The 72,089-nt window shown below is 36.0% G+C and overlaps 2 protein-coding genes and 2 long non-coding RNA genes across 7 annotated transcripts; 1 reads left to right on the forward strand and 3 right to left on the reverse strand.

The window, feature by feature from the left end:
• The first annotated feature begins 16,915 nt into the window (after nucleotides 1-16,915).
• On the forward strand, nucleotides 16,916-23,803 carry LOC116129871 (probable disease resistance protein At4g27220). Its single transcript, XM_031415601.1, has 4 exons — nucleotides 16,916-17,653; nucleotides 18,885-19,213; nucleotides 22,720-23,710; nucleotides 23,797-23,803. The coding sequence occupies exons 1-4, from the start codon at nucleotides 16,983-16,985 to the stop codon at nucleotides 23,801-23,803; spliced, it is 1,998 nt and encodes a 665-aa protein (XP_031271461.1). The 5' UTR covers nucleotides 16,916-16,982.
• Nucleotides 23,804-39,047: 15,244 nt separating this feature from the next.
• Nucleotides 39,048-45,255, reverse strand: LOC116129872 (ABC transporter G family member 9-like). Its single transcript, XM_031415602.1, has 3 exons — nucleotides 45,023-45,255; nucleotides 40,116-40,927; nucleotides 39,048-40,027 (listed from the first exon to the last, which is right to left on the reverse strand). The coding sequence occupies exons 1-3, from the start codon at nucleotides 45,253-45,255 to the stop codon at nucleotides 39,048-39,050; spliced, it is 2,025 nt and encodes a 674-aa protein (XP_031271462.1).
• A 5,271-nt stretch (nucleotides 45,256-50,526) lies between these two features.
• On the reverse strand, nucleotides 50,527-51,403 carry LOC116129844. Of its 2 annotated transcripts, XR_004127957.1 has the most exons (4): nucleotides 51,278-51,403; nucleotides 51,123-51,178; nucleotides 50,929-51,002; nucleotides 50,527-50,842 (listed from the first exon to the last, which is right to left on the reverse strand). It is a non-coding gene; the product is annotated as an uncharacterized LOC116129844 (long non-coding RNA). The 2 variants fall into 2 exon arrangements; XR_004127956.1 differs by having other exon boundaries at nucleotides 50,527-51,002.
• Nucleotides 51,404-55,324: 3,921 nt separating this feature from the next.
• Nucleotides 55,325-59,021, reverse strand: LOC116129842. Of its 3 annotated transcripts, none has more exons than XR_004127954.1 (4): nucleotides 58,750-59,021; nucleotides 58,364-58,416; nucleotides 56,845-57,658; nucleotides 55,325-56,721 (listed from the first exon to the last, which is right to left on the reverse strand). It is a non-coding gene; the product is annotated as an uncharacterized LOC116129842 (long non-coding RNA). The 3 variants fall into 3 exon arrangements; XR_004127953.1 differs by having other exon boundaries at nucleotides 58,518-59,021; XR_004127955.1 differs by lacking the exon at nucleotides 56,845-57,658 and having other exon boundaries at nucleotides 58,518-59,021.
• Nucleotides 59,022-72,089: the final 13,068 nt, after the last annotated feature.

Below are 72,089 nucleotides of genomic sequence, written 5' to 3' on the forward strand. Positions count from 1 at the left end.
TGGGTTTGATGACGATGCCTATGCCGCATTCAAGCAGCAAGTGGATTTTGATGCAGTAATTACACTCTGACTGAGGGGAGAGCTACATGGTTTATTGCAGCTGGGGAACACATCGTTTTGAAAGTAAGTTCCTGGACTCAATTTCCCGCATGTGGTTTACTTTGTATCATCCCGATTAATGCCATCCAAGCATATGGTACTGGGAGCAAAGCTAGGGCAATCTTAATGTATGCTATCCGCCAGAAAAATGAGGATGATGTGGGTGAAATATCTTTCAAGAGATTTCTCATCGGCAAAACGTACCAAGACAGGCTTTTATTTTCCCCACCTGATTACTGCATTATGTCGAAGAGCGAAGTGCCATTGAATGCTGAAGAAGTTTTTTATTCCGCAAGGAGTGAGCCTCACTGAGCAGTTTATGCACAATTTAACCAGTGGGGGCAGAGTAGAGGTACCCAGGACCAAATCATCTTCATCGTCAAAGCTTTCCCAAAAAGATCAATGCTGAAGTTGCATGAAGACATCCAAATTTGAAACAGCACAGAATCGTCAAGAGGCCTGGATGTCATGGATGAGTGGGCAAATGCGGGTACAACATGATGCAGAGTTTGCAACTTGCACATGCTGGGATGTAGCACCGGGGTGTGAATGGACTGATTTTGTTTACCCGCAGATGAGGAGCGGGTGATGTTCCTGATGAGGATTCTGAGGAGATATGGAGGAGTAAACTTTTGTTTTTAGTGTTAGTGCGTTTATTCGGTCGTTTGTTACTTTTCTGTTTTTGCTGACTAACCGTTGTCTACTGTGTTGTTTAGACATTTTGTGAACTTTAGTCTGTTTGTTTTTTTTTTTATTTGTTTATTTTGTTTTTCTTTTGTTCTTGCTCCTTTTATCCATTCTTTTATTTTGCATAACTCTGATGGTCGACAAAGTCTATTTAGCGTGTTTCTCTGGGTTGATAGAACACTGGTGTATACGACTGGACGACTTTATTTTGTTGAGGAATGTGGTAACGTTTTCTTCTTTTGCTCTTACGCTTAACATTGGGACAATGTTGATTTTATTCGTTGGGGGAGGAATTAAAAATTTAAATTGAGCAGCATTTGTTTTTGTCTCTTGGATGAAGCATATGTCTATGATAGATGTAATTGCAATAACATAGAACTAATGGAGGAAATATTTTTACCTTTGCTTACGATGTGTGTGAACATTAAGACATGGAGTTAGACCCTAGTGAACTGTGGATTGAAAGTGGTTCAGTCACCTACTTAGAGACGTGTTATGTATGAAGTTTTCATGAATTTTATTGTGATTTCAACAAACTCAGAACTCATTTGATAAACCTACTTAGAGACTTGTTATGTATGAAGTTTTTCATGAATTTTATTGTGATTCAAACAACTCTAGAACTCATTTGAATAATCACTCAAGGCGAAATCCTAGAATTCACATCACTTAGGAATGATTTAGGCTGTTTTTGGATCGATTGAGCCTTTCAAACCAACCCTTTTTATCATTATCACACCCTTTGAGCCTTTATTTTTAAACTAATTTAGCCTTGTTTTTCGTTCTTTGAACTAATGTTTACCCTATCCGATTTTGAGCCTAAACACAATCCTACCTCGCTTTATCATTAAGAGACTTTATTGTTCTTCAAGTTATTACGAGTTTTGGTAAGAAAGTGTGGTTATCACAACCCATGCGTGCGAAGAAATTGATGGGGTGCGAAGTGTTTGTAAAATCAGTGGGGGATGTGCATGTTTCAGCATTCTATTGTTATACAATGAAAAAAAAAAAAAAAAAAAAAAAGGGGCATTCTGACTAGTTTAAGGTATTTCGGCTGGAAACCAGAAACCCGCCTTAAAAACTGCCTAGCTACTTGGCAACCTCTGGTATAACAACGCCACGTACACCTAGACGCATCTCCCTTGCCGCTTTAACTTAAATATATAATAGATATATATAATATATATCTATATATATATATAATATATATATATATATATATATTATATAATACAGTTTGAGGCGTGTAAATTAGTGGACACACTGGTTGGTAGTTGAGAGAAGTGGATTCGATTTGATTTAGAGTTGCATGAGGAAAATTGAGTCTCTTACTTGTTTTTCATATCATTTCCTTGGACCCATACCCTGGCCTAAAGTTACAACCTTTACAAAGACCTATTGATCCCAGGGGATGTTGAAATTCTACATTAGTGGAGAGTGGTTTGAAAAGTGAGCCTATGGAGTTTGATTCCATGATTCACATAAGTCATAACCCGAATACTGAGATCAAAATTTTGTTCATGAATGTTGTGCATAACACCATCCGAGTTTGTAGACTAATGGTTTGTGTTTGTATGGATGTTTTAGGGTCGATAACGAAATGAAATGATGTTTGCATTGTCTGTGAGTTTTAGGTGATTTTTAATTAATCTATTATTTGTGTATATGCAATTTTTGAGACGTCTTTATGAATTGATCCAAGATTTTTTTTTTTTTTTTTATGAGTTTTCTGTTATGTTTATGTTTTGTTACTTTTGGAGTTTAGGATAAGTTTAGTGTGGATGTTTGTGGGTATCGTCACTGGAAACCCTCACGAGACTACAACTCGTCCAACTAGGGCCGCCTAGGGGTTTAAAGGCTTGTTGCATACTCAAATGCAATCGTGTCAATCTACGAAAGTGGTTTAGAATAGTTTAGATATGAGGTTTAATTGGTTGTTTTATTGTCAAGTTTAGAGACTTATTTTATCGCTTATTTTGCTAGAGACTAGCAAAAAGCTGGTTGGGGTTGTGGATAGAGCTTGAATGTTATATTTTGTTAGTGATTTAATTGGTTTATTTATGGAAAAATGTGCTTAAAGTGTGGAATTTGGATTATTTCTTTCATAAATACCATTTATGGATCACGGGTGCATTTAAGTGTTTCAGGCTCAAATAGGTTGTTGAAGGGAAAAGAAAGCTATCGATAGGATTCACACATGCAGGAACAAACGGCACAAGAATCAGGGTTGAAATGAGGGAGTTGTGGTACGTCGAAGATGTTACGGAAATCTGGAAATTCTTCATCATGATGTTCCTCGAGGTTTCTATCATAACTTGAGCTGTAGAAGTCGGAATTTGACGATTCTGGTGCGTTGGAAAGCTTATTCAAAGAGCTACAATGTTTGTGTTATTACTTCATCAAATTCTGAAGTTTACAGATTCTTTGGTAGAAGAACGATCGCCGCGGCGATGGGTCGCGGTTTGTGTTAATTCATTATCCTAATCCAAATCTGAATGGGCCAAGTTTTCTAATATTTTTCCTAAGCACGACCAGAACCCAAGGATATAAGGAGAGTCTTGAAGAAGTTAAGGAGAGACTGGAGGGGAAAGAAGAGCCGCTACCAATTGAGAGATGGATCCTGAAAGCTCTCGTTCACCGATAGAGAAGTTTATCTTTTTCTTAGATTGATGTTAATGAGAATGATGGTTTTGTTATTTTCATTTGAACTAACTTTCTTGTCTAGGGCTAAGATGTAGCCCGATTTATGAATATATGTTGACTTGAATGGTTTTCATCCTTATTGAGTTTATGATTCTAAGTTTATTACTATGGCATAAGCTTGTCAATTCTCAAGGGCCCGAGGGTTGAATGATTTTAAGGGTTAGGTTGAGATCGAGAGATGAAACCTGATTTGTCTTAGGTATAAACCATAGATTGAGCGAACGCTAGAGTAGGTTACCGCATCTGAGGCTCCGTAAATTCCATAGAGCTTAATGATCTCTTAGCTCCTAACTCCATTTAGAGATATCTTGGGTTATTGTTTAAGGGTTAATTTGCAATTGCTCGAGAGAGAGTTAGTGGAATAATAGGGATTTGGCTTTTAGAATACACTCGATTAGGTTAACAACAAAGGTCAATGTATAGGATTAAATTGGTGTGAAATCTATGCCTAGGTTTATCATATTGATTTACTCAAAGTGTTTACAAGTTTTACTTTCATTCAGTACTTAATTTTTAGTGGTTAGTTTTTTACTTTTCATTAAATCATTCTTAACTTCAGTTTAATCAAATGTAATAGAAATATAATAGTTTGGTACTTGGTAGTAGTTCCCTTGGGATTCGACACTCGTTTACTCGAGTTTTACTACTTGCACGACGTTTCTACACTTGCGAATAGCCTGTCAAACCACCCCCAAATTAGTTTGTTTTGTAAAATTGTAATTTGTAAATTAATTGTCAATTATTGCACTCTTTTTCTTTCCAAGTTTTTCTCCATTGGGTTTTTCTTGGTGAGGTTTTTACGAGGTAATATTGTTATATTTCTTATTTTATTTTTGAAAATACGTAAGTCTAATTTTTCTTATATTACAATTTTATTGTATTAAAATTGAATTAATATTTGAAATGTTAACAAAAAAAAATTAATTTAATTGAATTATTGATATTTGAAAAGTTAACTAAAAACAATTACATTTATAATTTATTCATTTATAATTGTTAATTATTAATTTGAAAAGTTAAATAAATAAAACAAAAGAAAATAAAAAAAATAGGGTTAACCCGGGCCGGCCCGCCACCTAACCCTGCGGGTTAGGGTTGGCGGGCCGGGCTGGGCCAACCATTTTCTCCAAAATGGCGGGCCTAACCCGGTCTACCTTTGTTGGCGGGCGGGTTAGGACCGACCTACCAAATTTTGTAACCCGCCGCGGGCCAGGCCGGGCGGGTTACTTTTCCACCTCTAGTCCGAAAGTTCAAATATGATTGTATTTGTATGACATCTCTCTCTCTCTCTCTCTATATATATATATATATATATATATTTCAGTGTCAATCTCATTAATTTATATTTGGTGGGATCCTTAATGGTTGTCTTACAAGTGGAAGAGTCACGCTTTGATCATTAACATATAAATTGATTAATACTAATAATTTTACTAATGTCTCTCGTGTTGCAACAGTGAATTCGTAGCCATGATATATTATGCCTCCTATTACATCACTATGGGCTTTGTTGCACACTTTGGTGGCCTGAGACTCCGAGCTGCCTTAGTAACGTTACTATCAGGTGTAGTAAAAAATTAAAACGATGATTTAACATGGTCTTTCGAGTTCGAGTCCACATATCTATTAATAGAGGTGGTCATTGAAGCTCTTATTCAGTCAGTAATTCTAGAGCCTCCGACAATTGAGATGCATATAAACTAGCGTGGATATCCTCAATCATAAAAATAAAAAAGAATGTTGCTATCAGGTGATTTTCTCTACTACAATGTTTTGTGGTCAGTGTTGACTACATCTACATGGTTGCGACACCAAAAACTCTTGTTGGTAATTTTATGTAGTAATTATTTAAGTACCCAGATAAAATATTATAATAAGGAATATTAAAATAAATTAAATTAATTTATACTTGAATTATAGATATCATTTGGACCCCAAGTGATGAATGATGAACCCATTAAAAGTTGTAACCAGATTACCAGATCATGATCATAAGGAAACCTCAGAGAATTAATGTATACATGAATATTACAAGTGATTTCTGTCGGGCGGTAAGAAATATCTAGTGGGCACTATATGTATAAGAACATAAGAACCCTAACATCAGAAGCAACGACAGAACTAATCAACCACCAAACCTTTAATCACAGACATGATTAACCCACATCAAATTAGCTGGTTTTCTTTCCATATGGGTGTTTTACTGTTTTTAATCCTTAATTTCCATGTTAATTATCTATGTAGTGCATGTTCATACTAGAAAGTTATATCCTATCTACATTATGCAATATTTTAAACTCCATCAATACAGAAAAAAAAAAAAAAAAAAAAAAAGAAAAAGCAATAACATATTATGTCCATCTCATTTAAGAATTTTTTCGGGTTGTTGGACGGATCATTGATTTCTGGCAGCCAATTAGCCGGCAATTAAGAGCAGGATGATGGAGTTGTATTTAGCTATATAAAGAAGCAAATGAGGTTTCTTTTTTAAAAATTAATTAGGTGGTTGATGGTGATACTGTTAGTAGATTAAACATGAATTAGCATATATCGGACAAGAGATTATGAATAAAACTTATAATATGCTATATGAAGGTTTTAGGTCCATTCTTTGTTAGGCCTTTTGCAATTTCTGCACATGTCGCACATTTGTTAGGTCTATTATGTACCCGATTAATTAATTAATTAAATTGAAGATTGCGTATCGGCTGTGGAAACTAATTTACAAGAAAATGATATATATATTAGTTTTAATAGTATGTATTAGGATTTCAATTCATTATTTTAGTAATCATTGTTGCAATCAGACATGAAAAAAAAGGAAAATAAGTCTGAGAATGATAGTACGAAAATACAAAATGTTTCATATAAAAAAACTTTAAATATGTTTGAGAAGTTATAAATAGTTTGACTTCAACAAGAAAGTGTCAATACCAACGAGTTATTACATACCCGGAAGTTAAAAGATGTGGTAACAACTCTAAAGTATAAATCATTGTCCCAATAAACTTTAGATAAATTTTTTATTTCATCTTAAACTTTTAATATAATATAACATATATATTTTTGTAATATAAAAATAATTATTACTATGTGGAGGCAACTTTTTTAAGACAAGAATAAGAAAAATTATAACTTATGTTATGCTTGGAAAAGTAGGGTTAATGCAGAGCCTTGTCAGCGTAAGTGGTCAAAGCTTAGGTAAGTCTAGCAGCCATTCAGATGCAGCCACGTCGCACGCTAACACAAGAGGCATGCTCCTGCCAGTGCAGTAGGTGTGCGCCAGGCTGGTGAAAGGCTGGAGGTGATCCACGTGTCCAATCCCTGCAAGAATCGAGTAAATCACTCGAGTAGGTGAATAACGGGACGCAAGGAAGGATTTGCACGACAATCTGACTCACTCCCTGATTTAGTAATCATTATCTCAATTTATCCTACCATAAATAGATGGTTCCTCTCCCGTTTGGGGGATTAGCTAATTTCTCTCTAGAAAAACATATATTCTCTCTCTCTCTCTCTCTCTCTTGTAATCTCTTGTAAGTCAGCTCGCTAAACGCGACCTGATCTCATATATTAATACAATACCAGTGGCGTTGGAGTCACTTATTTAAGTATCCGAACCACTTTAAACATTGTTCTTCTTATATTCAGTTCAATACCCCCATACACGTGTGTCTTCTAAGCCAGCTTAGTATTTCCCACGTGCGTTTAGTTGGTGTCAAAATCAAGCATCAACAGTTTGGCGCTAGAAGGGAATGTCATTTCAGCATGGCTCGCATTTAATTTGCATGGTTAACACTTATTGCGCACAGGACACATCTGTCAGAGCAAAAGATGTTTCATTAAATGTATTTGCTGCAAAAGTGCAACGAATAACATCTGAAGAGGTCGTTACGTACAACACTCTTTGGCTCATGTCTCATCACGAAGCGACGTGACTCTTCGATCTTGTCTCATGTCAGTTACGAGGCGACGTGACTCTCCAACTGGGATGTATATCAGTTGCGAAGCAACACGATCCCTTGCCTTCGACAAAAATTCCGCTAAGTGCAATTAGGTTGTGAACCTCAAATGAAGATCATAGTCATCGTCTTTACAACACTGAATATGGTTTAAAAACAGGTCACTGACCCATAAAGTAAGAGCCATTTCAGGTCGCCTGCATGAAAATGTTTCCTCAACCTCTTTGCAATCAGGTCGGGTAGACCAACATCTCTTCAAACCCATCAAATAAAGGCATAATATGTAGTTTCCAAGGTTCGATTCTCAAACCTTAAAAACTAGGAGACTTCTATTATGCCTGGAAAAGTAGGGCTGACGCAGAGCCCTGTCAGCGTAAGTGGTCAAAGCTTTGGTAAGTCCAACAACCATTCAAACGCAGCCACGTCGCACGCTGACATAAGAGGCATGCTCCTACTAGTGCAGTAGGTGTGCGCCAGGCTGGTGAAAGGCTAAAGGCGATTCATTTGTCCAATCCCTGCAAGAATCGAGTAAATCACTCGAGCAGGTGAATAACGGGACGTAAGGAAGGATTTGCACAACAATCTGACCCATTCCTTGATTTAGTAATCATTACCTCCATTCATCCCACTATAAATAGAGGGTTCCTCTTCCGTTTGGGGGATTAGCTAATTTATCTTTAGAATAGCATATATATTCTCTCTCTCTCTCTCTCTCTCTCTCTCTCTCTCTTGTAATCTCTTGTAAGTCAGCTCGCTGAACGCGACCTGATCTCATATATTAATACAATACCAGTTGACGTAGAAGTAGCTTATTTAAGCATCCGAACCACTTTAAATATTGTTCTTCTTCTATTCAGTTCAATACCCCCATACACGTGTGTCTTCTAAGTCAGCTCAGCATTTCCCACGTGCGTTTAGTTGGTGTCAAAATTAAGCATCAACAACTTATTACAATATAAAATTTATTCTTATTTATAACTATCTCAAGTTGTGACTATAATTTTTTATGATTATATAGAAATTATTTATATATAGAGATTTTACATATATAAAGGTTATCACTAGATAGAAATTTGACCGTATAACTAAAAAGGAGGTTTTTTTTCAATGTTATAAAGAAATAAATAAAGAAAGAACTCCTATTAAAGCTATATCTTAAAAAAAAGCATAAAATAAAAGGTAGAATCAAAAGATACGGTGATATGGTTTGACTAGTGCGGAAAAGATCATTTGAAATTGATATCAAGATAATGCATGCAACATAAAAGCATGGCCATTAGGGGCAGTCATCGAAAATGGGTGTCTTAATCTAATTTAATTAAATTAATGTGGTCAAGCAAAATTATCCCTTTCTGCTTTCTGGCACAGGACAAATATTAATGGTTTATTACTTTAATACCCCAAATTGCTTATTGATTTAATACTATCAATTAGGGGTGTTCAAAAGAACCGGTTGGAACCAGAACCGGCGGGTACCTTGGGTTTAGTTCCGATTTCTACTCAGAACCAGTTGTCAATGGGTAGGTTCCGGTTCCAAATTTTTAAAACCGTTACTGTGCAGTTTCGATTCCGGTTCCTATAGTTAGGAACCGAAACCGGAACCAGGAACCAGGAACCGAGACTAATATAAAATAAAATTAAAAATTAGGGGGGTTAATAAAAACTTTTGTAGAAAAAATAATGTGAATACATTTATATTTATATTTCATAACATTTAAAGTAAGTTAGTTTGACTTTAGTTTGACTTTTGAGAATCTACCTTTACAAAGTAATGGAGTTTATAATTTTGAATTTTGAATTTATAATTTGTAATTTTATTTTTGTTAATAAGGACAGGTGGGGGGTTATTTGTAAGTTTTTAAGGGTTTTTTTGCCATTTTAAAAACTTTTGGGGGGTCCTGAATTTACAGGGTACCCAGAACGAAACCGGAACCATTGTTCAGGTTCTGGTTCTGGATATCTAGGAACCGGACGTCGGTTCTGGTTCTGGTTCCAAATTTCAAGAAACTGTCGGTTCTGGTTCCAGTTCCAGTTCCAGTTCCGATCCTTCAAAAAGTGTAGGGTACCCAGAACCGAACATCCCATACTAACAATGAATGCCTCATTTATGTTAAGTAGAGTTTCATTTCATAAATTTATAAAGTGTCGTTCAATTTTTTCTCGGTAAAGTGTCACTTTATAATGACTCATAGAATTGAAGCAATGGAAAAATTCCTTTTAGAATGAAAAGGTAGACATAAGATAATCAAAGTATGACATATGGTGTGGCAATCGACAGGGATTTGAAATTGATATCAAGATATAGAACATAAACATTTTGACCATTAGGGGTAGCTATCCCAAAAGGGAATCTAATTAATAAATTAATTAAGTTGGTCATTAAAGATTGATTATCACTTTCTACTTTCGGGCACGGACAAAATATTAATGGGTGTGTTTTTTCTCATCCTATTTCTATTTAATCAAAAATAATATTTTTTTCGATATTCTCAAAATCCAATCACTCTATTCAATTCAATATACTTTTTTTAACCTCTAAGTTTATTAATTTAATAAAACCCCAACAATAAAGTTATAATAACAAAAAACATCCCTACCCACATTTGCCAGATTCGCCACCACCGCGGAAGTGGTGAAATTTCTCCGTAATCTGGGATTCACCACCCCCGCAGTGGTGCCACTACGGCATTTAATGGGTGGATGTGGGTTTTTTTAATTTTAATTTTATTGTAGGTGGGTTTAGTAAATTAATAAATATAGAGGGTATTTTTGTTAATTTTAGAATCTTATTCTTGTAATAACAACCCAACTCAACTTTTTCAAAAATACTATTCAAAATAATAAAGGGTCCGTTTGGTACATTATTCTGATACTTTTTAGAATAATATTTTGAAAAAAGTTAAATTTGGTGGGTATCACGATGTAGGATTTGGAAATTAACAAAAATACCCTCTATGTTTGTTTATTTACTAAACACTCTTATAATAAAATATTAAAAATTAACAAAAACACCCCCAACCCACCCATTAAATATGAACAGCCGGCCACCACAGCCGAAGGGTGGTAGGAGTCGCCGTATCGGCGCATGATCTTATCGGTCATGCACCGATATGGCTTTTTCCGACCAGATCCATGGTGATTTGACCAAAAAATGCTAGATCTACGGCTAGATTTGGCCATCGACGGCCAGATCTGACTGAATTTGGTCGTCAATGACGACCAAAGATACAGTCATCGTTGACGACTGGCTACGGCCAAAGATCTGGCATTTTCACCGTGGATCTGGCTAGAAAAGGCTAGATCGGCACATTACCAGCCAGATTCAACCGGTAGTGCGTCATTATACCAGATTTCGGCCAGCTTCGACAGTGGTGGCTGGAATCTGGTAAATGTGGGTTGCTGGAGTGTTTTTGCAATTTCTAAAAAAAATAATTGGGGGTGTTTAGTTAAATTAACAAATTTAGGGGGGGTTTTAAAAGAAACTGAATAATATTTTGGAATAAGCCAATTTTACTGTTTAACTTTATTGGGAAAACTCATAATGTTATTTTCAAGAGTGAATCAAACGGAGCCAAAATAAACATAACCAATGCTTTTTGTTTTGGTTTGAAATAGTTATCAGAAGACAAAGAAATCTCCTAACACTAAGAGACAGATAAACTTATCTTATGAATCAAAATTGTTGTATATATATATATAGTAAAACCTTTTTATAGTGATACTCTATATAGGAATAAACTTTATATAGTCATAAAAAATTATATTCCCAATTTGGGATAGTTATAAATAAGAATAAACTCCACATTGTAATAAGTTATAATTTTTCTAATTCTCGTCTTAAGGAAAGCTGTCTCCACATAGTAATAATTATCTATATATTGCCAAAAAAAAAATATATATATATATATAGTATGTTACATTCAAGGTTTAAGATGAAATAAAATATTTATCTGAAGTTGTTTGGGATAATAATTTATGCTGTAGAGTTGTTACCATATATTTTAACTTGTGGATACATTACTTGATAGCATGAACATTTTCTTGTTAAAGTCAAAATATTTCTAGCTTCTCAAGTATTTTTAGAGCTACTTGACATGAAACTTTTTGTATTTCTATATTATCATCCTCATAATTATTTCCTTTCTCTTCTTGTTTAATTGTAGAAATGGTTTCTTCTTTTGTTAAAGCATATATGACTTGTTACTCATTTGGATAATTAAGGAAGACATTAATATTCATTCGATTAATGTAATGAAGTTGTTGAATCTGATCACTCAATTCTACAATGGCTCTTTGATTCTCCTCATTCACTTGATTTGTAATTTCCAATTCATCGACATCGGGGGTCTTAATTTTGTAATGCTTAAAACAATTGGCAATTGTATATGGCTTTACAATTCCATCAAAGACAGTTATCTTTGTTGGTTTCAAAACACAATCTTCTATCCGTTTCAATAGTAGGCAATTCAAGCGCTGAATTGAAACCCTAATACTATTAAAACATGAATTGAAATCCTAATATTGTACTACTAAAACATGAATTATGAAATAAGAAATTTTTTTAACTACATCTTTATTAAGTTATAATCTTTTTATAATAATAAAATTAATTAGTCCTATCATCATGACTATAGAGAGGTTAATAGCTTGATCTGACCGAACTCGATCTAAGGTAAGAATTATAGTAATATTGATCCTGGGAAGAGCTTTAAATCCTGAGCCTGAAAGCTCGCCTTATTCAATTTCAATCCCAGTTGCATTCCGATCTAGAATTCTTATTCCCAGTGATGTCATCACACTCTTTTTTTTTTTTTTCATTTTAAGTCATTGATCTCATATCTATAAGCAGGGGGGTCCACGTTCACTATTAAGCCTACGCCCGTCCATTCCTTTTAAGCTTGATCCCGCCCTTAGACTCATTACGCTGTTCGACTGAACTCGGTGGCTCCGCGTCGGTCGGAACCCGGTTCGAGAACCTTCTCTCATAGATTCCCTTCACCAAGTCATCGCCAGCAATCAACTCTTATCCCTTGGTGTCAAAGGGCAAGTTCCTTTCTTTTCTTGTCTTGCCCAAAAACTTTCTTTATTCTCATTGGAGAAAGACTCTCTCGCGGCAAGGTTTTACACATAGGGCCTGCTGCTTTCTTTATCTCGCTTGCCGTTAGTCCGTCTAGCGCCTTTCGGTTGGGGTCCGCCTCGGAGGTTAGACCCAATCTCGACGAAAGAATTACTATAACAACACCACAACTCTACTATACATAAATTCCTCGTGTCTGATTTTTGTTGATAGAAGCCATTCAGGATCAAAGAGAGGCGTGAGGCAAATCGCTATGATAGCTCTGATTGGATCGAAGACGGTACTCCTCGTGTAGTGCAGGGTGGTGGAAAATCTTTTTTCATAGAATGCGAATATGGGCCATCTGGCAGCCAACGTTACCATCTACTCAGGTACGTGTATTTCCTAACCATTTGTTTAGAAGACGGCTATGCCAACTCAATTATCAAAGATGGTCATCTGTCAATAGAGAGAAGGAAGGCATTGACAAGAGCTATGAACCGGTTCAACATACGCGATTTCAGAGATATGGATTGAGTCACGCTGCTCTTAAGTCTTATATTAAGTGAATCATTGTTAGATAAGGAAGATCGAGATGGATTGAGTGCAAAGCGGCTATCTACTCAATTATCTCCTCTGGGACAACCCTGATGGGGTGTGCCCTAGCGCTGAGACAAGGTAATTTATATCTAAGCATAACGCTTGCCGGGCACAGTACCTTTCGGATTCTTCTTGCTAGCTTAATCTCTTATTCGGGACTTCCTTCAATTAAAGGGAGGGACATACAACTACGGGGAGTCAGGGTATCCAGTTAGCAGCCTCGAAAGAGAGCGGTTGGTTGAATAGGTAAAGGCGGCGGATTGGAACTGTCGGTTAATGAAACGATTGGCGGCTTTTAGGCATGTAGTAGTTCCTATCAGTGGAAGGTATAGTTTTTCCCTAAATCAGTTTGTTGATAAGCCAGGAGTAGAAGACTTGGAAGAAATCCTTTTTTTGGAAAAATGGTACTTTATCTTTGTCCCTTGAGCCGTTTATTCCCTTTTGTCTTTAGAAAAGTAGTTCTTCTTTCTAGTGGGAGTCCTATCTCGCACTGGTATATTATAAGGGATTCCCCTTCTGCTTGCTCTTCTTATTATAGATTATTATAAACCCACTTTCCCTGGAACAAGAGAAATCGATGAAACCGGCGAACAATCAAAGAAGACTGCTTCGGCTTACCAAACTGTCCCGCGCTTAAGGGATTACTCATTTCATGGTTCAACCATTGAGTCTCATATTTTTCTTTTTTTTGTTTGAATTCATTCGATATTTGAAACTTTAGGATTGGTGGCGCAGGGTATAAGGTGTTAGGCCGTCTGCTTCATAGTAAATCGAAAAGGGTCAAGCGCATACGTGCCATGTGNAGTTACGTCAGTACCTCTCGCAACAAGTACTCGAGTCACAAAACTAAAGGTCGAGTCATGACTCCTCCCACCTGAGGGCGAAGTCATTACTCGACTGAAAGGAGAGGCGTTCCTCGGTATGCTTCACCCTTTGAATAGCAGGAATTCGTAAGTGGAAAGACCTCGCACTTCACACTATACATAGGCTGCTAGGAAGAAAGAACTTCGTACCTTTTAAGCTCCTCACAGAAAAACGGGACTAACCAAGGACGGCGAATGAGCAATACGTAGAGGTTTTTATTTTCCTATGGATTAGCGGTACGATTACGATGCTTGCTCCGAATGGAAGGGGGACCCTTTTCTTTACCCGGAGCAGTGAGCTTAATACCTAAGCCTGTAATTGACGGCTGGAGGGAGCTATCCTACTCTGTTAGGAGCTGGCTAGGAAGTGCCGTACGTGACATTTCTTTCCTAGGACTATTTAGGGTAGGGAATTTCTCTATTTGATTGAAGTGAAGGTCTGCAAGCGTGTACGGGAATTGAAGTGATTAGAACAGAAAGAACTGAGCTTGCCAGCCAGGAATGAAGAAGCAACGGACGCTATTCGTGGACAGAGCAACGGACAGATAGAGGTTTTGTTCCCTTCGGACCCTAACGTGATACGTCTTCGCCATGTGCTATTACTACTCTTGCTTGTAAAGTCCTCTAAATGAGTGTTGAGTCTACTAACAGCACGTCAACAATCTCTTTCTTCATATACTATACCGTCCGGTTTGATATCCGAAACAAGAGATATGACACAAGAGAGAGAAAGATAGATATTCCCCTGATAGGAAGAAGACAGAGTGCAGTTAGCAACTCAGAACACAGATTCGGATTAGTGCAAATAGAACTAGCTAAATTCAAGCGGTGAGTAATCCGAGTCCTTCTTGCTTGAAAGGAGTTGGCTTCTCTAGAAGCCTACTAATAATAGTATGAGGTTAAGTACCAGCTAGCATTCCGGAGATTGCCGGGGGTATTTGACCGCGGCGGGATAGAGTCTTCCTTCTACGATTCCGAACGGCTGCTAATGCCAAACCAAGAGAGCTACTAGCTAGGCAACAGGCGCTACCGGTGCTAGAAGCGCTTAATGGCAGGAAAGACTCAGGTTGTGGCATTTTTTTATTGAGATTAGATTAGTGATTAGTCACACCTACCGTAACCTATATTGGTAAGGTTAAGCAGCTGACTTAGCCCCCGTCTTCTTAAGGAGGTCTTTCTCACAGGACGGAGATAGGTTATACAATTATGACTTATTCAAGAGGTCCTCCCTTCCCTACTGGAGCGCTAACTCCTATTTTTTTGTAGAGAATCCTTGTGTAGTGTATTCTACTGGTATAGAATCTTTGTGCGCTGACTCCTACGAATATACCTAACTAGTCCATCCATTTTGATAAGATTCTTCTGCTGCCACTTCAAACACTCGAACACCTCTCTACTTACCGATCCACTCTTATCCTTCACCGCCTTCCCTAGCATCTATGTTAGCCGCTTCTCTCAGGCACAGCAACTACGTACCACCAATAGATTCTCATTTCGTTCCTGCTGGGCGTATTTCAGTGTTTCAAAAGAGAATTGCTTCTATCAAGATAGCCAGTCCTTCTCCAAGCAGTTTATGCGCTTAAACCCTCGCCGTAGAATCGATCTTTCGTGATGAGGACTGTACCTTTAACTCCATTGAAACCAAGACGGATTGCTCCTTGAAAGCGAGCTGAGCTGCCACCGCTTATCAAAGGTGCCAAAGCCTACTGCAGCTAAGGTAAAGANGTTTATTTATCAGATTTTATCTTTTGTTAGGTTTGGGACAAACTTGGAGTGGTTTAAAGAATTGTATTAAAATATTTTTAAATGACAATAATAGATACCTAATCTTTTTAACATATTTGATTTTAAAAATAATTTAATGCAAGAAATTTTTTATGTCTTGATCAATGGTAGACTTATGCTTAGGCTTATAGCCGCCATGGCCACCTCATATACCACCAAAAGTTTTAAATTTTTTATATATATGATTATTAATTTTGCCACTTGAAATTAAATATATACCTTTGTTTAGTTCTGTTTATTTATCAAATTTTACTTTTTGCCACGCAAATATTATATCCTAATTTTACCAATGGTTTTGATCGTTGATCTTCTGATTTCTAAACACATAACCTGATTAATACAATCATTATGATTCAATCCAAATATATATATTTGTTTGTTTATGTTTCTACTAATTTAAATTAGTTTTTTCTGTAATCGGATTAAAAATACAACCTTAAAAACCAGTTTAAAATGTCAAATAACAAAAGACTTTCGCAGTCTGTTTATGCCATCTTATTTGATGTTGAAGTGATTATGTAAAGGAGACAAGGGTATAAAAGTCAAGAAATTGGATGAAAGGTCAGCTTTGAAAAGCCTCTAATTTTTTGGCCATTTTATTTGACCCCTAAAATATTTAAATATTTTAAAGAGTATAAGGGCATTAGTTAGTTTCTTGCTCTCAGAATGCTTTGTCTTTTTGGTTTGATATTGTACTAAAATACCTTCATCCCTCTCCTCTTAAAGCCTCTTGTCGTCTACCTTATTTCTTGCTTCAGAAATCATTACCACATATTTTCTTTCTTTTCTCTCGCTTGATTTTTCACTACTCTCCCGTCCCCATATATATTTCTTAATTTCAGAATTTCTGCTCGGCACTCTTGTTCTGTTATTTAAGTTTGCACCTTTGTTGTTAATTATCTCTGTTTTATTTTCGTTTAATTTCTTCCTCTTCTATTTTTCAAACTTATTTCTGTTTAGAAAAAAGAAAAAGAAAAGAAAAATCCTATCTTTCCCTGATTTCTTGTTTACACTAAGAAAAAGAAAAATAAGAAATCCTCTCTGATTCCCTTATTTCTTTTCTTGTGCAAAAAATAATCTCTTCTATTTTTCAATTTATTTATCCTTTCCAAAAAAAAAATCCTTGATTTCATAATTTCTCCTCACTAGTTTTACTGTTATTGTCACTGTTTTAATTTCATTTACTTTCGTTCTCTTCTGTTTCTCGAACTTGAAAAAAATTTAAAAATGGCCGCACTTGTTGCATCTATCGCGGGTGTCGGGAATTTTTTTCTGAATCTTGTCAACTGCTTGGCTGCTCCGACTGGGCGTCCATTTATGTACTTGTACAATTACAAGAAGAACATTGACAATCTCCAAGGTGAAGTTAGGAAGCTGAAGAATACAAACAAGGAAGTGCAGGTTAAGGTTACTGTTGCTGAAAGAAACATGGAAGAGATCAAACAGAATGTTAAGGACTGGCAGAATGATGTGGAGAACACCATTACTGAAGCAGAGAAGTTGATTCAAGGGAAAGAAAACAACCCTCGATGTTTCAAGGGATTGTGCCCCAACTGGATCACCCGTTACAAACATAGCAAGAAAGCATTCAAATTAAAGGAGAAAGAAATCAGTCAACTCCTAGATAAGAATATTCTTCCATTCCTGCCGCAAGAAGAAAAGGTTGCCCATCCTACTATTCCTCAGGAGATCTGGCTTAGACCTAATGAAGATTATTTCGCTTTCGAATCAAGGACCTCCACTGAGACAAATGTATGGAATGCACTAAATGATGAGGATATCTACATGATCGGTGTTTATGGGATGGGTGGTCTTGGGAAGACCACGCTTGTGCAAGAAGTTGGTAAGAAAGCTGAGAAGGATAAGCTATTCGACGACTTTGTTTTTGTTGAGGTAACATTTATTATCAGAGGTTTCATTTTCTTAGTAGGAATGCTATCTTATCTTATTTAAATTTATAAGTAATATTAATATTTATGGGTGCGTTTGGTTTATTAATTTCGATAAGATTTTGAGGATAGTATTGGATAGTTGGATAAGGGAGTATTACGAGATAAAATTTAAAATTTTATGAAAAAACTCCCAAGGTTTGCTAATTTAATAAACACCTCAATATATTAAAAATTGTAAAATAACAAAAACACCCCTACCACCCGCAGTGCCAGATTCCGGCCACCACCACCGGAATCTGGCTGGAAAATTGGGTAACCACACATACCGATCGGATCTGACGGGTATTCGATTGATATGGCCTTTTCCGGCCAGATTATCTAAAGGGATTTTTATATAGCTGCTTTCTTCGCCCATGGAATATCCCTACAAAAGGGGTGAGTAGTTGAGTAAAGAGCTAGGGGTAGGGGCTATAATATGGGAATTCCTCTTCTTGAAGCGAAGAGTCCACGCAAGGCCAAAGATGGCCTTTTACGACCGTCGAAAGCCACATCCGACCTTAGATCTGGCCTTTTCCGGCCAGATTATCTACCATGGATCTGGCCGAAAAAGGCCAGATCTAAGGTCAGATGTGGCTTTCGACGGTTGAAAAAGGCCATCTTTGGCCGTTGACAGTCAACGACGACCATTTCTTTGGTCGTCGCTGACAACCAGATCTGGCCTTTTCCTGCCAGATCCACTGTGGATTTGGCTGGAAAAGGCCAATATGGCCATTACCGGCTATTTTCGGTAGTTGTGTGACTATTGTGATAGATTTCGGCTACCACCGGCGGCGGTTGCCGGAATCTGGCAAGTATTGGTGGGTGGGGGTGTTTTTGTTAGTCTTTAAACTTTTTTCTGGGGGTATTTAATGAAATTAATAAACTTATGGGGTCTAAAAGTAATTAAAAAATAGACTAATATTTTGGAAATAATGTACCAAACAACATTTGAAGAATAGAATTGAGAATATGGATAAAAACAATAAGCCAAACGCATCCTATATATTTGCGTTTATAATGAAGGAGAAGTAAGCTTTTAATAAAATATTGTTTCTTCGTTTTTAATAAAGACATCCTTATTTTCTTTATTTTCATATTTAATAAAAAGCACATTTATCAGTTTAGTTTTCTTTTGCTATTGTATTTCCTTTATTTTGTGGTTTTCGATTGGCCATATTTTTTTTCTCTTACACGTAACGGAAACTCCTGATACAAAAAAAATTCAAACAACAATTGCAAAAAAGTTAGGTCTCAAGTTCGAAGATGAGAGGGAAGATGAGCGTGAAAGAGCAAGTAAGTTATATTCTAGAATGAAGGACAAGAATATCCTTTTAATTGTAGATAATATTTGGGAAGAGTTAGATTTGAAGACGGTTGGAATTCCTTCTAGAGCTGATTGTGGAAGAAATAAAATGTTGATGACAACAAGAAAAGAAGATGTGTTGGAGAAGATGGGTTCCACAAAAAATTTTGAGATGAGCATTTTAAATGAAGAAGAAGCTTGGACTCTATTCAAGAAAATGACAGGTAATTGTTATAACACATTTTAATTTGATAATACATAAAATTTGTGTTATGGTTTGATGTGAATAAATAAAAAGTTAAAAGTAGTAATAACATGAAATATTTTTAAAATTTGTATAATTAATTGATTGATAGAATACTAGTGCTAGCTTAGGGGCATCTCTATAACATCACATTAAAAACAAAAAATCTAATTTAATTTTTGTTGTTGTTTTTTTTTTTTTTTTTTTTTTGTTTTTTTGAAAATTACTTTGACGTAAGTTTTATTTATTATCTAATTAAATATTCTGAAAATCAAATTTCTTTGCGGTGGGGATTTGGTTGCGGCTTACCAAGGGGTTGGAGGCCTTGGGTCTGCTAAGTGGGGTTTGGCTGGGGTAAGTGGGGTTTGGGATCTTTTTAATTTTTTCTAATATTTTATTTTGTAATAGTTTTACTTTTGATTTTATTTTTGGGTTTTCGTCATCCCCTAAGATTAAAGCTAATTACAAATCCCCTGAAATATTATAAATCCCCCTACCATTAGTTAGTCATTATAACTTCAATAATACTATGGACATCGATAATTTGTATTGAATTTTTGTACTGATGCACATGACATCTAGTCAGACGCAGTTACGTTAGAGACAACACATGTCTTTCATAAATGAACGATCGTCCAATAATTATGGATGCTCGTTCATATTTGATGGATGGTCGTTCAACACGAATGAACGAGCGTCCATGAAAATAACAATGGACTCTCGTCCATATTATTTAGACAGCAGTCTATTTACTATGGAAGGGTGTCCACCTCATATGAACGCCCGTCCATAAAATTTTAAAAATAAAATAATGGACACCCGTGATAGCTCACAAGTTGAGAAAATGATTTCTATAGGACCAGGTTTTCAAGTTGAAGTTCCAAAATGGACTGGTGTGCCTTCTGAAAGTGACGTTAAGTGGTTGGGGACTCGGGTTTGGCCACTAGGAAAGGTAGAACATCAAATTTTAATTGAAAGGGATTGTATCAGAAAGGGAAGACAAGATTCGTGTGGTTGCCAGTTCCCAGCATCTATTGAATGTGTTAGATTTCATATTGTTGAGAAATGGTACAGACTTAAACTTGAACTGTCTTTAGCTTTTCACAAATGGAAAATTGATAAGATGGGTGAAGAAGTTATGCTTTCTTGGATTGAGCAATAACAAAAAAAAAAAAAAAAAAAAAAAAAATTCAAGAATATGGTGAGATTAAATCCTCTATCTCTTGATAAGTGTTTTTGGGACCAGATATTCAAGTTTTTTCAAGCCAAAAACAGGGAAGAACTCGTGAGCTTCTACTAGTGTCCATTATTTATTTTTAAAATTTTATGGATGGGTGTCCATATGAGGTGGACATTCGTCCATAGTAAATGGACTCTCGTTCACATAATATAGACGGGAGTCCCTTGTTATTTTCGTGGACACTCGTCTATTCGTAAAGAACGGTCATCCATCATAATATGAACGAGAGTTCATTATTATTTTCGTGGACACTCATCTATTCGTGAAGAACGGTAGTCCATCAAATATGGACGGACGTCCATAATTGTTAGACGATCATACATTCACGAAAGAAGTGTGTTGTCTCTAACGTGACACATGTCTGACTGGGTGCCACGTATGTTGTTACAAAAATTCAGTGCAAATTATCGGTGTTTGTAGCATATTGTTATAACTTTTGACACCTAACAATAATATAGCAATGGAATCCCGTATTTGCCCTTGCAAACGTGGCATAAAAAGGGAAAGACTTAATTGCTCCTTTTATATAAAATATAAAGGGTTAGAAAGGTAATTCCAAATATTATCTTGTTTTATCTTTTTAAGTATAACTCATTTATATTTTAATTTTCTTAATCTAATAACCGTATTTTTTTCTCTCTTTTTATTCGTATTTTTAATCTGATTTTTTAAAAGTAATTTAATAACTGTAATTTTTTTCTTTTAAATTCGTAACTTATTTTTTTTTTTCTTTCCTTTTATTCATTTTTTTAAATCTGATTCTTTTGAAAAATAACCCAATAACCCTTTCTTTTTTCCTTCTCATGTTTAATTTCGTAACCTCCATTCCTGTTAAAACCCAGCAGTTGCAAACCTCACCCACACCGTGCCCCACCGCAAGGCCCAATCGGCAGCCATTGACAACTATAGTTGCTCCCATTAGCCTCCCGTGCACCACCACCGCACCCAAATCGTTGCCATCTCTTCCATTGCATCTACACCACAACCATCGCCATTGCATCCATAACGCAACCATCGCCATTGCACCCACACCACAGCCCACCCTTTAGACCAACACCATAACAACCACAGCAAACCAGATGACAACCATTGCCGCACACATTGGCCTCCAGCGCACCACCACAACATGCAAAGTGCAACACGTCTCCATTGCCCCACACCACAACACATCCCCATTGCAGCCACACCAACCCATTACCCCTTAAACAACCACCACTACCACATCAGCCATAACGAAACCAGATCACCAATCAAATCAACTTCACAAGATCCACAACAAAACTATCCAGGTTTAAACAAGCTCCCTAGCCAAATTGATTATAAAAAAACCACCCAAGGCTTCGCTATCAGGGTTTGAATTGAAGGTGAGGCGGCTTCATTCCTCTAGTTTAACAGAAATTTCATGATTCTTTGCAACACAAAAATTCTTCAAACGACAGTTAATAGTTATGGACCCAAACATTGCTTTCCTACTTTACGTTTTTTAGTTACCTCTCTTTTTCCCTTTTTTTTTTTTCATTATTTTATTCATCTCATTGCTATATATAAGATTATTCAAATAAAAAATAAAAAATAGTAATTTAAAAATCTGATAAATTGTGTAAGTATATATATAACGTAATATAAATTTTTCTACTAATGAACAAATTTAATAGTGTAAATTTTTAAAATTGAATATACAACAAATTTGGTGTGCTAATAAATAGCACTATTTGCTACTTTGAGGGATACTAGTTGACCACTTATCTTTATCTTGCTAGCCTCCAACTATAAATTTTTACATAAATACAATTTTATCGATCCTTCAGCAAAATTTGTTACGTCTTAAATCCTCTTAATTTCTATTTCTACATCTTCAATCTTCTATTTTAAAATTAGTTAATTAAAGTGCTTAGTGTAATTCCCATTATTTTCAGCCTAAATTCACAATAATGAGAACTGACTTGGCAGCTTCATTTTACATTTCCTCATTTCTTATCAGCTTATTTTTCTTTTCTATAAAAACTGTCTTAAAGTCTTAGAGCTCTTGATAAGACAAATGTGTTTGGAAAGAAAAAAAAAAGAACAAGGAATATTATTTGGAGTTAAGTGTAGTTTATTTAGATTTTCAAATATATTTTTTGGCTTTCTTTAGAAAAGAGTCTAATACGATAGCTAGAGAGAAAACAACAACACTTGGAACTTTTCTTGTTTTTAAATCAAAAGCATGTGAATAGAAAATGCAATAATCCTAGCTTCTTTTGTAGGTAATGTTATTCAAAGACGTGAACTGCATTCTTTACCAAATGATGTATGTAAAGAATGTAGAGGTTTGCCCATTGTCATTTGTACAATAGCAAAAGCATTAAGGAACAAGAGACAGGAATCTCAATGGGAAGATGCCTTGCGAGTACTAAGAATGCCTTCTCTAGCACAGTTCCCAAGACTTTTGGAAAAAGAATATTATAAGATTAAGTTGAGTTATGATTATTTAGATCATGATGAGCTCAAGAAAACTTTCATAATTTCTAGTCTAATGGAAAATAATACTTCCATTTCAGACTTGTTCAAGAATATTGTTAGTTTAGGTATACTTGAAGGAGCTAACTTTACAATAGAACAAGCACGAAATAGACTGGATTTAGTGGTCAAAGAACTCAAAGACTCTTGCTTGTTACTTGATGGTTATAACAAAGAAAGATTTTCCATGCATGATGCTGTTCGCATTGTTGCTATAACATGTGGATATTTAGATTACTATGTGTTTACAGAGAGAAATGACATTGAAAGCGAATGGAAGGATAAAGATAAACTTCGAAAATGCACAATTATCTCTTTAGTTGGTAATAACATTATTACTCAACTTTCGCCTGAAGGATTAGATTGTCCAGAACTTGAATTTTTTGATATGAGTAAGAGGGGTTCTTCTTTCAAAATCCCAGAGGGCTTTTTCAAGCTAATGCCGAAGCTTAGGGTATTGAATTTATTTCGACTACATCAATCATTGTTGCCGCTGTCAATTGATCTTTTGACAAACCTTCAAACATTGTGTTTAGACTATAGCAAAATTAAAGATTTTGCTATTATCGGAAAGCTTAAGAAGCTAAAAGTCCTTAGCTTGCGAAATACTGATATTGAGGAGTTGCCTCTAGAAATGGGTCAATTGATTGGGTTAAAGTTTTTAGATTTAAGCAATTGTAGGCAATTAGAAGTTATTGCACCAGATGTGATATCAAAATTATCGCAATTGGAAGAATTGTATATAAAGGGATGCCAAATTTGGTGGAAGGTTGAAGTACTCAAGGAGTTCAAGCACTTATCTCGACTGACCAATTTTGAAATAGATATTAAAATAAAAAAATGTTGCCTAAAGACTTCTTTTCCAAAGAGCTTAAAAAGTATAAAATATCAATAGGAGATTGGTCATCCCGATATCCAAAAATTTATGAAAATGAGATTTTGAGGATGTTGGAATTTAAATTTAATTCTACCATCTCCCTAGAAGAAATTCGTGGAATCAAGAATGTTGAACTCTTAAGCTTAGCTGAATCTTCAGATGATGAGAAAGATCTTGCGGGTTCAAATTTTAATTTGCAATCCAATGAAATCACACCACTTTTTAATGAAAAGGTTTGATTGATGTTAACCCTCTTGTACTTCTTTATTATAGATTCTTGTTTTCTTTTATGCTTATTCTCGTTTGTTAACACATAACTGTGGTATTGAATTATTTGTTCTTCTCTTTTTGTTTTTTTGTTTTTTCCCTTGTGATTTAAATTTTCAGTTAAATTTTAAGTACTTCTCTTTAATATTTATACTTTGTAATTTCTATCAAATTGATTTAATTAATTCGTGCTTGATTTCATGACGAAACTTTTTAGAGAGACAAAGACACATTGTTAATACTAATGGCATGTCAACTACAAATCCAACATTCAACTATGATCAACTATTACTTCTTTTTGTTTTTTTTTTTTTTAATTTTTTCATATGAGTAAATATTGAAACATCAATTATCTTTGACTTCAGGTTATTTTCTCTAATTTGATGGCCTTGCAACTGAAAGTTACTAGTTCTAGAAAGATTTGGGACAGCCAACCTCCAACATTCATGTCTTCCTTGACACGTTTGAACTTGAATNGGTGGTCAAGAAAGATTATCACTTTCTACTTTCTGGCACAGGACAAATATTAATGGTTTATTGCTTTAATACCCCAAATTGCTTATTGATTTAATCCTATCAATGAATGCCTCATTTATGTTAAGTAGAGTTTCATTTTCTTATAAATTTATAAAGTTCGTTCAATTTTTTTCTCGGTAAAGTGTCACTTTTATAATGACTCATAGAATTGAAGCAATGGAAAAATTCCTTTTAGAATGAAAAGGTAGACATAAGATAAATCAACAGATATGACGATATGGCTGTGGCAATCGACGAGAGATTTGAAATTGATATCAAGATAAGGCAACATTAAACATTTTGACCATTAGGGGTAGCTATCCCAAAAGGGAATCTAATTTAATAAATTAATTAAGTTGGTCATTAAAGATTGATTATCACTTTCTACTTTCTGGGCACGGGACAAAATATTAATGGGTGTGCTTTTTTCTCAATCCTATTTCTATTCTACTCAAAATATATATTTGTTTTAATATTCTCAAAATCCAATCATACTCTATTCAATTCAATATACTTATTTTTTAACCCTCTAAGTTTATTAATTTAACTAAATACCCCCAACAATCAAAGTTTATAAATTAACAAAAACACTCCCACATACCCACATTTGCCAGATTCCAGCCACCACCGTCGGAAGTGGTTGAAATCTTCTACCGTAATCTGGCGACTTCCAACCACCCCCCAGCAGTGGTGGTCAGCTATCGGCATTTAATGGGTGGATGTGAGTGTTTTTATTAATTTTTAATTTTTTATTGTAGGGGGTGTTTAGCTAAATTAATAAATGTAGAGGGCGTTTTTGTTAATTTTTAAATCCTATTCTCGTAATAACAATCTAACTCAACTTTTTCAAAAATACTATTCAAAATAATAAAGGGTCCGTTTGGTACATTATTCTGATACTTTTTAGAATAATATTTTGAAAAAAGTTAAATTTGGTGGGTATCACGATGTAGGATTTGGAAATTAACAAAAATACCCTCTATGTTTGTTTATTTACTAAACACTCTTATAATAAAATATTAAAAATTAACAAAAACACCCCCAACCCACCCATTAAATATGAACAGCCGGCCACCACAGCCGAAGGGTGGTAGGAGTCGCCGTATCGGCGCATGATCTTATCGGTCATGCACCGATATGGCTTTTTCCGACCAGATCCATGGTGATTTGACCAAAAAATGCTAGATCTACGGCTAGATTTGGCCATCGACGGCCAGATCTGACTGAATTTGGTCGTCAATGACGACCAAAGATACAGTCATCGTTGACGACTGGCTACGGCCAAAGATCTGGCATTTTCACCGTGGATCTGGCTAGAAAAGGCTAGATCGGCACATTACCAGCCAGATTCAACCGGTAGTGCGTCATTATACCAGATTTCGGCCAGCTTCGACAGTGGTGGCTGGAATCTGGTAAATGTGGGTTGCTGGAGTGTTTTTGCAATTTCTAAAAAAAATAATTGGGGGTGTTTAGTTAAATTAACAAATTTAGGGGGGGTTTTAAAAGAAACTGAATAATATTTTGGAATAAGCCAATTTTACTGTTTAACTTTATTGGGAAAACTCATAATGTTATTTTCAAGAGTGAATCAAACGGAGCCAAAATAAGCATAACCAATGCTTTTTGTTTTGGTTTGAAATAGTTATCAGAAGACAAAGAAATCTCCTAACATTAAGAGACAGATAAACTTATCTTATGAATCAAAATTGTTGTGAGATATATATATATACTGTAAAACCTCTTTATAGTGATACTCTATATAGGAATAAACTCTACATAGTCATAAAAAATTATATTCCCAATTTGGGATAGTTATAAATAAGAATAAACTCCATATTGTAATAAGTTATAATTTTTCTAATTCTCGTCTTAAGGAAAGTTGCCTCCATATAGTAATAATTATATGTATATTGTAAAAAAATATATGTTATATTATATTAAAGGTTTAAGATGAAATAAAATATTTATCTAAAGTTGTTTGGGACAATAAGTTATGCTTTAGAGTTATTACCACATCTTTTAACTTGCAGGTACATTACTCGCTAGCATGGACATTTTTTTGTTGAAGCCAAAACATTTCTAGCTTCTTAAGCATGTTTAGAGCTTCTTGGTACAAAACTTTTTGTATTTCCGTACTATCATCCTCATAATTATTTCATTTCTCTTCTTGTCTAATTGTAGCAATGATTTATTCTTCTGTTAAAGCATACATGACTTCTTGCTCATTTAGATGATTAAGGAAGACATTAATATCTATTTGATTAATGTAGTGAAGTTGTCAAATCTGATCACTCAATTCTACAATGACTCTTTGATTCCCCTTATCCACTTCAATTGTAACTTCCAATTCATCAATATTGGGGGTCTTAATTTTGTAATGCTTAAAACAATTGGCAATTGTCTGTGGCTTCACATCAATTAACCATGCATCAACTGCATTTACAATTCCATCAAAGACAGTTATCTTTATTGGTTCCAAGACACAATCTTCTATCTATTTCAAAAGTAGGCAATTGAAGCGTTGAATTGAAACCCTAATACTATTAAAACATGAATTGAAATCCTAATATTGTACAACTAAAACATGAATTATGAAATAAGAAATTTTTGTAACTACACCTTTATTAAGTTATAACCTCTTCATAGTAATAAAATTAGATAGTCCCACCATTATGACTATAGAAAGGTTTTATTGTATATATATATATATATATATATATTATGGTTGATTGTTAACACAATTATGACTATTCTTTTTAATTATGCAAATTTTGTCAATTCCAAAACAAATTATGTTTTATGACTCAGTGTACCCTAGAGCTCAAGTTGTGATTTAAATTAAAGTTAATATTGGTCTAGTATATGATAACGTTCATTTACCGGTTTACGTGTTTAGGTAAGATGACAATTTAAAACATGGTATCAAAGTTAAAAGTCTCTAACTTCAAATCTCTAGATACAAATTGGATAAAGAAATTCAAATTCTAAGCAGGTGACTTGTTTGACAAGTGGTAAATCACTCGTAAGTCCAACTTGCGAGACCTAATTTTGTAAGAATTGGTTTTAGTATTTATATAATATTTTAAAATAATTTATCATTGTCAACGTGTTGGTCCTGCAAAGTACTTTACTGGCATTTCACTGCTCCACCGAAAATTCCCTACACCCCCTATTGTACTCCATCTCAGTAGTTTCTACCATTTGTCTAGAATTGAGCTTTGGGATTTAAGAATGGACTTAATAATCCACATATAGACCCTTTCCAAATATCATTTTGGATAACGTTTGCGTCTTTTGTATTATTTTATTTTATTTTTTTATTATCCCGGGTGTTTGGGTTAGCTTATACATACCTTGATTAATTTCCAAGGCCCATTGAACACCCTATAAACCCAATGTATAAATTAAGCCACAAATTTAATTTGTGGTAGGTGAACCCAGGGTTTGAACCCAAAAAGTTAATGAAATGAGTAAACTTTCTTGACCACCAGACCAACCCCTTATGGTTTCATTTTTTGTATTATAGTGTGTGTTAGCTTATACTTGTTCCGAATTTGTTTGATATGGGAAATAATTATTTATCATTTTATATAATACCTCATTTTTATATTAATAATACTATTTGTTGATGTGTGATTTTGACACCAACCAAACACACCTGTGAAATGCTGAGCTGGCCCAGAAGACACACATGGATGAACAAACAAGAGTAAAAACAATGGAGAATAGCGTTTAAAGTGGTTCGGATGCTAAGGAAGCAAATCCTACGTCCACTGATTTTGTATTAATGATAGAGGTCAGGTTGCGTTCAGCAGACTGACTTACAAATGATTATACAAGAGAGAGAATGCTATCTTTTCTTTAGAGAGATTAGCTAATCCTTTAAACGAGAGAGCTGCTCTCAATTTATAGTGGGGTAGATTAAGGTTATCATTACTAAATCTGTGAGTTGGTGGGATTATCCGTGCAAATCCTTCTTTATGTCCCATTGCCCACCTTCTAGAGTGATTTACGCGATTTGGTGCAGGGATTGGACACGTGGAATCGCTATAGCTCTTGGTTGGTCTGACGCGCACCGACTGCCCTAACAGGAGCATGCCGCCCCTCTCATTGTATGACGTGGCTATCTCTGATTGGCTGCAGGCCTACCTAAGCTCTAACTTTTTATGCTGACTGGATCTTATGTCAGCCCTACTTTTTCAGGCATAATAGAAGTCCCCTAGTTTTTAAGGTTTGAGGATCGAACCTTGGAAACTATAATTCATGCTGTGACAAGATGCCTTCGAAGAAACTTTGGTGATCCCGACCTATATGAGAAGAGGTCATGACTGCGTTTTCTAGCACGCGATCTGATACAGTCTTCGCTAAATGATGAACGACCTGATCTCAGACCATATCAGTGCTTTTGATTTCGATTTTTCGAAGTTTACGACTTGATTATACTTGGAATTCTCTGGACAAGGGATTGGGTTGTTTCGAAGTTGAATACTTGTCGAGTCATGTCGTTTAGTGACCAATGGGGTAGAACTGAAGAGTCACATTGCTTCGTGACTAGCCAGACGAAGAGTGTTCTACATAACGATCTCTTTAGACGTTACCTGTTGCCTTTTCGTAAGGGATATATTTAATGAAGTGCCTTCTGCTCTGACAAACGTGTCCTATGCATAATTAATGCCAGCTATGCGTATTAAATGTATGACATGCTGAAACGATATACTCTTATTAGAGTATTAAATGCAGATTGGGGCGCATTTAATGCGGCAGGAGAATCGTGCCATCGTTTGGGTTTTTCAACAGAGAAGGACGACAATTGGGTTTTTTTGGAGCGTGATGGTCACCCTTTCCCGTGGATCTGCGACACATGGTCACGATCAACGGGGAGGTACATTTTTCCGCCCAAATGTCGTTTGATTTCAAGAAAACCAAACGCTAGTTCTTTTGCTATAAAACCCAGGTTTGCTTCAAGCAATGTCACCACACTCATTTTTTCCGAGAGAGCAAGACACTTTTGCAAACTTGGATTCTTTGCCTTCCAAGCCAGCGCGTACCTGATATCCGAAGCAGAAGGATCCATCTTCATATTCAGAGAGGTAAGAATCATTTTCTGTTTTTGTTTCTTAGTCCCAGTAGTTGATCGGAGATGAAATGTTCTTGCTGGGTTCGAGCCATGAATGGCGGCTCGAAACCTTCTGTTAGGGTTTTTCTGGGATTTAGGAGGAGAAGCGTTTGCTTTCCTCCACGTCATAGTACGAAATGGTGTACGAGGGCTAAAAAGATTCCCTGCTTGTCGCTTTTGCAGATTGTAGTAGGATGGGCCTCTTAACGACCAGATCCGAGGAAAAGACCAGTTCGTCCACGCAGGATGTTCCTGTGAGTCCCACCCAAGAGATTTTCTCGGTACTTACTGAGGATGAGCTCGATAGGGTGATAGACCAATATGATATCCACGAGGATGATGTTTTTCGCGATAGTATGCGCACAGCTCTACATCTGCCACGTGGGTTGGCCGCGATCTCCGAGGAAATCTTTAAGGGTGAGGGGTTGATCCCTTTCCACCCTTTTTTCAGGTCGGTCCTGGATCATTTTGGGATCGCACCGATGTAACTCATGCCGAACGCGTACATGATTGCGGTTGCCATGTACATCACGTGTCGCGAGAATGGGCTAGGTGAGCTAACCGCAGTAGAACTCGGTTGCTCATACATCCTAAAAAAGAGCAAGGACAAGGACTCCTACTACTTGTCCAGGTAACCTACTATCGCAGCGGGGATATACAGTTACCCTAGCAACGCGGGGGCCTACGAAACAAAGTTTTTCTTCTTTCGTTACAACGGCCTCTGCCGCTTCCAGGACCCAAGTAGGTTCTTTTCCCTTAACGAGCTCATTGACTTTGTTTTTCTCACTAACGAACTGTTTATTTTTTGGCAGTTAACAAAACGACCAGTTTGGAGCTGCTCACGGAATTAGACAGAATTGTAGCCTTCGGTTTCTTGCCCGAAGCGAGTTGTGACGCAAAGCTAATCATGACAACCGCGAATCTGTGGAGGTACGGCTTCTTCAATGTAGACGCGACCTTAAAGCCTTCATCGAGTAAGTTGCGTTAACTGGATCCTTTTTTATTGCGCAATGAACTATTTTTTACTAATGACGTTCATATGCAGCAACCATGCCTCTGAAGATACCAAGGTTGCCACTATGAAGGCAGTTTTCTTTCCCTCGGGCGAGGACCACTAAGACGACCAAAGCTGCTCCCAGTGGTTCCACAGTCGAAAGGGCAACATCGGGGTCTACGCATCTTGCTAAGGCTCCCCAACCTTCGGCAAGCGCCCCGATCTGATCTACGGGCGCCTCCCAGCCTTCGATTGCTCGCTCGAAACAAAAGACAACGGCTCGGTGACCTAGGAAGAGACGGTAAATTCAGAGTCCAAATCGGAAGATCTACGCGTTCAGCCCGGGAGGTCACAACTAGGCATTCCTACTGCTTTGGGAACATCTCGAACAGGGCAAAGTAAGGTCGTAGGCACTGGAAAGAGGTCGGGTAAGGAGCCGGTGGACGACACCCCTGCCGGGGGTACCAGCGAGGATACTCCAGTGTTGGACTCGATAGGCCAACTGCCATATCATTTGCAGCCGGCAGTCTTCGCCTTGTTGGAGTGCAAACTTGTGGAAGTATTTGAAGAGTTCGTGGGTTCCAACCACGTGGACCTGATGTCCACATCAATCTAGCACATAGGCAAGGTAAAACGAACTGTCCTCAGCGACGACTAACCTTTTGTTCTTGGTAGGAAACTGACATTCTCCTTGTTTGCAGGCTCTACTCTTCATGCGACTATCCCTGCAAAAGGTTCGGCTGGGAGTTACCGCGGGAGAGGTCGAGCTGAAGGAAGAGAATGGGAAGCTCAAACAGGACCTGGAAGCCGTCAAAGCAGAAAAGAGGCTATCCACTGAATCGGTGGTCCGGTACCTGAATGAAAGGGATGCAGCTTTTCGCACTGTGGATTTTCAAAAGGCCAAGCTTAAGAAGCACGGGGAGGAGATAAAAGAACTCCAGAGAACTATAGCCAGGCTCTCTAGAGAAGTTGGCGAGAAAGATTAAGAGCTCAAAACAACCTCTAAGCGAGCCTTACGAGCAGAGCAGGAGAGAGAGGTCTCAGAGAAGTAAAGGCAGGCTCTTGAGGCTGAACTCCAAGCGAGTCAGGGAAAGGTTACTTCCCTGAATGAAGAGATGTAGAACCAAGTAGAGGAGGTCGAGGCAAAGGCTGCCGAATGGGCGATGGAGTCCATCTATGCCTTGCGGCCGAAGAATCCACAAATTGATATGTTTGACCTCCCAGAGGATTGGCAGGAAACTCTCATTTCCATGGCGTGGCACGAGGACGACGAAGCAGCATAGGCCGCCCGAGGATTTGATCAGGGAGATGCTTCGGGACACACCCCTAAGGAACCTGCAGCCGACCAGGCAGATGGCGACCAACCCTGAGATGACGAGGTCGGTCCTCCAGGAGTCGAGAATCAGGATTGATAATTGTAATTTGTTTTTGGGATCTTGTCTTGTTCGCTGTACTTATTAATGAAACGCATCTTAATTTCTAGAGCACTTACAATTTCTATACCCTATGAGATCGCATTCTAACCGTTTATAACATTAGAACAAGTCTATGAGAACATAATTATGACACGTCTATACGAACAAAATTATATGCGTGGATTATTACAAAAGAACAGGACAATACACTTGTTATTTACATTCACAAAGATTGCGAAAAATAAAATCTTCACAAGGAAAAACTGAGTTCGGAATTACTGATAATATGGTCAGAGATGCTTAGCATTCCAAGCTCGGGGTACTTTAGAACCATTTAGCCTTTTGAGATGATAAGTCCTCGGTCTTATCACTTTGGTGATGTGGTATGGACCTTCCCAGTTCGGTCCTAAAACTCTCACGCTTGGTTCTCTAGTACCGAGAAGAACTTCCTTCAAAACAAGGTCGCCAACCTGAAAGTCTCTTCTCTTGACCTTAGAGTCGAATAACCTCTTCGTGCATTGCTAATAGGCCTTTATTCTTAGTTAAGCCTTACTGCAACGTTCTTCAACTAGGTCCAGACTTGCGCGTTTAAGCGCTTCATTGTTGGCTTCGCTGTATAGGTCCCTTCAAAGTGAACCGGTTCCTACCTCCATAGGGATAATTGCTTTGCAGCCATATGCTAGTGAGAAAGGGGTTTCTCAGGTAGAGGTTCTCAGAGTTGTCCTATATGCCCATAGAACTTCGGGGAGGTCGTCGGCCCAATTTCCCTTGGCTGCACCAAGTTTTGCCTTCAGAGTGTGCTTGATGGTTTTGTTGATAGCTTCAACTTGACCATTTGCTTACGGCCTTGTGACTGAGGCAATTTTGTATGAATACCTAGCTCGTTGCAAAACTGCTTGAATTCCTCGGTGTCGAATTGTTTACCATTGTTCGAGATAAGAGTGAGGAATCCTATAGTGGCACACAATGTTTTTGAAGACGAAGTCCTTGAGCTTTCTAGTTGTGATCGCGGCTAATGGTTCTGCTTCGACCCACTTGGTGAAGTAATCCACCGCAACCATATCATACTTTACTCCCCCTTTACCAACTGGCATGGGACCAATGAGATCGATTCCCCACATGGAGAATGGCTAGAGGCTGGTCATGGTTATCAGCTGGTGGGAAGGAGCTTGCGGTATGTTCGCAAACCGCTGGCACTTATCACACCTCTTAACAAAGTTGTAGGTGTCTTCTTAGATTAGGGGCCAATAATACCCTTGACGACCAACTTTGTTAGCGAGAGATCGTGCGGCGGTGTGATTACCGTAGATCCCTTCATGTATCTCCCTCATGATGTAATCTGCCTCTTCGCTGTTCACACATCGGAGGAAAGGGGCGCTAAACCCTCGCCTGTATAGCTGATCTCCGATGAGGGTGTAACGAGCAGATCTTGTTCGGAGGATCCTTGCCTCGGTCTTGTCATCGAGCAAGGTTCCATTTCTGAGGTACTGAATGATAGGGATTATCCAGGAATCTGATTCTGTTACATTCACAGCCTGTTCGATTGGGCTGATACTGGGGATCTCGATGAATCGAACAGGAATGCTCTCCGGTACATCTGAGTCCAATGACGAGGCTATTCTTGCCAAAGCGTCTGCCACGAAGTTGCTCTCTCTAGGAATCTGGGTGATCGTGAAGTGCTTGAATGGCTTGAGTGCGGCCTTAGCTTTCTTCAGATAGCTGATCATATTTTCTTCCTTGGCTTGGTACTCTCCCAAAATCTGATTAACGACCAGCATAGAGTCGCTATGGATACTGATCACGGTTGCACCAATTTCTCTTGCCAACTGCAGTCTGGCGAGCAGAGCTTCATACTCGACCTCATTATTGGTAGCCTTAAAACCGAACCGGAGAATGCCATGAATGCGAGCCCCTTCGGGACTTAAAAGGAGAAGACCTGCCCCAGACATCTTTCTGTTCGAAGATCCATCGACGTAGAGGCTCTAGGTCGACAGATTTTGAGCAGTCTCCTGAATGACTTCGCTGGGCTGTTGCTCCGACTCATTCGTCGGATGATATGAGAATTTTGATATGAAGTCGGCAACAGCCTGCCCTTTGATAGTTGACTTTGGTTTGTACTTCAGATCGAACTGACTTAATTCCATGGCCTATTTAAGCAATTTACCCGACACCTCCGGTTTCTGGAGGACCTACCTGAGCAGGTAGTTTGTCATTACATGGATCGTATGAGCGTGGAAGTAAGGTCGTAACTTTCTGGAAGCAATCAGCGGGGCATAAGCTAATCATTCCATTTCTGGATAACGCATCTCGATATCTAACAGATGCTTGCTCACGTAATACACTGGCCATTGGACCCTATCCTCTTCCCGAATTAAGGCTGCACTGACCACGAATTGAGAGACGGACAGATACAGGAGGAGGATCTCTTGTGGGAGAGGCTTGGACAGGAGAGGTAGTTTCCCGAGGTGTTCTTTAATACTTTGGAATGCCTGTTCGCACTCGGGAGTCCACTCGAACTTTTTATTGGCCCTTAGAGCATTGAAGAATGGCAAGCAGCGATCTGTTGTCCTTGATATAAAGCGACTTAGCGCCGCAATTTGCCCATTAAGGCTCATGATCTGCTTTTTGTTGGTCGGGCTTTTCATGTCGAGAAAAGCTTGGATTTTCTCGAGGTTGATCTCTATGCCCCGCTGGTTAACCATGTATCCTAGGAATTTTTCCGAGGATACTCTGGATAAGCACTTGAGGGGGTTTAGCTTCATTCTATATTGTCAGAGGATGTCGAACATCTCAGTGAGATACGCTATGTGATCTGAAGCGACATGGGATTTGACCAACATGTCATTTACATAGACCTCCATTGATTTTTCGATCTGTTCGGAGAACATTCGGTTAACCAACCGCTGGTAAGTTGTGCCAGTGTTCTTGAGGCCGAAGGGCATATTTCGAAAGAATGAACTTGGACGAGGTCGACTTGAAGCCCGCCTCGATCCCCCTATATGGTTTTACAGGGGACCACCTGATCCCCAAAGGAACGATCTTGCTTCCAGTCACGCTGGGTGACTTTGCGAAGTGACTAAGGTAACTGAATTCTTGGTAGTGGATTGCCCATCCGCTTTTAATGGAATCCTGGGACGACCTCTGCTGAGAAACTTCAAGGCAGTCACTTCGATATACCATCTGAAGATGAAGTTCCCCACCCTGATGGGGATAGGGGAAGTCAACGGATCTTAGCGCGCATCTCGCGACTGTTATGTGAAAGCAGTGCAGATGGCGTGCAAAGGGAAAGACATCTCACGCGGCATTCCCCAACAGGCAATGGCAATAAGCCGGATCGAACCACAGCCTGGCCCAGCCGAGGATAATATGGATCCTCGTATTCAGGAATGCCCTTCCAGTGGGCCAGTTGAGGATCTGTCTGAAGTATCGGTCGATGTAAGACTAGAGGGATTCATCCCTCTCTTGTCTTATATTGCTAAGGTAGCGCAAAGGCATCGAGAACTTTCGGTTTGCTTGGAAGTGCCTCAGGAACGTCGCGCTCATTTGAGGCCACGAGCTGATCGATCCGGCTGGGAGCAACCTGGTGTGCTGTTGTAGGCACTCAGAATTAAAACCCTAAAAAATACACGTAGTAGTGTGAGTAGGGATCGTTCCCACAAAGAGTGTCTAGCCGAGTTTAATGTTATGTGAACCAGTAGGGGGGGGGGGGGGGGGGGGGGGGGGGAGTTGAGTTAAATAGAAACAATTTTAGGAAAACACAATTCAAATTAATCAATCAATCAATAACAAACCTTGGTCTAGTTAACATCCACCATTGGAATCTACAACTGATCATCGATGCAAAAATAAATCAATACATATTTTGAATATTCACCGTTGGAACTATTTTCCTATCTCTCCTTAGTTGTAATTAATTAAGAAACAAGCGATTAATTAACCTTACTACTAAACAACCCTAGACAAGCGCTAAAGATTTAATCTATAGTTTCCAACCTTAAGACCTAGAGAGATCGATGAAGCTAAACAACACAAACTCAAGCGGTTGCATTTAATTCAATCAAATGTTCTTCTTAAGACTTAATAATTCCTGACGTAGCAAATTCTTAAACCCTAATTACTTCACAAGTTAGAGGGATCAAACAATTACGGATTTGATATCTAACTTAGCAGTAGATTGCAACAATTAATAAACTAGTAGGCCTCCTAGTAATTAAACACAACAGTCATGAAAATATGCATAGAAGAACATCTAATACTCAAACATAAATTGAACACTTAAAAAAAAAAAAACCAGATTGATCTCACATTTTATTGATTCTGAGGTCTTGTTTCCTTCGACCAAGTTATAAAAATTAGCCACTCATGGCCATCACGGAAATTCAAAGGAAAAGTTCAAAAGAAAACCAAAAAGAAAAATTCCAGAAAAACGAATTCCCCCAAAAAAGAGAAGAGAGCAGCGTGTGTGATATGTGTTATTCCTAATCTGATCTCCCTCTCTCAATATCCAATTCGAATTTTAATTCTACTAAATCTAAATCTCCTAAAAATATTCTAAAATCCCAAAATAACCTTTATCCTAATCTGAGTAATTGAAAATAAAATAAAGTCTTAATACAAAATAGGAAAGTGGTGTGTCCAACTATAATTTGCATGCAATAGGTCTTCAAATCTTCCAATAATAAACTGCCTATTTGAATTTCATGACAAGGCAAAATGTTCTAGAACGTCGGTAGTGTAGGTATGTCAACTTCAAGTCCGATTACAACCTTGATAAAGCAAGTATCTCTCCAAAATTAAAACATGAAAGTTGTAGATCTCGTTCTTAGCGTTCCAAAGCATTTTGTATCATCTCAATCGGAGCTCAGTTGAGAAAGTTATGCCCAGATTACGAAACAATGTCGAAACTGTCCGAATTCACTTAATTAGTTCAGCTTTGCAATTAACGCCTCCATTTGCATCCTAAATCAAAATAGAATAATAATGAGCATATTTAGCCAACAAATAAGCATGAAAGACTAGACATTAAGGGGGGTAAATATGACATTTTTCATTCTCATCACGACCTGAACCATCGTTTGACATGAGAGGTTAGAGTTACTACCATACAACGACACTTTGCCAAATCTGAAACCTGGTGAAGCTCCATCATGTCGTTGAATTCATACAAGTGATCCTGCAGATCAGAATTTCCATCGAACGCCCGTATGTCCGGCATTCTAAATCTTGATGGGAGTGGGGCGACTAACACTGCCGGAGAAAAGGGAGATGCTGACATAACCTGCCCTTGTTCGTTTTGCTGAGCTCTTAGCTGGTCTAGAGCTCACTGCAGCTCCTCAATCTAGGGCAGCGGAGCTATTTAGGGATTACTTTCACCCATGCGAGTCCGACCCTAACGATTATGATTGAGGAAAGTCCGGAGGTCGGATTCCACTTTGCCTCGGCAGGTAGTTCCGGCCACCCTTGACACATGTTGGCTAGAGCCGTGTGATGGCGATGAATGGTGCGGGGAATTTTCACGACCTCTACGGTGGTATGAACCACCCTGCGGAGTGTGGGAACCTCCCGCACGACTATGATCAGGATTGCATTTATGGTGGTGATGAGAATCACCCCGCCCAGCACTTTTATGGGGGTTTTCATGCGACGCGGCATGGGACGGCTCGGGCTGTGACTTTTCACCGAGTCTTAATGCCACGGGTATTCTATTTGGGATGTGGTCGGTGTTCGCCGGCCCTTTGGAGCCTTTAGGCCCATTTTTTGCCACTTGCTTACCCTTTCTTCGGCGCGCTGCAGTGCTTGCGGCACTGGCTATCGCCCTTTGCTGCGCTTTCGTGCTACCTGCAGGCATCTTTGGCGGTTGCACCGCTCTAGCTGATTCGGGTAGCACGCCCTGGTCCAAACGGTCCAACCTTTGTTTGACCGTTTGGAGAGTATTGTTGAACCTCTCCAGGTAGCTCATGATGGCAGGGTCAAGTTGTGAACTTGACGGGATATCCCCCGCGACATTTTGCGGAACCGAAGGTACCCCGGGAGAGGTGTCCTCCTGCACATGGGGGATTTCCTCAACGCCCTGATTGGTTTGCTCAGGTTCAAGTCGGCGAGCCATTTGTTGTTGTAGGCTGAGTAAGTTAGAGATTCTCCTGATGAAGAACGAATGCTAAATCAGGCCCTCCTTTTAGCGCCAAACTGTTGATGCGTGATTTTGACACCAACCAAACGCACGTGTGAAATGCTGAGTTGGCCCAGAAGACACACGTGGATGAATAAACAAGAGTAAAAATAGCGTTTAAAATGGTTCGGATGCTAAGGAAGCAAATCCTACGTCCACTGATTTTGTATTAATGATAGAGGTTAGGTCGCGTTCAGCGGACTGACTTACAAATGATTATACAAGAGAGAGAATGCTATCTTTTCTTTAGAGAGATTAGCTAATCCTTTAAACGAGAGAGATACTCTCAATTTATAGTGGGATGGATTAAGGTTATCATTACTAAATCTGTGAGTTGGTGGGATTGTCCGTGCAAATCCTTCTTTATGTCCCATTGCCCACCTTCTAGAGTGATTTACGCGATTTGGTGCAAGGATTGGACACGTAGAATCGCTATAGCTCTTGGTTGGTCTGACGCGCACCGACTGCCCTGACAGGAGCATGCCGCACCTTTCATTGTATGACGTGGCTGTCTCTGACTGGCTGTGGGCCTACCTAAGCTCTGACTTTTTGTGTTGACTGGATCTTGCATCAGCCCTACTTTTTCAGGCATAACACTATTTTTACAAATTTTCTGGACAAACTTTCATATTCAGTCTCACAAATAGGCATCCATGATCCCACAGTAGAAGAACAATCAATTTTTATATTGCCATAAAATATGAGGAGAGTTTTTCTCTTCCTATTTATTACGATTTGAACCAAATCTTATAAGAGCAATGTAAGCAATAAATCGAAAACCCAGAAACATAATGGTCAATGCAATAACACTTAGCAAAGAGTGATCAAGCCCAATAGCCTTAATTCTAGTGTAATTTCGCACCAAACAAGTCACATTTGGAGCACAATTATACGTTTCATCACCGTTGTATTGAACTGCCAACAGGAGCTTGTATGAGAAATATGCAAGAGAAATGTACTGAATCCAGGACAGAAAAATCGGTATATCTTGAACAAGAAATCCACCCGCCAACATAAATATGAGCACCACCGTTACTGCAATTGTGTTAGCCATCATTTGCTCCATTACCACTGCACCAATTGCGAGGCCGAGGCTTTGTGCCACCAGGGCTGAGTAAAGGGAAACTAACAAAGTGTAAATGAAACTTAAGGCAGTCGGTTTGAGGCCCCCCATCCAATATGTTAGGGTGACAAAAAGAGTTGGAAGTGTAAGCTCCATGGGAATATCGCTAATGGTTCTCGCCATGAAATATGATGATAGCCTGTACATTCCTGAAGCTCTTTCTTTTTCGATCATCATTCTTTCAATTGGGAATGTTCGAAGAGCCTGGAAGAAAGAGTAGAATCCGACGAATCTGCTGTAGAAGAAAAGGAGTCCGACATGGTCTTGTATGTTATCAGTACTTGATTGCCACCATAGAGTTCCGGTAATGACTGAAAGAAACAAAACCTGGCAAATTTTGAGCCAAGAAAATGAGTCATGTCTCCTTTCTACTAAATCCCTTCTCAGCAACACAACAAATTGCTGCCACCAACTTGTGTTCCATTTGCCAATCTTCTTATTTTCTGAACCTTTAAGACTTTGATTCCCCATGTCTTGAAACTCTGCCTTCAATTTTTCGGAAAGATTACTCTGATAAGCTGATACCAGAATTTGTTTTACAGCTTCTCTGTCCTCTTTTCGGTCTCCAGAAACAACACCTATACATTATTTTAGAAGGTTATTATTTTCCAGGAAATCAATGAACAATTTTAAATGTATCTTGAATGTGAAGATTACATTACATACCACTGGCAAGATCTAACAGGAAATCTGAAGGATTCATGGCTACTGATGGGAAAAATCCAATGCTGGCGAAGTAATTCATGACCTCTTCACCTTTTCCGAAGTAAAGACTATTGCCTTCTGATAACAACATTACTTTGTTAAACATGTAAAATAGGCTACTAGAGGGCTGATGAATACTCATCAAAATCGTGCGTCCGCCTTTTGCCAATTTCCAAAGTGATGACAGAATTTGCCTGGCTATAGTTGAGTCAAGACCTGAAGTGGGTTCGTCAAGAAAGAGTAGACTTGGATTAATCAACAATTCTTGCCCAATACTCACTCTCCTCTGTTCTCCTCCGGATATGCCTTTAACAAATCGTCCTCCTATAATGGTGTCCTTACACCGAGTTAAGCCAAGCTGGTTTAGAACAGCTTCAGCATGCAGGATTTTTTCCTTTTCGGTGAGACTATTGGGCAGGCGGAGAAGAGCGGTGAAGACTAGTGTTTCATTGACGGTGAGGTGCGGATAGAGAGCGTTTATTTGAGTAACGTATCCAGTTCTCCGCTTGATTGTTGCAGAGAAAGGCTTACCATTATAGGTTATGGTTCCTTTAGTATCTCCATCAAGGCGGCCTCCCAAAGCTGTCAGGAGAGTTGTCTTGCCAGAGCCGGATGGTCCTAAAATGGCTAACAATTCACCAGGTGACACTGCACCACTAACCCCTTTCAAGATCATTTTCTCCTCAGATTTTGCATTTCTTGAACCAAAAAATCGTCCTGTTTTACTCTTGATTTTGTGTTCCACATCTTCAAACTGCAAAATTTCATCAGTGCTTAAAGATTGTTTTTTTGTTGTTTTGATTGAAATAATTACTTACAAAGAACCTAAAATTGCCGAAGTGTATATGATAATTCCAGTTCATCCAATTCGCTCAGGAAAAATGACCATGATTTGATATTGAAATTAACAAATGACAAGCACAATCAGATCCAAAGTATCTTGTACTGGGTTCAAAATTAAGGACAAAATGTCAGTCTTCAGTCTCATAAGTCAATATTCATTATTGGGCATTAAAATGAGGTCAAATTTATGGAGCCATGCTATAAAATCCAAATATATGACATTGGAATGCCTGTTAACTTTGGCTTTGTAGGAAACCGAGGCTAGCTATATCCTAAACCAAACAATGTATATATTTGAACAGCCTAAAAAAAATAATTCACAAAAACATGGGATAAGATAGAGAGAAACAAAAAGAAGAAGAGATGACATTGATTACCTTCAAAGTAACAAGTAGAGCTGCTTTCTCAAAGATATCTTTTACTTTTTGCTCTAAATGGTTTTGATTTTGCCCTTCTTCCACTTTCTCAATCTCATTCTCAGCCATTTCGATACTGTCTTTGAATTTGGACATATCAGTGGTTTTAAGTTTGTTGTATTTTGAATAAGTTCCCTGCCAGGAAAGGAAGCTATAGTAGTTCACGCAGGAGAGATTTAAGGATGATTTTATGGACTGAAATCTCTCCAACTGCTTACTATTTATTTGTTCCCATCACGTCAATGCTTCTTAGGCCAAAACAGTTGGATTTTAGATTGTATATACAATAAGCTTTTTGTTGGGTTTTGAAGTAAAAGTAGATGAGATAAAAACTTTCAATAATTGGATGAGCGTCATGGTGATACATTAATATCTAGCATCCTACTTAAAGATTATAGCTTTTGCGAGAAGAGTTTCAATATAGAAAAAACTATGATGATCATTAGCATGTGAAAAATAGATGGCAATATCATAGTCGCAGCTGCTTGAGCCTCTTAATGCTAGGTAAATCACCAATCTATATGATTATTTTATCTCCAATTTACATATATGAAGCTACCCTTTGGTTTCCAAACTTACTAACAAAATTTATGAAGCATATTGAGCCGCTCAAATTTGGTTAACACTGAAAATGATTTGAGTCCAATTAGCACATGAAATGAAAGTGTACTCACTGCAAATAGAATAATAACATTTGTGACTTTTTTTAAAGCATTGGACCTACATTTCTCATTTGGGCCTGATATTGTATTAGATGACTACTAAAAGAGCCTGATTTGGATGTAGGCTGGACTGACAGTTCTATTATTTGGGCCCTAAGAAACAAATTACCTTTTATGTTAGGTCCATTCTTTGATTTTATGGACAAATGATGGTTACGAGGATTAATTGACATGATTTTATAAGAGAAATAGAAGTAACATGTTATCCAAATAAAATCACTCCATTCATGTAGAAATTACAATTCATAATTGCCATGATGTACACTTTTGCACAAGCAATACATAATGACAGAACTTTCACTCAAGAGTGGAAGTTAAACAGCATTATTGCAAAAGAGAATAGAGTAAAGCGCAGAAGAAAATTAAAGTTGTTTGATTGGTGCAAGAAGCACCCAAACTCTACTCTTCCCAACTTCCTCTGGTGACAAATATAAATAAAATAACATAATATTCATACTATATCAGAAACATAAAAACAATGCTTTGATCTTTCAATTATCAAACGAATATAGCAAGTGTCTGAGCATTCCAAACTATTGTATCAGAAAGAGGCCACGGTACTGTCCAATATCATCTACATAACTAGCAATACATTCTAGCATTTATGCAAACAGGCCACCTCTGTATCCATTAACCATTTATTATTTTATGCAAGAAAAAGAATGAAAAAGAGCCATGAAAAGTACAGTACACCGCCCACAAGTCTCTAACAATAACATAAGCTGATGGAGAAAGTCCAACCTCTCTCGATCGAACAGAAATGTCAATGTGTTCGAAGAAGTATTCTTAAACTTTTTGTGCAAACATTTCTGGTTGTGAAGCATCTTAGGTCAATTACAGATTTCTATAGAGTGATTGAACAATGGTGTTCAAAATGTAACATCTAGGCTAGTGTCAGATCGTATTTTCCTCCCTTGGGTCTTTAGTGAATCTGAGAATCCTAAGAGTTTCTCTGCTTGCAGATCGAATATCACATCCAATTAGCAATGGGGCCTGTCAAATTGAGGTCTTTACATTTTGTTAAGATATCAATTGCACGAATGAATACAAGAGAAAAAACTGGTAGACTCACTTGTTGGTTTTCCTAATGAGTAATACTACACATACATCATTTTCATACAACATTTCTAATACAACATTATGTGGCAAGATATGATTGGCTAATTTAAAGTTAAAATTAAACTTTCACCCAATCACATCTTGCCACATAATGTTGTATGAGAAATGTTGTATGGGAATGATGTATGTGTAGTATTATTCTTTCATAATTATGGGTTAATGCGAATTATATTTTGATTTAATTAAACTGGGTAAACACATAGTTCAATGAGATATTCTAATGGGCTTCGTGATCGTTTTTTTAAAGCTTTATACACTTCATATTTAATTGATCTGGGGTATGACGATGTAAGTATGGGCTCTAGAATTTATTAAGCCCGTAATGGGAGGGCCCAACAAATTATTGTTAAAAGGGCTAGGTTCTCTTTCCAAACACATGACCGATTAACCCCATTCTAAAATATCATCATTTTGCGCGTTATTGGAAAGGAAGACAAGTCCTACAATCGACAATCGATTGATTCCAAATTTCAGAAAAGGTTTTCTGCATTAAATTATAGCACAATCAAGTTTGTCATATCTCTAATATAATTATTCAATGTTTTATAAACTAACATGTGTATCCTAGGTTGTCATTGAATTGAAACTATATATTGGTTTTGTAAATCAAAGATTAAGATTGCATGAATTAAATTTATGCTATTAATCTTACATGTGGTATCAGATCTTACATATTAGTTTATAAGATCTGTCTTTGGGTGATTACATTTGGAAATTCATAGTTCATGTATAAATTAGGGTTCCTTTAATTTTAAATAATCCCAATTTGGGATTTTTATGAATTGAACCCATATTTGGCCTTATTGGCCTTTAGAGAGATTTTTTTCAAGCCATTAGAGAAGAGGAATGGCTGAATTTCGGCTGCTGGAGTCGCAAAATTGCGATTTGGATTTTCCGGACCGCGGGGGTGAAATTGTCATATTTCAAACCTAGGGGCAAAAATTAACAAAAGTTAAGGGGGCAACTGAATATTATTACCAAAACAGGTCAAAATCATGCCAAACCGCATAAAACGGTTAAACCGGGTCAACCCGACCCGATATAAGCGTGTCAAGTTAATCAGGTCAATAGGGTCAACCCAACTTAGTCAAATTAAGTCAATCGGGTCAAGCATACCTAAACCAAGGTCTACTGACCTGTAGATCCAGTTGGATGCTCCAATTGGACCCCACGCACGCATAATGATGCTTGTGGATGCATGAGGAGCCTGTAGGGCTGTTTTTTTTTTTCGGGCCGAACGACTTGCACCCATCCATGGTTTATCGTAAAGACAAATTGGTACCCTCAAAGTTTGGAAATGACAAACACCAACCTTCCGTTAATATTTGATGTTAAATTTAACTGAATAAGGTTAAGATAGTAAATTCAAAAACAAATAAAGGGTAATCATGTCATTTTATCCCTTTCTTCTTCTGTTAAACTCACATTTCTTCTTTCCTCTTCATCTTCCACCTTTCTTCTTCAAAGCCGCCGCCGTTGCCAACATTCTTGCTGCGGCTTTCTTTTCTTCCTTCACCTTTTCAGTTGATCTCACCTCCCATCACCATCCTCCTCCATCCCCAGCTGGATTTGACCCATTTTTGGCTGAAATTTCCTCTTTTCCGTAACCCATCTTCACCCTAGCAACCGCTGGATAATTTCTTCTTTTTCATATTTATACCCTTTAATAATTTCTTCTTTTTCATTCCCAAAAAAGAAAGAAAGAAAGAAAGAATTTTCCATAGAACTTCCAAGAGAGATTAAATTATAAATCGCATTCATAGCTTACCCAACACCAGAGAAAAAGACAGGAACAGGAGCCAGATTCTTCAGAGCAGACATGAGACGAGAAGCAAGGGTGTCCCCAAAGACCTTCCCTGCTACTAGGAAAACTCTTAGTTCCCCATCTTTAATGGCCATGTCAACTACACTTTTCCTTGAAGTTGGCATCCATTTTCTCTGTAATTTCCACAAAGCAGTGGTAGTTTTACTGCTCCTACTAAATATCTTGTTCAATATCATCTCCAATATTCCACGATCGAGAGGAACACAATAACTTTTGCTTGCTTTAACATAGTGCAGGTTCTGTAATATCCCACTTGAGGTACGTACTTAAGATTTGCTGTATTAGTTAAAAGTTTACTGTTTCAGTTTCAATTGAATTTGTTTGTTGTCATGGTTAGTTGGTATGTTGAGTTGGTTGAATGGTTGCCTTGAAATTGGTTGAACTTTGGTGAAGTTTGGAAATCCAATCTTTGCCCGGGCGAAGAAGAAGCTTCGCTGCGGCGAGGAGGAGTTGCACCCACGGGTAGGTTCTGCCCTGTTTCGCCGGGGCGAGGGAAAGTGCTTCGCCGCGGCGACGAGCCCAATACAAAGTTTCTTGAGTTTTCTAGAGAATTCTTCTTTTGGGGCATAATGACCATTCTACCCCTAATTAGTAGGAAAAGTGGGAGTAAAATATAAGGAAATTAAGTAGAGATTGTGTTTGGATGGGGGTGTATTTGAAAAGAATCAAAGGATGTAGATGGAATTTCTAAGGAAGGGCAAGGGCAAAAAGGGAAATGATGCTTATAATATGAGCTAAAAAAGAGTTAAGTGTAGAGAAACCCTTTATTCATTCATTTCCACCGCCTCTTCCATTTGCCTAAGTTCTCTCATTTTCTCCATCCAATCTTCCAAGATTTCTAAGGGATTTAAGAGAGTTTTTGGGTAATTTTGAGTAGAGATTTCATCTAAAGCTTCCTAAGGTAAGGATGCATGCTTTAGATGTGAGTTTTCTTATAGTTATAGTGAAGGCTTATTTGGTTGTTATTGTTCTTGTTGTTGTTTTGAGTTGTAGAGAAGAGACAAGACAACAAAGGAAAGGANAAAAAGGTGCAGCAAGAATGCTGGCAGCAGCGGCAGCTTTGAAGAAGAAAGGTGGGAGATGAAGAGGAGAGAAGAAATGTGAGTTTAACCGAAGAAGAAACGGATAAAATGACATGATTACCCTTTATTTGTTTTTGAATTTATTATCTTAACCTTATTCAGTTAAATTTAACAACAAATATTAACGGAAGGTTGGTGTTTGTCATTTCCAAACTTTGAGGGTACCAATTTGTCTTTACGGTAAACCATGGGTGGGTGCATGTCGTTCAGCCTTTTTTTTGTCGTAAATTTTTTCAGAATTTTCTAACATTAATTTAGAATTATTGGTACAATTTCATAATTTTGAATCAGGTCAATAGGGTCAACCCAACTCAGTCAAAGTAAGTCAAACTGGGTCAAACAGACCTAAACCAAGGTATACTGACCTGTAGATCCAGTTGGATGCTCCAGCTGGACCCCACGCATGCGTAGTGATGCTTGTGGATGCGTGAGGAGCCTGTAGGGCTGTTTTTTTTTTTTTTTCGTTGTAAATTTTTTCAGAATTTTCTAACATTAATTTAGAATTATTGGTACAATTTCATAATTTTTGGATTGTGGAAAAATATTAATAATTTAATGGTTGGTTTATTTATTTATTTTTTTGATGATTAATATTGCTTGGAAAATTCTGGGAAAAATTGTGAAAATTATTTCCCTATTGGTTGAATATTGTGGCATGTTGTACTCTCCCTATACTATGTTTTGTATCTTATACTCTCAACATTGTCATATGTGGTTAATTATGTACATAGTTGGAGTATAAACCTTAGGGAATAATTATTGTTCACCAGATTAAAATGCAACAAGGTTAAGTTAAGATTGTCCGAGATAATTGGGTATTATATCTCATAAAATCTTAATTATGACAATTAAAATGCGACATTATTAACTTAAGATAGTATGAGATAATTGGGTATTATATCTCATGAAAATTGAAATGTAACAGTTATTAAATTAAGATTATTAGAGATAATTAAGTGTGTATTAGGGATAGGCACGGGCCGGGGCCGGAGACCCCTATCTCTAAGCCCGGCCTGAAGGCCCAAGGGGATTCCCTGAATCTGGCCCTGAATTCGGAGAATCCCTGAACTTGGCCCGATCTTTACACGGGGAATTCCTGAAATCTTCACGGGGATGTGGGGAATCTCGGGACGTCTCGAGCCACCCCAAATTGGAGGATTTCGTAGTCTTGAGCATGGTTATTAGTATCATACGATACGCGATACGTATCCTATGATACGATTCAATACGGGTCGCTAACGATACGTATCAGAGAGTTTATCTTAAACCTTTCGATACGTTGATATGTATCCTATGATACGATATGTATCCATATCCTTAAAAATATCGATACAAATCAATACGACTTTATTAATTTAGGCCAAAGGCCCAAAATAATTTCGGGTTGGATCCGGGTCACCCAACCCAATTCAGTAAAACCTGCCCAAATTTACCCATTTTGCATGGAGAAAGTGAAGAGGAACATATGTTGCCCATTTTGCATGATAATAATAATACAAGTGGAGATATAGATATTGACATTGACATTGATCTTAGAAATAACATGAATGGTTGAAAGGAAATGATAAAGATTCTTAATTTTGTGATTAATTTTGATAACGTAATACCATAATTTAAAGCCAAAAATATCACAAAATTCTTTGGGTGCGTTTGGTTTAGGAAATGTTATATTACTGAGGCATGTTGTATTATTGGAAAGATAGATTACTAGGAAATTTTTAGAGAATTGTGTTTGGTGGGTTGAAATAAATTGGTAAGTATGTTATAATAATATGTTTGGTTGGGAGGATAAATGAGTAGGTATGTTATGTAGATTACTAAATTTCCCTCATTTTTAAATAATAATATAATATTATTTTTATTATTATTTTATTCTATTATTTTTTAAATTATTTCCTTTAACCCCCCTATATTTGAAATTTTACTAAAACACCCCAACCATATACAACTTTAATTTGTAGCAAAATCACCTCTACTCACCCCAAGCCACCGCCGGTAGCCAGCTACCACCGTCGGAAGCCGCTGTAATGACGTATGACCAACCAAATCAAGGCCTAATCCGGTTAGATCTGGTCGTTTCACGGCCAAAGATATGGCCGTGTGATGAGAATGCAAAATGTCATATTTACCCCCTTTAATGTCTAGTCTTTTATACTTATTTGTTGCCTAAATATACTCATTATTATTCTATTTTGATTTAGGATGCAAATGGAGGCGTTAAATGCAAAACGGAACTAATTAGGTGAATTCGGATAGTTTTGACATCGCTTCGTAATCTATGCATAACGCTCTCATCCAAACTCCGATTGAGATGATTCAAAATGACGTGGAACCCTAAGAAGAGATCTAAAACTTTCATGTTTTGAGTTTGGAGATATACTCGCTGCATCAAGGTTGGAATTGGGCTTCAAGTTGACGCACCTGCACTGCTGACGTTCTAGAACATTCTGCCTTGTCATGCAATTCAAATAGGCAAATTTTTACAGGAAGTTTTAAAGGCCTGTTGCATGCAAATTACTACTGGAAACACTACTTTCCTATTTTATTTTAGGACTTCATTTTATTTTCAATTAATTAGAATCAGATTAGGATAGATGTTATTGAAGGATATTAGAATATTTTGACGAGATTTAGTAGAATTTAAATACTTGAATTAGATATCTTTAAGAGGAGAGAGAGATCAGATTGGAAAAAATCACACACGTCTCTCTCTTCTCTCTTTTGGAATTCGTTTTTCTTTTGAGTTTTTCATAGCCATGAGCGGCTAAACTTTTAGAACTTGGTCGAAGGAAATGGAGGCCTCGGAATCAATAAAACTGTGAGATCTAATCTAATTTTCTAATGTTCAATTTATGTTTTGAGTATTGGATGTTCTTCTATGCATCTTGTCATAATTGTTGCGTTTAATTACTAGGAGGCCTACTAGTTTATTATTTGTTGCAATCTACTGCTAAGTTAGATATCAAATCCGTAATTGTTTGATCCCTTTAACTTGTGAAGCAATTAGGGTTTAAGAATTTGCTGCGTCAGGAATTATTAAGTCGTAAGAAGAACATTCAACTAAATTAAATACAACCACTTGAGTTTGTGTTGTTTAGCTTCATCGATCTCTCTAGTTCTTAAGGCTGCCACTAGATTAAATCTTTAGCGCTTGTCTAGGTTGTTTAGTAGTAAGATTAATTAGATCACTTGTTTCCTAATTAATTACAACTAAGGAGAGATAGGAAAATAGTTCCAACGGTGAATACTTAAAGTAAGAATTGATTTATTTTTGCATCAATGATCAGTTGTAAGATTCCGATGGTGGATGTTGACTTAGACCAAGTTTCGTTATTTTGATTGATTTCGGTAATTTAGGTTGAATTTCTTTTCCTGAAATTGTTTCTGTTTTTACTCAAATCCCCCCCATACTGGTTCACGTAACATAAAACTCGGCTAGACACTCTTCGTGGGAATGATCCCTACTCACACTACTACGTGTATTTTTAGGGTTTTAATTTTAGGTGCCTACGACAGTACACCACCGTGAAAAGACCAGATCTTTGGCCATGAAACGGCAACCATTTCACTGCCAAAGATCTGGCATTTTCATTGCCAGATTTGGTCATTTCCGGCCATGGATCACAAATCCATGGCCGAAAACGTCCTTATCGGCACGCAACCGGCAAGATCCTGTCGGTCTTGTGCCGATATGACAACTTTCGTCAGCGGCCAGTGGTGGTGGCTAGCAACCGACGATGGTCTTGGGTGGTTGGGGGAATTTTGTTAACTTTTAAACTTTTTTGTGGCTGGGGTATTTTAGCTAAATTCTCAAATGTATGGGGTTTGAGTAATTGTTATTTGGTAGACATATGAGGGCAAGTGTATTCGAAATTATAAAAGATTAAGGGCAAAATAGGGTTAAAATTAAGATTACCTCGGTAATCTTATATTAACACCCATTGGGAAGGTAATCTGGTTACCCTTAATATTACCAATAGTAAACACTATTTGTAATAAAAGATTACGTAATATTTTATTACTTAACAACCAAATGAGAGAATCTTGAAAATTAAACAAATATTACAAGATTAATCTTATATCACCCCGAACCAAACGCTACCTTTAATTAATCTTTGGAATGATATTAATTTTTAGATTTTTTTTTTTTAAAAGTCGTATCCTATGATATGATACGATACGATACGATACGCAATACACGATTCGAAAAATTAGGTTTTCAATACACGATACGATACGCGGTTTGACAACCATGGTCTTTTGTACCTTACTTTTTTCTCCAAATTATAATGTATATCATCCAAAAAGAAATGAACTTAAATTTATAATGTAGTATATCATTATATTACAAATTTATACTCCAAATTTACAGGGGAAGTAGGGTAACACTGGAACAACACCCACATCACACTATCAAGTTCATTATAATGTAATATATCATTATATTATAATGAACTTAAATTTGATTCCAAATTAACCAAACAAACAAGCCTTCACAACGAACAAGTCAAAGAGTAGCCAAATAATAAAAAAAACAAAAAACAAAAATCAAAAAACAAAAAACAAGAAACTCTATTCATATTTCATGAGGAGCCAAAAGGACCCCACGTCACACGATCAAGATTCAAGAATAACACTCAGACCATAGCACCTAACATTCCATGTGCAACACATAAACAACCTGTAGACAAATTTTAAATTATTATATACCTAAAAAAAATCCAAAACATATTAAATTGCATACTTTTGAAATATTGAGAAATAAACCTATCACATAAGAAGTCCAAAACTTTTCACCAAAATCGTCAATATCATCAAAATTATGCCACTTCGGTTTCCTCCTAAACAAGCGAAAAATATAAATTATATGATATTTAAGTAACATGTACACAAATGTTAACTATCATAAATGACTAAGGAAGAGGAAAAAAAAAAAAGAATACATTACAAATCTATAATACCTTATCGTCTGCATCATTATCATCATAAATTGATGAACCAAATCCTTGCCCTGGGCCTGACATAACAATAAAAAATAAACATTAAAACTAGCATATGTTAATATATATTTTTTTAATTTTTAATGTTGAAGAAATAAAAATTTCTTTTTGATTACCTTTTATGTCAGCCCATTTCCAATTCCGTAAACACATCAACGCCTCTAATGTAATGAATCTTGTGGTGATGTGGACTCAGTATGTTGCCAGCGATGCTAAATGAATAGCTAGCATATCTCGAGCAATCCTTAGTAACATAAAATATTTAGCCAGATGTAACCTCCACCAAGTCAATAGATCAAAGTCTGAAGTTCTATGAATAATTTTCTCCTCTAAGTAACATTCCAACTTAGAATTTTCTTGGCCAAACTAGCCAATATCCTCATTCTTTGAAACTTGGCATGAGAAGAGGTACTAGAGGATGCAATGAAAGATTGTTGTGTTTGGCAGCTTCGATGGTTACTCTCATACTGAACATACAAATAATTACATATTCGAATCCTCCTAATCTCATGTGGACCATCATCTCCATAGATCAAAGGAAAGAAGAAATCTAACAACTTCAATTTAAACCTAGGATCTAAAACCATTGCAATCCTCATGACACCATGAATCACACTCCAATACTTGTTTAACTTTTCATCCATTTGAGTCGCCATTTTCTTTATCAAATCATCCCCATCTGTGAGCAAACGAGTCACATGAAGTCTAATTTCACAAATCTTGGGAACATAAGTATTGGCAGTGGGAAATTTCATTTCAAAGAATATGAGTGTGGTTTCATAATGTAAGTTATTTATCAACTTATGAATCTAGAGTGATAACTCTCAATCATGGTATGAATACCTCACTTTGTCTTAGCACAATCGTTTTGTTTAAATTTCCAGTATGACCACCTTGTGCTAAAGTTACCACCTTCTTTTATGTTGTTTATCTGCTATATCAGGTGAGCACCTCTAAGTCAGAGTGATCATATGCATCTGACAGATTTTATTGGGTAACACGTGTTGTATTTCTAAAATCCAATGAGTTGTCACTACTCTCTTATGAGATATTTGTGTAGTCTAGAGGTGGAACAAATGGGTCGGGTTAGGCGAGTCAACCTTAACCCAGCTTGCCTCAACCCAGGTTCAACCTGACCCTCCTAAAGGGCAGGCTGGGTTGAACTCAACTCGGGTGTATCCCGTCGGGCAGGCTGGGCCTTCATAGGCCAACCCGGCGACTTGATGGGTTATTTTTTTTCAAAACCCGTCCAACCTACCGGGTTGACCCGCTAGTTGGACAAAAATAAATATATTAAATATATATATTTTTTTTTTGCAAAAACCCATTTTACCCTTGAAATAGAGCTGTTTTATAACAGTTGGAGGGGTCTTTCTGGTTATTTTCTTTTCCCTTTTTTTTTTTCTATAAATAGGGCATAAACTCTCATATTTCCTCACATCCCAAATTCTCTCATTCTCTCATTTTCTCTATTGAAATTTCTCAATCTCTTTGTTGTCAATTTGCTCTCAATTTAATTTTTATTAGTTTTTGCAATTTTCAATTCATATTTCCAAATTCCAATTCTCCTTCTTTAATTCTTTATTTCTTTTATATTCATTTTTTTTTTTTAAAACTAGAATGAATAGATATTTCCATCTTCATCAATTTCGATGATGAAGAAAATTATACACGTCCCCCTGAATTTGCTAACATAAATGCAGTAGATTCAAATAGTCTCGCTTTCCCATTCTCAGAATCTAATACACCTCATAATATTCTCCCCTTTCCTCCCCATGCTGCTACAGCTCCTGGTGGTTCTAGAAGTCATCCTCGTAATTGTCGTTCTCGTCCAACTCCAACTCCATCTCAAGCATAAGTGAGTTCATCAATTGCAGTTCGAACCGACGACAGGTACACATCAGATGTTTGGATGCATTTTGAAAAGTTTTACGAGACAAAAACAAGTGAAGAAAACAAGATACAAGTATTGTGGAAATATTTATTAAGCTAATGCAGGTAATGATACTAGTACTTTAAAAAGACATGCTAGTAAACATATAAATCAACATGAAAATTAAGAAACTAATCAAACTCAGATAACTAATATGGGTACTACTTGGTGTTATAATGTTGATGTATATAGGGAACGATTAGATTTATATATTGTTGTAACTGATCAATTTATTAATATGATTGAAAATAAATATTTTAAAAGATTTATTAAAGATTCATTTTTTTCTAGGATTTAAAAGTTATTATAAAACTACAACTAGAAATGATTTAATAAAATTGTTCGAGAAAATGAAATTAGAATTAAGAAATAAAATACACAGTTGTCATGTTAGTGTAACTTTAACCACCGATATTTGGAGTGGTAGAGCTAAACAAGATTATATTTGTGTGACTACTCATTGTTTTGATAACGAATGAAATTAAATAAATCTTTATTGGGATTTAAATTAATAGACGTAGCCAATAGTGGTCAACAAATTTATAGTAAAATTGTTGAAGTTTTGGAAGATTATGATATTGTTCACAAAGTGATAAGTTTAACTTTAGATAATCCAAGTGCTAATAATAAAGCTATAAATTTTTTTAAAAGTAATTTTCCTTTTTATGACAATTTGAAGTTTTTTCACTAACGTTGTGCATTTCACATTATTAATTTAATTATAAAAAATGGTATGAAAAAAATTAGAAATATTATTGATAGAATTATAAATTCTTTAGCCTGGATTATTAGTAGTAATAGAAGAAATACTGAATTTCAAGATGCTTGTATAAAATCAAATATGTCTCTTAGAATTTTTGCATTAGACATGCCTATTAGATGAAATAGTATTTATTTAATGTTTGATTCACGTTTACCTTATGCAAATTTAATTAGTTATTTTGTAACAAATAATAGGGATCCTCATTTTTTGGTAGACAATGATTGACATATAGCTAAAAAAATTCATTCTTTTCTTAAATTTTTTTATCAACCACTTTAAAACTTTCTGATATGTATTATCCTACTAGTCTATTGGTAATATATACAATTATAAAAATTTCAGATTTATTTAAAAAAAATAGAAACAATGAAATTTTAGCAGGACCAATAGAGGCAATGGAATTAAAATTTAAAAAATATTAGAAACCCATTCGTTTTCTTTTTTGTTTAGCTACCATATTCGATCCTAAAATTAAATTAGTAGGTTTAAAAAATGGTTTAGACAAGTTAAGTGAAAATTTACGAGACGAAGCATATGCCAATCAACTAGGAGAGATAAGATAGTGTCTTACAGAGGTATATTTGTAGTATGAAAATAGGTATAGGAACCAGCGAAGAGGCGAAATACCCGAGGAAGTAGCATCAAAAAACACAAATGAAGACTTCGACTCCTAGAGTGCACTTAATAGGCCGAAGAGGACTCAAACTTGAAGCATAGCCTCATTTTCAGAAGCATCAAGAACGAATATACTGTCCTCCATGCAGCTATAGAGTAATGAGCTTCACCAATATTTGGGAACCCCCGACGTGCTACCAGTAGATCCACAACAAAGAGCTAGCTTTGATGTCTTAGAATATTGGAAAACCAGAAATGTATTTTTTCGGTATTATCAAGACTTGCCCTGGATGTTTTCTCTGTTCCTGTCTCAACCGTCTTATCCAAACAAATATTTAGTGCAAGTGGAAGAATTTTAAATAACAGGACTAAACTTTCACCAAAATTGATTGAAGTCCTCACATGTCTTCGAGATTGGGAATGATCACGCCATCAAGATCAATACGAGGTTGTCGATCATACTTTAATAGAATTATTTCAATTTTGTAATTTAGATAATACAGATGAGGGATTCCTAGTCAACCCTCAAATTAGTTGTTTTGTAAATTATAACTTTTTAATTTACAAATTAACTATTAATTATTGCACTCTTTTTTCCTTACCAAGTTTTTGTCTCAATTGGGTTTTCTTTGGTAAGGTTATTAATGAGGTAATAATTGTTGTAATTTCTTATTTCTTAATTTATTTTTTAATAAATGAATAAATCTAATTTTTCTTATATTACAATTTAATTGTATTAAAATTGAATTAATATTTGAAATGTTAACAAAAAAATTAATTTAATTAAATTATTCATATTTGAAAAGTCAGCTAAAAAAAAATTACACAAGAAAAAAATAAAAAAATTTCCGGGTCAACCCACACAAAAACCAGCCGAGCTAGGGTTGGCGGGTCGGGATGGGCCAACCCTTTTGGCCAAAGAGGCGGGCCGGGCTAGGCCCGACTCGTAATTTGGCTTAACCCACCACGAACCAGGTCGGGTCGGGTCAGGTCAGGCAGGTTAATTTTCCACCTTTAGTGTGGTCCATAACACTTGTCAAATTGATATTCAATGTGCTAGAAAATTTTATTCTCTTTGATAGGTGGCATCTTGATAATGGAATATAACTTTAATAAAATTGAAATTCATAAAGTTATTGTTAGCCACTTGTCCCTTACATTGGCCGGTTTTTACTTATGTAAAGTCTTCTCCAATGCACTTGTTTTTTAAGCCTAATATTGTCCCTAAAAAGTACTCTGAAATTCTCTGAATTTTTCCTTTGTTTTTGTCAAGTTTCTATGCTTAGGTAAAGCTTAAAACTACATTTATTCAAGTACCTAGAATGCATCCTTGCTCTCTACATTTTGTTCATAGTTGATGTATGAAGCTTGATGAGCTTCTTCATTCGAAGTGCGTCTTCGTTTTTATACCTTGAGAGAAGCTCAAGGTTGACCAGTTGGTTAGGTGTTCTTGGAGCTAACTATGCTTGTACGTTGTTTAACCAAAGAATAAAAATTGAAGCGTTGCAAAACAGGGGTGTTCTTGCAACTGAGGCAATCTCTAACTTTGTAATTGAACTGTAAAGTAAACCTAGTGGATTAACTTTATTCTGGATTTAGTCCCATGGATGTAGGCATTTTGCCGAACCATGTAAAAATCTGGTGTTGTTTTAGTTTGGTTTATTTTTATTGTTTTATGTTTACGTCCAAAGAACTCTTAAAATCAACTTAACAACCACTTTCGCTTAGGTTTATTCACTTGGTAAAGGAATTAAATCTTTCACATAAAATATTTCTAGCTTCTCACTGATCTTTTCTACCAAGTCTCATTCTTCATCACTTGGTAAGCATCTAAAATTTGACTCATGATGCTTTAAAGTTGTTTGAAGCATCAAGTACGTTGAATTCCAACTTGTCTTACAATGAAGACCTAACTTCTTTGTGCTTGGAATGCCCGCTTGACATGCCATGTCTACAAAATTTTGCTCCCGTTTAGGTGATGTCGTCCAATAGGAAACAGTCTCACGGATTTTGGATATTACTTCTCCAATCACCGATAAGCCATCTTGAACAATTAAATTGAGAATATGTGCACAACAACGCATATGAAAAAATTCGCATGTAACAAAAGGGTGGAACGTTGAAGCTCTCCTAAGATATCCTGCACAATCGCATCATTGGTGGAGCAATTGTCAACCGTCAATGTGGACAACTTTGTATTAATATTCCGCTCATAAAAACAGTCCATCAACGCTGCAGAAAGTGCATCTCTATGTCGGCAACACACATGTACAAACCAACCATATAAATTGTACATAATTAATATTTTAATCTAGGTAAAAAATTTACAAAGAAATAAGAATAATGAAACATAAAAATAAAAAACATAATACCTTAAAAGTCGATTATGCAAAACCCAATTATCATTGATAAAGTGTGTTGTGATGGTCATATATCCTTTGTTATGGTTGCTAGTAGTTCAAAAATCAATAGTGATGGCAACTCTACTCCGGTTTTTGTTTAACATTTTCATGGACTTCTCCTTCTGAACTTCATAAACGTTCATAATGTCCCTCCTAATAGTTCTCCTAGAGACAACATTGAAGGAGATGAAATAGTGTTGCAGAATTTTCTAAACCCTATATCATCAACCGTGCTTAGCGGATACTCATGAAGAATAATCATATTTGCAAGATCATCTCTCCCCACTTGTTGATCTAAACTATAATTGCTTAATATCTTTTTGGAGTCTTGTTTTTGCATACCCGCAAGCATCATTTGTGATATATCTTGGTTTTTTCGCCTTGTACAAATTCTATGATGATCATGCAAATGCCTTGTTTCATTTTTAGAACCACCGACAAGTTGTCAGTGTCAGTAGTTACACACTGCCTTTTCTTTACCATCAACTAAGGCCTTTTTGGAATGTAGCCATATAATTGACCTAGACCTTCCAGTTCTAGTAACGCAAGTATCCTCTTGGGAAAACGAGGGAGGGCTTGAATGGAGACTATCTATCGGGATTGGAATGCTAGTTCCATCAACAGGAGATTGTTCTTGGTCATCTTCACCAGGTGAAAAATTCATGTGGGAACTCGTAATGGATACTTTTTTGGATGCCTTAGAAGATTGGTTGATGTCCTCTTTTAAATCCTTTCTTTTGGTCGATATTGACATAATGTAATGTAGCATATTAATAATATGCAGCTAACACCCACCAAAGAATAAAATGTTAAAAAAAAAAAAACAAACACAAAAAAAAAAAAAAAAAAAAAAAAAAAAAAAAAAAAAAAAAAAAAAAAAAAAAAAAAAAAAAAAAACTGAAAAAAACCCCTACAGCAGTTTAAAAAATCTGCAAAATTGCTCGATAAAGATGTTAACGAGCTTCAAACTGCATTTTGCATCTGCAAAATGCTGTGCAGATGTAAACTGCAGTTTGCATCTGCAAACTGCACACTTTGCCAATCCAAACAGCCAACAGTTTGCAAATGCAAACAACTTGCAGTTTGTAAATGCAAACAGCCTGCAGTTTGCAGATAAGCTAGTAGGGTTGGCAAACCCTCAGCTTAAGCTGATAAATCTTAAACTCTAAGGTTGAGCATATACACTTTCCATCTCAGCCAACACAAACCCAAGTTTAAATCAAATAACTAAACTGGGCGACATTCATCTCAGCTTCCCAATGTTTTCAACATTATTGAAGGAAATCCAAGCCACTACAGTGAAGAATGTTCACAAAATATTGCAACTATTTTCCAGTATTATGAAGTAAATTATAATATATTTTATCTTTTATCACATTATGAAAGCAAGATATACAACAGATATATTAGGAAGTATAGAAAGCCCCCAAATTATAGCATTAACAAACAAATATCTTAAATAGTAAAATGGGCTAAAGAAAATACGTACAGGAATGAAAGGTGTAAAACAACTCTCCACTTAGCCCAAGATAATGGTGTTACCTGGAATACAAAATGTTAAATAAAATCAATTTCTTTGTGAAATGAGAGAAAATTTAATAATTACTTGATCATTTGCTTAGCCAGAGAAAAAGAAAACTTACTGAGAAAAGAATAGATAGTGCAGTTTGCATATGCAAACACTGAAGTTGGCAAATGCAAACAGCCTTACATGTTTTAATGCTAATGGCATTCATCAACTCCCTTACATACCACCGAATAAGCAGAAACTTGGAAAGTAGAAACATGGTTTAATGATAAAGATCACACTGAATTTTCATGCTCAAATTCATCCAGTTTGTACAAATAGTAATAACAATAAAAACTCCAACATACCTTGCAATAGTTTGTTAAGTAACCAGAGATTGAAGGAAATGTAAAACATACAAGAGAAAGTACCATATCTAATTCAATGTCATCCAATCCAATCCAGTCTAGCATACCACACAAGGCTATAGAAACCTGCTTGATAGGTAGAATAATATATGAGGCTGAAAGTAAATTCGAAACTCATAAGCATTTAAAATTTTTAGACTTTTACCTTTAATAGATGCCCAAAACTAATGTAAAAGTAAACATGGCTATTATTTGTAAAATAACCTTCAAAGATCAAAATTGACCCCAAATAGAGAAACAAATAAAAAAATGGCAAATAGTGAAGCCCTTAGATCTTACAAATCATAATTCATAGATGGTGAAGTTCAAGATTTTAGTTAATAGCCAATCCACATCACCAATAACAATGGGAAATGGGGATAAATAACAACAACAACATCAACAATAGTAACAGAATAAGTAGTAATAACAACATCTCCAGCCACTTGTAATGATTGGAGAAGTTAACTGTAGGGATTTAATCAAATAAAGTGCAGAATAACAACAAAATTTTTTTTTCATTCGAAACCCATTTTATCCTGGATCATAGATTGAAGTTAATAACCATTTTAAAACAAATATACATAAAGATTAAAGTAATGTTATAATCAAACCTTCGATTAGAAGCTCCACCACTTTTGATTGAATGGAAAAACGTCCTGCTTAAAGAGGAGAAGTGAACACACGGAAATCCACACAAAGACAACAAGACCCACACAACCAATTTGCTAGTTTGAGAGTGAAGGTTCAAAGAAGAAAAATGGGAGAAGTTTTTCTAAGAAAAACTCTCTCTACAAATCTATCTTGGGTGGCAAGTATGAANTATAATATTATGTAATATTATATTAAATAATAAGTTATATATTAACATATAATTACGGATAATAACATATTATATATAATATATAATGTATAATACATGTGAAATATTATATATATGTATTATATATTATACATTATTAATATATTACATATATATTATTTATATAAAATGATAAATTATACATATATAATATATTTATTATGTATTAAAAATATTTATAATGGTTTATTTATTTATTATAATGAATCAAAATACCAAATGATATATTATACATATATAGTATAATAAATTCTAAATAAATAACTCCATAATATAACAAGGGCAATTAGATAATGAAACTGAAATAATTATTCAATAAAGGACAAAAAAATATTTATAATAATTTATTGATTTATTTTAATGAATCAAAATATCAAATGATACATTATGCATATATAACATATATATTATGTATATCAAATTATACATATACATATATAACATATTTATTATGTATTAAAAATATTTTAATGATTTATTATATTTAATTTATATATGCGTATTTAGCTTATTATATTCAATATAGACAATTTCTCCATTATTATTTATTACCCATTTGTATATGGTTTCACTCAATGTTCCCACAATTATATTATTATAATCACACTTGAATTTGATCAATTAATAATGTGAAACAATTAATTATTAAAGTGGTAATTATATAATTATATATATATATCCAGGGCAGGGCAGGGCAAGACGGGGCGGGGACAATTGCCAAGGTGAGACTAACCCCATCCCCGGCCCATTCCCAAATTCAGGGATTGATTTTGGGTCCAGGCCTAGGCCCGGGCCCGGGCCCGTCCCCAAACAGTTCAGGGAATCTCTGCTCCGTTTGGGCTGGGTCCCCGACGGGGTGAGGAACATGTCCATCCCTAGTGTGTATCTCATGAAATCTTAATTATGGCAATATTATTTAGTATCAGTAGAATAATTTTGTAAGTTGTCAAAATGTTTAATCGCCAAAGCGGTGCATTCATAGAAGCTTGCAAAATTTTCATTTGTTAAATGATACATTCTTTAGTTTATGACAATATTACTTAGTATCATGAAAATAATTTTGTAAGTTGTTAGAATGTTTAATAGCCAAAGCGGTGAATTCATTAAAGCTTGCAAAATTATTCATTTGGTAAATGATACATTCTTCATTTTGATGCATATAATTTCATGACCAAAGGTGGTTATTATTTGTGTTAAAATTGATGGTGCATAAGGTTAATTTTTGGAAATACACTGGTCTTGAAAAATTCAATACACTTAAAAGTGTTTGATTTTTTGTTTGACATGTGTTTTCCTATTAAGTGGAGGATGAACAATGGCCTAGAAAGTCTATCTGCCCAAAGGAGATAGTCTTTTGAATATCATATGTTCTCATTAGTAATTTTCATAACCTTACGTGTGGGATCCTAATTGCATGTTATTTTCTCTGCCAAACGGGGAGTTAATGGTGATGGACTAGAATCCTTAAAAGGTGTAGCTTATAAGGTTTTAAAACTACTTTGATTAATTATTGCCTATAACTTTGTGTTAGGACCCTAATAGCGTGCCATTTTCTCTGCCCAAAAAGGAGTTAATGATGATGCACTGGAATCCTTATAAGCTATAGCACATGAGGTTTTAAAGCTGTTATGACTACTGCCTACAACATTACTTTGTTGCATTATATCTTGAATGTCTCTTTTACTGTGAACAATAATAATTACATGATAGAGATTCTGACAGGAAACAATTTTAAGGATAGAAACATAATATTGAGTTTGCCCTGGGAATGTACAACAAATCATGTTATTGATAAGAAAATTTCATGTTTAATAATTCCCATGATTTATAATTTATTATTATTATTATTTTATATATACATGAATAGTTGTATATATGTGTGGGATATGATCAAAGTAAATTTATGGCCATGTTGTTAAATGCATGAATTTACTGTTTGGAGGATTTATGGGTGAGATAAGTGGTAATTGCTAAAGCAGTCCATTTATTGATACTCATAAATTCCTGTCATTTATTTGGGAAATTTATTTCTTATCTGTATCCTATTCAAAATAAGGTTCTTATGTATATTATAATGGAACCATGGATAAATCAATAGTAGTGCAACGCCTAGGTAATTTTTCATCTTAAAGGAGATTAATTATCTGAAAGCTGGGCATTGTTGTTGATTGGTTTATTATGAGATTTAGTTGCTTGTTGCACTCCCCACCCAAAGGTGAGTTTGCAATATTAAAACTTGAGATCCCGTGAGAATAATGTGATGCAGATATTTTATGAGTTATTCTTGTTTTATTTATGCTCATGGAGATATGTAAATAAAGTATAATATATTGTTATGTTTATATATATGGTTTTGTATAAGTTTCACAATATAAACGTAATCTTGATCATTGATACGACTATGGATGTTTGTATACCTAAGAGTCCATATTGAACCACTCAGTCACCTAGAGGTAGTTTCCTTTTGAATTATTTCTTGTTCATCATATTATACAACTCTCCCCATACAATTGATTAGTTAAAGATTACCTTTAACTCTTACATAGACAAATGAGATTCAATAGATTGATCTTTATATTTGTCTTCAAGGAGGAGAGAATTTGTTAAAGATAAAAGTGCAAATGTCCTTATTAGCCTTGTCTTATTTAGTTTCTTAGAGACTCAATCTGCTTGCAATGAGAAAAAGGGTAATATGTTGAAATTGAAATCCTTGGATAGAAAGGTGTACATTTTTGTTTGAAGGAAGGTTACTAGAAAATTATTTTTTCAACTTTCATTATTTTTTGTAGTGCTCAATTTGTTTATCTCCTTCCTTGATGCACTACATATAGTTGAATATTTCTTCCTTGGCTGCCTCTGTATTTGTTCAAGAAAAGTTTTGATATGCCTTGTACACCCAAGCAAAATGAGATGGCTAAGAGACAAAGTCAGCACTAGTAAAGGTATGGTGAAATATTAATGACTAGAAAAACTTGTCTATATTATTTTGAATTGAAGTTTTGAAAATAGTCTTTTCCACATTGGCTAGAAATTTCTAGTAAACGGATACTAGAATATTTTCAATCTTTGGATTGTTTGGAAACTCAAGTTTAGTACATTAGCTATCTTGAAAACACTAAACTTTTTAGGTTAATTTCCTTGTATCAAGGCATCAAGATTAATAAAGCTACTAAAGTTTGATAAAGTTGATATAGATAAATATCTCATATGGAAGCTTTTAATCAAGGTTTTCAACTCTCATAAAAATTATTGTTATTAGAGGTTAAGAGGAACGATATGGATTCTATGAAATATAATTGTTTGTGATAACTTGTGTTTTCTCTTAATAAAGTTGTACTCGTTTGTTATAGATGAGTGTTTAAAACTAAAGAGATTAAAAAGCATATTAAAATGCTTTAAGGCTAGGTTACTAGCTATGAGCTTCACATAAAGATATATATATATATCATAGAAATGTCATTTCTCTTATGTATTCTAATGTCTTTTTTCGTAAAGATTTTTATACCACTAGTTTTTTACCTTAAACTTAACATTTATGCTCACATATATTGAGCAAATTTTATTTCCTTTTGGGTGATTATGTTAGATAGATTTTCTTTAATCTAGATATAGAGTGGTAATAAAGAAATTTATTAGATATTTATTAAATGCTATATGTTTGGTAAATCTAATATCATGAGAGGTAATTAAATATGGTGAGTTGGTTATACCAAATATTTCAATATTTAATAAGTTTTGGTATAAGTTTTATAATGGTTTACGGGGTTGTCTCCGATAAATTCTTGAGATGATACACACACACACACACACACACACACACACACACATATTTAATGCCCACATTGAGGTACGTAACTTATTTTATGCTTGTTTGCCCTTAGTTAAGCTTATATGCTCTTAGTGTTATTTGGTTGCCCTAGGTTTTGCTTGTTTTAAGGTGAAAGATTGGCGAAGTTGGAAATTTTAGACTTCGCCGTGGCCAAGAAGAAAGTTCGCCGCGACGATGTATGCTCTGGAATTTTTCGCCGGGGCAAAGAGCTGGCTGGAATTCTTGAGAAAATTCTAGAGAAAATTTCCTTAAAGGAGAAATGACCATTCTACCCCTAATTAGTTGAAAATGTGGAGAGTGAAAAGTAAGGAAATTTTATAGAGAATGCAATGGTGATGAGGGCATTTTTGTAATTGACTAAAGGACAAAGATGGAATTTCTAAGAAAGTGTAAGGGCAAAATGGGAAAGTATGAATATTAATATGAGATATTAAGGGTTCAAGCACATAAACCCTACCATTCTCTACACCCCACACGCCACTTTCATTCTCAATTCTCTGAATCTCTTCATCAAATTTCCAAGGAAAATTGGAGGGCTTTTGGTTTGATTTTGGTAGAAATTCACTCCTAAGCATCCCAAGGTAAGGATTCTTGCAAAGAGAGGTGTAATGTATTATTAAAGTGTTGAATTCTTATAGTTTCTATGCTTAGGATTTTGGAGAAAGTGGAAGTCTACCAAGGAGAGAGAGAGATTCTAGTGAAATTATTCAAGTTTAAGGTAAGTAAATCCAACTCAAGTTATGATTTGAGAAATCAAGTGAGTAAAGAATTTTTGTATGTATGTATGCGTTTATGTTTTTGAGAATTGTTGATGAGATTGATGGTTGTGGATGAGTAGAATTTAGCCATGAGAAGTGGAAGTTGTTGTGTGGTGATTGATAGAAGTTGGGTTGAATTTAGAAAGAGTTTGAGAAGAATTATGAAGTGTATTTTTCCTGGCTAGGTTTAATATTGATTTAAGGGAGTTTCACTCCAAATATTGGTAGCTTGAGAAAGAAGTAGAAGTATAGCTAACTTAGAATTTGAGTATGCATGCATTATGTTTGATGAAATGTCCAAGAGAAGTGTATGTATGAGTGTATTTATTTGTGATCTTGATATGAGCTTGTAGATGATAGAGAAAGACTTATTTTTATGCTACATGGCATTCTTGCATTAAATATTTGCATTTAGAAAGAATAATAAGCATGAATCATCTACATGCAACCATATGCATATGTATGAGAATGTAGAGACTAAAGAACTTAAAGAATAAAGAGAGAGAAAGAAAAGCACTAAAGAATAAAGAGAGAGAGAAAAGTGCTAAAGAAAAGAAAACAAAAGAAAGGAAAGGTTGTTGCGATGTGGAACCCGTGAGTGACAAGAAGAAGAATATTCCCACATGCACGCGGCCTTCAGTGAGCGGCCTAAGAATAAGAAGAAGAAGTTGTACGACCCGTAAGAGTGTATGTGGATGAGGGTTGTACCCAGAAGAAGTACCTACATGCACGCCACCTTAAATGAGTGGCCTAAGAAGAAAAAAAATTCATACAGTTCGTAAAAGTGCATGTAGATGAGGACTGTACTCACTCACGAGGCCAGGGTTCCAAATCCATGCATCAACTAAGTCTGATCGGCAAAGAATAAGAAAAAATAAGAAAGAAAAGAAAAGAATAAGAAAGAAGAAGAAAGAAGAAGAAAGAAAGAAATAAAGAAAAGAAACAAGAAAACAGAACAAGAAATAGAAAAGTAGAAAGAAAATGCATCTCTATGCATTTGTGCATTTGCATCTCATCCATGCATGATACCATGATTCCTATCATGGATAGTAAGAAATTAGAAGAAACAAAGAATAGAAAGAACTAGAAAGAAAGAACAAAGAAAGGTAGAACAAAAGAACAGTGAGAACTAGAAAGAGTGAATGAAAAAAGAAAGAACAAAGAGAGAATGAAGAAGAAGAAAAAGAGTAAATTAAGGAAAGAAATTCATAATATGAGCAATGGAGATAGAGGATTAGTGTAGCGGATTTACTTACTGAGCAATTAGTGCTCACTCCGTTGATTTCTTTGTTCTTGCAGGCAATAGGTGAGAAGCGGTCGGATGAACGTCGAGAAGCGAAGGGAAATGGCACCACTGTCTACTACTTTTGAGCTTGTGTACATGAGACTTTTATTAATGTAAAGAATTTGATATATAAAGTAAAGAAATTTTTGGGTCCATTATCTTTTATTTATATGCTTATATGTTTTTATTGTATTATATTTACCCAAGTATACTAGCTAGAAAAAGTCATTACAACCTACATTTATATATATATATATATATATACACACACACACACACACACACACACACACACACACACACACACACACACATATATATATATATCGAAAGATACATCATACATATATATAAATATGTGTGTGTGTGCTACAATGGTTGTTATTGTTGATTCATTATCCAAGGTCTTAAACTTTTTGATTACTATATACATGTTGATAACATGTATTTTGAGTTTTTTTGTGAACTTGGTTAGTGGGAGTTTTCTTTAGTCTATTACATGATATCATTTGAATTTGTAATAAACTGGATATTGTATCTAGATTTATGGATCCATGAAATTATGAGAAATGATATGATATTGTTATTATATAATGTCACATGTGTTAGAGTAGGTGCCCTAGAGCCAATCAATTATCGTAATATTGACTCTTTGTAATAATGTTTATTTATCAATAAAAATCATTTTCTTCTATATCGTGTAAATCATAATTGTATGTATCCTAGTTAGTAAATATGGGTGTGACAAAAAAAGGGACAGGAATTTTACAGGTATGATACGGCAAATGGTGAAAAATACGTTTGTAAAAATTTGCTAATAAAATTTGGATACGGCAAAAATACGGTACGGGTATATACAGCGGCACATTGTCAATAATACATTTTGAAAAATACGGCAATATTAGTCCTGGTTTTCGCATTTTTCATGGTCCACCTTGTTAAAATCAATACATCATTTCAAATGTAAAGTATTCAATTAACTAATAACCATTAGACCTAATAATATAACACAAATACACAATATATGATTGTATTTATGCAATCTGATTTCTCAATCTCCTCTCCTATTGGGCCATAAATTTGGTTAGGTTATAGTTTTGCAAGTGTTATTGGGAGCCAGCCCACCTAAACTTTAACTCATTGAATAATATATTTCCTACAACTTTAAACACTATTATGATTACAAAGCATCAATGTTGTATTTTATAGTCAACATTATCAGCAACAGTTGAAAGCATCACAACCCGTTAAAAATCACATGGAGAATTTTATAATAATGTCTTTACTCAGTAATTAGTATTAACCCAATCCTTGTTTTCCCTTATATCGAAAGTTGCCACTCCCCATACCACTTTCAATACTTATAAATTTTGTAAGCTACCTAGTAATTAGTAAATCTGTTTACTCTTCTGCAATTGTGCGGCCCTAAGTCAGAGTATGTCTCACTTTAGCTCTCAAATTTGTTAACTAGTTAATGACTGGCACCTAGGAATTCATAAATAACAGTGTCGTTGTCCCTTCTTAAATAATGATTTTTCTTTTTTAAATTTGGCCGAATTATACGTGAATTATACGGTTGGGACATAAAGCTCACGCATTATTTGGCTATACTAATAAAATACAGTAATTTGCGTATAATACATGAATTATACAGCTAGGCGTATAATTCACGTTTTATACGTGAATTTACTATATAGGGTATGTATTGATATATGTCCTTAGGATGGTAAAACCATGACAAGGGTATCAAGTGTTTCAAATCTTGATAGTGAGAACCCTATGATCACATATGGTGGCCATTTTAGAAATGTCCGTAGACTTAGTATTATTCTGACCAAGGACACAGATAATCTGGTAAGACTGTCATAGTGTTGAAATACCCTGTCGTAAGGCAATGACTAATCTCACTTGTCAAGGTTATTTGCCGACAACCTGGTGCAACACATGGGTGCTTGTCATAAGCGAGTTCACCGGACAAACCCACCAGAGGATTCCACGTAGATGGTAACCCCGGTATTTGTGGAATAAATCCTTTAACCGATGGTAGTGCATGCAATCCTTAGACTTGAGATCATCAGAGTGCTTTGTGCACCAATTGGTGTAGTTTGACAATAGCCCAATATAGTTCTATTCGGAGTTATCAGAACGGTAGTGATTGGCTACATCGAGAAGTGTATCAAGACTATGGTGGATCAATAAAGGATTCATCACTCTTGGGTGTGGGAGATGTTATCTCACTGTGCAATTCAGGAAATGGCAATGACGCTAAATCCGTGGCCACAGTGGGATTAAGTTGTTGCTCAATCCAATTTACTATTCTGGTCATTGGTCTAGTAACTGAATATAAAGATATCGAGGATATCTAAGGTTAACACTATTTCTGTAACTCAGCCTTGATGAGATAACAAATGAGGAAAGAATTTGATTGCACGGTAACCATATCATTGACAGGTTACGGTTTCACTGAATCTCTATCTGTTAGGTGGCCATGATGCCTTACTAGAGGCCAATCTTGGTCTGTGTACAGTGAGACAATTATTGGTGTTAATCGTGATACTACTCATTGACAATATGATAGGGAGCCTACAGGTCACACACTTAGAAGATAGTTTAAGGATGATGACATTTTGGAAGGGTATATTAGTCTTTTAGATGAATGGTCATAATGGTAATTTTGCTATGTAATTAGATTTACTGAGGTTGTAGCCTATGCCCAATTTCATTATAGGAATAATTTAGCAAAATTATAAATTTAATTATTAGAATTAAAATTAATATTTAAGCTAATAATTGAATTGTGTTAATATGCAGTTCTACCTAAAGTTTGGGTTGATGCTAAACTATAGGGGTAGAGTGGATATTTGCTTTATTATATAAATAAAGCAATATTAGGTTTTTTAATAACCTAATCATAGGCCGCCGTCCCACCCCCTTTTGCAAAGAAAAAGATTTTTCTTTTCTCTCAATTCTTCCTTCAAAAGTCAACAAACCTTGAAGCCGAGAATTAATTCTAGCGAAATTAATTCTTGGTTATTGTCGTATTGTCTTCGTGTGGACGATGTGAGTGGGATTCTACTTAGAAATGGATTGCGAAACTGATTTCAGAGACATTGAAGGAGCCTCCTATGTACGTTCGTAAGTAAATCTGAATCCTTATATGGATTATCGTTATACTGATTTTATTTAATATACGTAAACATTATAATCTATACCCGAATTTTGAGATTAAGTAATTGATCAATTTGTTTTTAATTCTGATTTTTCTGCTGTGCAAATCTGACCAGTTAGTTACAGTGATATCAGAGCCTCGGGTACTAGATTATAACGTTTAATCGTTGATTGATAATATTTATATTTGTTTGATAACATGTTAATGCATGAATTGATTGTTTTTAAATCAACAAAATTCTATAAATTGCATGATTTGTATGATCAATTGACTAATTGATGTGTTGATGAACAGTTTTTTGGTTGGTTGGTGTCCTGGTTGAATGCTGGTGCATTTGATTCGATTTGGATTCGTGACTTTCTGTGAAAAGATTGGAAAAATGTGATCTGCTGCACATTCATAGATATGGGTTGTTCGCTGCGGCGAAATAAAGCTTCACCGCGGTGACAGCGAAATCGTGAACTCTCGCCGCGACGACATAACACTTCATCGTGGCAAACCTCAAGAACATGGAATCTCGCCATAGAGAAATAAAACTTCACTGCGACGAGATGCATTTTGGAATTTCTACAGCTTTCTGAATGTTCATGCTCGCTGTGGCAAAATAAACCTTCGCCGTGGCGACCGTAGTATTTTTTACCTTTGTCGCCACGGTGAGAAAGTTGTTGGAGCAGTTTGTGTTTTTACTTCAGGGACCAAAGTGCAGTTTTCCAAAACCATTAAGCCAATTATTATTCTGCACATCTAAGGGGGTAATTTAGTAATTTCACCCATCCAATTCAAAATATTTGTTTTTTGAATGTATGCAATTTTCTTGTTTGAAAATTGCATGGTGCCCGATATATGAGCTTTAGACCTATGGTTTGTTTATTTAATTTTGGGATTGTTTGTAAGTTTTTATATAAATAGGACCTGCTGTCCTGCCTCTCTCTAAATTCTCCATGTATTTCTTCTTCTCACCTCACTCCCCTCGTATGTAATGCAAGGTTTCTATTTTATTGATGTAAATTAGAATATGATTTTATTTATTATAAATTCTTTTGTAATGATCGTGACGAAGAAATGAAGGAGCACTGAAGAGGAAAACTTGAAGACCCAAGTTTTGTATTGACCCTAGGTTGACCTATCGATTCCTCTAAGCTTGAGGAAATTGGTTTTAGTTAGGCCATGTACTAGCACATTTATTTTTATGATTAGAATGCATGCTAAGGTTGAATGTTTAATAACATGCCGATTAATGACATTCTAGCAAAGATAATAAATTGGTGAGACCACAAAATCTCAACAAAGTATATTAAGTCAGTTTTTAAAATGCCTTCCATCACCATGGCTTTAATTAAACCACTATTCGTTAGAACCTTGTTCACCAAAGCGAAGGGTACACTTCTACCAGTGGGAGGTTAAAGTCCATTGGAGTTTTCCTTAATGGTAATGGGTTGACTTAAATGGTTTGTTTTGCTTGTTCACCAAAGCGAAGGTTGATAAACACATCATAGGCATAGTAGAGACCTATAGTGTCCACTGTATTGATACTAAGAATCACACTTTAGGACAATGGCTTTGGCCATTGAATTGTGTGATTGGTTTGTTGGTTGATTTCGCATTTGAGATTGGTAGTTGGAGTTATCAACTGGTATGAATTAAGTTTATTGGCCAACCTAATTAACCCATTTTAGCTTGTTCGCTAAAGCGAAGGTTTGAAATGGGCTAGATGGGATCTCAGTCCATTAGGAAAGCCAATAGGCTTTCTTGGGTTAATAGTGGGACTATTGGCTTGAGGAAAATAGTGGGAGCAATTATTTAATAAAAGACCTTGTTAAATAAGAATAAACATTGTATTCTGCATTTGTTGATTCATTAAAATGAGCAATACCAACCTGTAATTGATAATCAAGAAAGAAAACAGGCTGGATGGATCCAATTTCTCAGACTAGTATCAAAATCTTCAGACTGTATTAAAGTCCGAAAATAAATTGTATGTCCTTGATAAGCCTTATCCAGCTAAGCCTAAACATGATGTCACTCAGGAAACTAAGGATACTTACCAAAAGCTCCTTGATGATGCTGATAATGTTCAATGCATTATGCTATCATCAATGACATTTGAGTTGCAAAAGAAGCATGAGAATATGGATGCACATGCCATAATTCTGAACCTCAAGGAGCTATTTCAAAGTAATACTCGTCATAAGAGGTATAAGGTGTCAAAGGCACTGTTTAGGAGCTGAATGACCGAGGGAGCCCAAGTTGGTCCTCATGTGCTCAAGATGATTGAGTACATATAGAGGCTTGAGACTTTGGGGTTTGGTGTTTTTGCAGTCACTACCTGATTTTTATTCACCGTTCATAATGAACTTCCATATGAACATGATGGTGAAGTTCCTATCAGAGTTTCTAAACATGCTTAGGACTGCAGAACAAGACTTGAAAAAGTCCAAGTCTGTTTTACTAGTTTCTACTAGTAAAGGAAAGAATAAAGGCAAGGGAAAGGCCAACGCCTATCCCAAGCCCAAGCCCAAAGGACAAGATGCTCTCAAGCCTGAGGGTGGCTTGGGAAAGGTGGGAAGATAGTCTGCTTCTATTGTGGCAAGCCTGGCCACTGGAGGAAGCATTACAAGGCTTTCCTCATAAACAAGAAGAAATCAGACGCTTTGACTTCAGGTATGTACATGATTGAGATTTACTTCTCTCCTTCAACATCTTGGGTCATTGACATAGGATGTGGTACTCACATTTTTATGTGCAGGGACGAAGAAAAAGTAGATTGCTTGCCAAGGGAGAAATGGACCTACGAGTTGGAAATGGAGTACATGTGGCTGTATTAGCTGTAAAGACTTATTGTTTGACTTTGCCTATAAGCTTATTGTTGGAGCTAAATGATTGTTATTTCGCATCTTCAATTTTTAGAAATATTATTTTAATATCCACTTTGGATAATATAGGATATCATTTTGAAATTTCTAACGGATTGTTGTCCTTTAGTTTGAATGGTATTCTATTTGGAATTGCAAGGTTATATAACAAATTGTATGTTCTTGATTTAAATAATAAGGATATTCTCAATATTGAAACAAAGAAAGCTAAACATAGCGATCAAATCCAAACATACATCTGGCATTGTAGATTGGGTCATGTTAATCAGACCCACATTGTTAAACTTCAAAAGGATGGCGTTTTGGACCCTTTTGATTTCCCAATCATTTGAGGTATGTGAGTCATGCCTTTTAGGCAACATGATCAAGTCCTTTTTAACAGGACGAAGTGAAAGGGCTACTAAACTGTTGGGCATCATCCATAGTAATGTATGCAATCCACTAATAGTTGAAGCTAGAGGTGAATATTCGTACTTCATCACTTTTATTGATGACTTCAGTAGATAAGGTTATGTCTACCTTGTG

The sequence above is a fragment of the Pistacia vera genome, unplaced genomic scaffold, assembly GCF_008641045.1.
Source record: "Pistacia vera cultivar Batoury unplaced genomic scaffold, PisVer_v2 Contig214, whole genome shotgun sequence".
NCBI lineage: Eukaryota > Viridiplantae > Streptophyta > Magnoliopsida > Sapindales > Anacardiaceae > Pistacia > Pistacia vera.

What these genes read in the sequence shown, in the direction of transcription:
- LOC116129871 (XM_031415601.1), top strand. Translation starts at nt 16,983, where the DNA reads ATGGCCGCACTTGTTGCATCTATCGCGGGTGTCGGGAATTTTTTTCTG. An exon ending in TTTGTTTTTGTTGAGGTAAC is followed by an intron (nt 17,654 to 18,884) that starts ATTTATTATCAG and finishes CTTACACGTAAC; the next exon opens with GGAAACTCCTGATACAAAAA. An exon ending in TCTATTCAAGAAAATGACAG is followed by an intron (nt 19,214 to 22,719) that starts GTAATTGTTATA and finishes CTTCTTTTGTAG; the next exon opens with GTAATGTTATTCAAAGACGT.
- LOC116129872 (XM_031415602.1), bottom strand. Translation starts at nt 45,255, where the DNA reads ATGATATTGAACAAGATATTTAGTAGGAGCAGTAAAACTACCACTGCT. An exon ending in GTCTTTTTCTCTGGTGTTGG is followed by an intron (nt 40,928 to 45,022) that starts GTAAGCTATGAA and finishes ACAATCTTTAAG; the next exon opens with CACTGATGAAATTTTGCAGT. An exon ending in CCTGTTAGATCTTGCCAGTG is followed by an intron (nt 40,028 to 40,115) that starts GTATGTAATGTA and finishes AATAATGTATAG; the next exon opens with GTGTTGTTTCTGGAGACCGA.